Source organism: Tamandua tetradactyla, chromosome 2 (genome assembly GCF_023851605.1).
Source record: "Tamandua tetradactyla isolate mTamTet1 chromosome 2, mTamTet1.pri, whole genome shotgun sequence".
Taxonomy (NCBI): domain Eukaryota; kingdom Metazoa; phylum Chordata; class Mammalia; order Pilosa; family Myrmecophagidae; genus Tamandua; species Tamandua tetradactyla.
The window spans coordinates 12,824,521-12,896,609 of record NC_135328.1 but is presented as its reverse complement, the minus strand read 5'-3'; the positions used below and the strand labels follow the sequence as shown (position 1 = coordinate 12,896,609).

General features: G+C 35.2%; 2 protein-coding genes and 1 pseudogene across 2 annotated transcripts; 2 read left to right on the top strand and 1 right to left on the bottom strand.

The window, feature by feature from the left end:
- The first annotated feature begins 33,787 nt into the window (after window positions 1-33,787).
- LOC143659077 (olfactory receptor 10AG1-like) lies at window positions 33,788-34,753 on the top strand. The gene has a single exon (XM_077131640.1). It carries the CDS (start codon window positions 33,788-33,790, stop codon window positions 34,751-34,753), a length of 966 nt encoding a protein of 321 aa, XP_076987755.1.
- A 13,264-nt stretch (window positions 34,754-48,017) lies between these two features.
- Window positions 48,018-48,981, top strand: LOC143659071 (olfactory receptor 10AG1-like; annotated as a pseudogene).
- A 13,020-nt stretch (window positions 48,982-62,001) lies between these two features.
- On the bottom strand, window positions 62,002-62,949 carry LOC143659064 (olfactory receptor 8H1-like). Its single transcript, XM_077131615.1, has one exon. The coding sequence runs from the start codon at window positions 62,947-62,949 to the stop codon at window positions 62,002-62,004; it is 948 nt and encodes a 315-aa protein (XP_076987730.1).
- Between the last annotated feature and the right edge of the window lie 9,140 nt (window positions 62,950-72,089).

Genomic DNA, 72,089 nt, shown 5'->3' with positions numbered 1-72,089 from the left:
TAGATCAACACTCAAAAATCTGTAGTGTTTCTGTACACTAGTAGTGAACAATCTGAGGGGGAAATCAAGAAACGAATTTCATTTTGCAACTGCAGCCAAAAGAATAAAATATTTAGGAATAAATTTAACTAAAGAGATGAAAGACCTATAGAAAGAAAACTACATGAATTTGTTAAAAGAAATCACAAAAGACCTAAATTGATGTAAGGGCATATTGTGTTCATGGATTGGAAGACTGGACATAGTTAAGATATCAATTCTACCTAAATTGATTTACAGATTCAAATGCAATATCAATTAAAATCCCAACAACTTACTTTTTAGAAATAGAAAAACCAATAAACAAATTTATCTGGATAGGTAGGGTGCCCCGAATAGCCAAAAGTATCCTGAGAAAAAAAATGAAGTCGGAGGTCTCATGCTGCCTGACTTTAAGGCATATTATGAAGCTACAGTGGTCAAAACAGCATGGTACTGGCATAAAAATAGATATATTGATCAATGGAATTGAACAGAGTGTTCAGATATAGACCCTCTCATCTATGGACATTTTATCTTTGATAAGGCTGTCAAGCCAACTCACCTGGGACAGAATAGTCTCTTCAATAAATGGTGCCTAGAGAACTGGATATCCATATACAAGAGAATGAAAGAGGACCCATATTTCACACTCTATACAAAAGTTAACTCAAAATGGATCAAAGACCTAAACATTAGATCTAAGACCATAATACTGTTAGAAGAAAATGTAGGGAAATATCTTATATTCTTATACTTGGAGGTGGTTTTATAGACCTTACATGCAAAGCAAAAACATTGAAGAAAGAAATGGAAACTCCTCAAAACTAAACACTTTTGTGCATTGAAGAACTTCATCAAGAAAACAAAAGGACAGCCTACACAATGGGAGACAATATTTGGAACCGACATATCAGATAAAGGTCTAGTATCCAGAATTTATAAGGAGATTGTTCAACTCAACAACAAAAAGACAGCCAGTCCAATTACAAAATGGGAAAAAGACTTGAAAAGACACTTCTCAGAAGAAGAAATACAAATTGCCAAAAGGCACATGAAGAGATGCTCAACTTCCCTGTCCACTAGAGAAATGCAAATAAAAACCACAATGAGATAAAATCTCACACCAACCAGAATGGCCATTATCAATAAAACAGAAAGTGACAAGTGCTGGAGAGGATGTGGACTCCTAGGCATACTTATCCACTGTAGGTGGGGATGTCAAATGGGGCAACTGCTGTGGAAGGCAGTTTGGCGGTTCCTCAAAAAGCTGAATGTAGAATTGCCATATGACCTGGCAATACCATTGTCAGGTATCTACTCAAAGGACATGAGGGCAAGGACACAAGCAGACATTTGTGCATCAACATTTATGGCAGCATTATTTACAATTGCAAAGAGATGGAAACAGCCAAAATTTCCATCAACAGATGAGTGGCTAAATAAACTGTGGTATGTACATATGATGGAATATTATGCAGCTATAAGACAGAATAAAGTTATGAAGTATGTAACGACATGGATGGACCTTGAAGACATTATGCTGAGTAAGATTAGCCAAAAACAAAAGGACAAATACTGTATGGTCTCACTGATATGAACTGACATTAGTAAATAAATTTGGAATATTTCACTGGTAACAGAGATCATCAGGAGACAGAAATAGGGTAAGATATTGGGTTATTGGAGCTGAAGGGATACAGATTGTGCAACAGGACTGAATATACAAACTCGAAATGGACAGCACAATGCTAACTAACTTTAATACAATTATGTTAAAAACCTGAATGAAGCTAAATGTGAGAATGATAAAGGGAGGAGGGTTGGGGGCACAAATGAAATCAGAAAGAAAGATAGATGATAAAGATTAAGATAATATAGTCCAGGAATGCCTAGAGTGTTTAATGATAGTGACTACATGTACAAATCTTTAAAATGTTTTTGCACGAGGAAGAACAACAGAATGTCATTACTGTAGGGTGTTGAAAATAGATGGTAATCAATATTTTAAAATGCCAACTTATGTGTGAAACTAAAGCAAAAAATGTTTATTTGGCACAAAATTTATATTTTGACTAGTGCATTTCCTTATATAACTTATGTACATAGCTTGGTTGAACACCATAAGCACATGGAACCTTGGGTAGGACATGAGATTTTGTTGGTTTTTCCAGAGTGATTTGATCAGTGAGTGGAAAAGTATTTGCAAAGTCCCCTTCAAGGAAGGGTGAGACAGGGGGAAGATTCAACTTCCCCAAGTTGAATTCTTGATATTCTCACAAGCAGTGTGGGTAACCAAAGCTGTAGACTAAGCCCCCAGTCTTGGAGTTTGTTCATATGAAACTTAACCCCACAAAGAATAGGTCAAGCCTTCTTGAAATTTAGGCCTAAGAGTCACCCCTAAGAGAGCCTCTTTTGTTGCTCAGATGTGGCCTCTCTCTCCAGCCAACACAACAAGCAAGCTCACCACTCTCCCCCTCTGGGAGTTCATGAGACATGACTCCCAGGCATGTGGACCTTCCTGATAATGTGGGACAGAAATCCTAGAATGAGCTGAGACTCAGCATCAAGGGATTGAAGGGACCCCTAGAACGAGCTGACACTCAGCATCAAGGGATTGAGAAAGTCTTTGTGACCAAAAGGGGTAAAAGTGAAATGAGACAAAGTGTCAAGGCCTGAGAGATTTCAAACAGAGTCAAGAGGTTATCCTGGAGATTATTCTTAAACATTAAGTAGATATCACCTTGTTGTTCAAGATGTAATGGAGAGGCTGGAGGGAACTGCCTGAAAATGTAGAGCTGTGTTCCAGTAGCCATGTTTCTTAGTGATGATTGAATAATGATATAGCCTTCACAATGTGACTGTGGAGATTGTGAAAACCTAGTGTCTGATGCTCCTTTTATCTACCTTGTTAACAGATGAGTAGAACATATGGAATAGAAATAAATAATGGGGGAAGAAATGTTAAAATAAATTCAGTTTGAAATGCTAGTGATCAATGAAAGGGAGGAGTAAGGGGTATGGTATGTATAATCTTATTTTTCTGTTTTTGTTTTATTTCTTTCTCTGTTATCTTTTTATTTCTTTTTTTGACTTGATGCAAATGTTCTAAGAAATGATCATGATGATGAGTATGCAACTATGTGATGATATTGTGAATTACTGATTATATATGTAGAACAGAATGATCATATGTTAAGAATGTTTTCTTTTTTGTTGTTAAATTTCTTTAAAATATACAAATAAATTAAACACTTCAGACTGCATCTTAAATAAAATATGATACACACTGATATACACACAGTGAATAAGGGACAATGTAAATATTCTAGTCTTGTCATATTCCCCAAATGTTATATTACATTTATTTAACATCACAAATGAATTCTAGCATATGTTATAAGAGGACAGAGTAGTCTGAATTCAATTAAAACATAAGCAGTTCCTGAACTTATTACTGCCTGAAAAATTAGAAAGTGTGTTTGCCATTGTTTCTAATAAAACAAAGTCAACAGAATTCATAAAAAAAGAAAATGTAAAGAGCTAAAATGTAATAAAAAACAACACATATGTAAGATGGGAGATTTGTTAAAAAGATACATTACTAAAATATAATATTATCAAAGACATAACCACAAGCATACAAAACAAAAAATAATTACAATAAATACAGATTTTGGACAACATAAAGTTCAGAGCAATAAATAAATGTTTGTACAATGGTTTATATGGGGATATCATATATGATAAGTTAAATTTTGTATGAATTTCTGTATGTAGAGAATATGCCACATTTAATTATTTGAATAAATTAATAAATATTGATGAACTTGTGAGAATTCATTAAAACTTAAATCCAAAAGCAAAGGTTAAACTTTATTTTATTCTTTCAAAAAGCATTTAGAAATGTGAACAAATATAATCCTACAATGAAAACCTCAATGTATTTAAAAAAGAATAAAAATCACTTGAATTGACAAATACAATCAATAATCATTGCTTAAGTTTAAATAGAAATTCCAAAACAAGAAAGAGAAGGAAACATACTTTACTGAATACACATGGAACAGTATAGAAAAGTAAAACTGCCATTCCACAGTACATACAGTCATTTTTAAAGGAACTATTAACAACTTAGTGGCTCAAAAGTTATGGGATGTCACAAAATTTGGATTCATTACCAATTGTTGGCTTTGCAAATTTTCTGTATTAAAATTCTTCAATCAAGGATATCAAGAAATTAACTCAAAATATTATAGGTTTCTATAGAATGTATACTTCTAGAAACTACATCTATTTGCACACAAATATTGAGGTGCAACATCAATAACAGTAAAGAAATGCAAATCAAAAGTACAATGAGATATCATTTCAAGCTCACTAGATTACAGACTATGAAAAACAAAATTAAAAGTACTGGAGATGATTTGGAGCAAAGGGAACACTTTTTCAGTGGACTAGATTGTAAAATGATGCCGGTAAAGAGATTGGAGGCCTCTCTGAAGGTTTTGTGTATATTTACCACATAACCTGATAGACTCATTTCTAGGTATATACCCTAAAGAATTAAAATAAGAGTCTCAAATACATACTTGCATACCAAAGTTCATAGTGGCACTATTCATAATTGCCAAAAGAGGGAAGCAACCCAAATGTCCATCACCAGATAAATGGATAAGAAAAAGATGGTATAAACAAAAAAAGGAATATTATTCCACCATGAAAATGAATTTTCTCATACAGGTAACAACATACAAGAGATTGAAACATCATTTTGAGTGAAATAAGTAAGATCTAAAAGACAAATGTTGTGTGTTTTCTTTGATAAAAATAATTAGTATGTGCAAACTCAGAGTCAGAAACTAGAATATAGGTTATCAGGGTCAGGGTTGGGATAAGGAATGGAGAGTTAATGATTAATCACTGCAAAGTTTCTGTTTAAGGTGAAGGAAAACTGTTGCCAATGAATGGTGGTGATAATAACATAACATTATGAATATCAACATCATTGAATTCTATGTTTGTTAGTGGTTAAGTGCAAAATTAGATATTGTATAAATAAAAGTCTAAAAAACCCATAGATACTGTACAACACCATGGTGTACCCTTCTGTAATCTATAGATGACAGTTAAGAGAATTAACAGTTTATTTATATTAATATATTGTAACAAAAGCAACAAACTGATCCAAATTGTAAATAGGGAAAATTGAGATGGTGCATAGGGATGTCTGTATTTCCTGCATGATTCTTTCTGTAATGCTGCATCTTTTCTAAGAAAAACAAGCAAATATTATTATCACTCTTCATTAAAAATACAAGAACCTTAAAAATTTCTAATTTCATTTGTTCCTTGTCATTTCAGACATTGTTGCCATATATTTGACTTCCAAATGTATTAAAAATCCAGAAATAAAAATGCCAATATTTTTGGTGCACACAGTTGTCTTTTACAAAAAATTTCACATAGCTCTCATGCCTTGAACTTTTCATTTCTTTGTATAGATTCATTTTTTTTTCTCTGAAGTTCTGGAGAACTTCTATTGTTTTTTTTTTTTTTTTTGTACTACAGGAATTTTTGGCAACAATATTCTGAGCTTTTCCAAGGACAAATCTGGAGGTTGTAGGTTTCTGGAAAGTTACCCTAGTTCATGGAACCTTAGTAAAATCTTATATATTCCCCAAGGTGTTCCTTAGGATAGGCCAGAGTGGTTTTGGTTGGAGGTTGACAAGTTATGATAAGGAACAATGTTTAACCAGCTTGCATAAAAGTGACCTCCAGAGTAGCTTCTCAAATCTATTTGAACTCTCACAGGCACTAATACTTTATTAGTTACACTTCTTCTCTCCTCTTTTGGTCAGGATGGAATTGTTGGTCCCCTGGTGCCAAGGCTGGACTTCCTAGGGGTCATGCTGCCAGGGAGACTTTCACCCCTGGATGTCATGTTCTATGTACAGGGTAGGGCAATGATTTCACTTACAGAGTTGGGCTTAGAGAGAGTGAGGCTACATCTGAGCAACAAAAGAGGTCCTCCAGAAGTAACTCTTAGTCATGCCTATAGTTAGGCTAAGTTCCCCCCTGACTATAGAAACTTCACAAGAGTAAGCCTCAAGATCAAGGGCTTGGTTAATTCATTTGATTGTCCCCAACATTTGACACCATATCAGGGGCTTCCATGATGGTAAAGTTTAATACTTCATTATTTTTTCTTCCATCCCTCAAGGGACATTGCCAATACTTTTTAATTATCTGCTTATTATATTCTAGGTTATATCCAGGCATTAAGCTATCCAGGAATTAAGCTATACACAACTAAAGGCCATCATTCTTATTTTGGGATATGTGTGCTTCAATTGTTCAAATGAGCTATCTGGATAGGTTGAGGTTGGTTATGTGCTACAGAAAGTTTAGGTTCTGGACAAAATAAAACTTTCTTCCTTTGGTCTTAAAGAGTAGTTGCAGTTCTAAAATACAGACAATGTATTCCTTACCTCTGTGTTCTTAATTACTTTAATCCCCACCTGATTGGCTTCCTTCTTATTGCTAAATACCAGGTTTCAGATATATAAAACAAAATATCTCAAAATCCAGAACATAATAATTACTACTTCAGACTAAATGTGTATGCTATAAGAGCTTACCATCCAGACCATTGCTTTCTTTTTTTTTTATTAACGGAAAGAAAGAAAAAAAAAAAGAAATTAACACAACATTTAGAAATCATACCGTTCTACAATCTATGTGATGATGTTAAGAATTACTGAGTACAGACCATTGCTTTCTTATAAGCATTTTCTAAAGGAGACAAATCAATGCTTGTTCTTTCATTTCTGGCTTATTTTGCCTCACAAAATGACCCACCGGCTGATCACATCATTCCATGCCTCACGACTTTGTTTCCTTTTGTAGCAGCACAATATTCAATTATATGTATATGCTATCATTCACCAATCTACTTCTCAGTTAGTGCATCTTTTAGCCACCTGCATTCATTAAGTGTATGGGGCCCAATGAATAGGGCACAAAGTCTGCAGGTCATCAACACTCTCAGTTTTAAAGAATTTTGTTGTTCCCAAGAGAAAGAAACCAATATACATGCCCTCACCAAATATGAAATGTAAACCTCCAATTATCTCTAGTCCCTCCCTGCATCATATACCCCTGCTGTTGCTGTGATACAGCTGATGTTATCCTTTTAACATAGCTGTGTTTTCCTATACCCTGGACTTAAACACTCTGTACAGGAATCATACCTTTGAAGTAGTTCTTGCAAGAACTTATTTATATTTTTAGTGTTAATCAGAGGGAAGCCTAGTCTATACAACCCTTTTCAATCATGTTCACCTTTAATATCATAATATTACTAATAGACCCACTAGAGAACCACTTTCATTTCTTTCTCTTCACTTACAGTTGAGTTCAACTTCATTAGCTAACAATTCACCCATCTCTAGCTCTACGTATCACAAAGTCTCCTATATTCTGTATTATAAGCTTCTGATTTTATCTTTACCATGGTCATAAAAGTGGAATCATATAATATCTATCCTTGTGTGTCTGGTTTATTTCAGTCAGTATTATGTCCTCAAGGCTCATCCATCTTTTCATGTGCTGCAGAACATAATTTCCTCTTACTACTTAATATTCCATTGTATGCATATACCACATTTTGTTAATCCACTTGTCTGTTGATGAGCATTTGAATTATTTCAGTTTTTTATTGATTGTGAGTAGTATTGCCATGAACACTGGTGTGTAAATGTCTGTTCCTGTCACTGCTTTCAGCTCTTCTGGGTATATACCAAGTAGTGCTATTGCTGGGTCGTAGGACAACTCCATATTTAGTTTCCTAAGGAACTGCCAGTCTTCCATAGTGACTGCATAATTATACATTCCCACAAGCAGCACATAAGTGTTGCAATTTCTCCACATCCTCTCCAAAATTTATAGTTTCCTGTTTGTTTAATAGCAGCCATTCTTATAGGTGTGAGGGGGTATCTCGTTGTATTTTTCATCTGCATTTCCCTTATAGCTAATGAAAATGACAATCTCTTCATGTGCATTTGAGCCACATGTACTTGCCCTTCAGAAAAAATGCCTATTCATATCTTTAACCCATTTTATAATTAGGTTCTTTGTTCTTTTATTGTTGATTTGTATGATTTCTTTATGTATACAAGATACCAAAACTTTGTCCAATGTGTGATTTACAAATATTTTCTCCTAGTGAGTTGGCTATCTCTTCACCTTTTTTGACAAAACCTTTTGAGGTGCAGAAGCATTTGATTTTCAGGAGTTCCAATATATCTATTTTTTCTTTTGTTGCTTGTGCTTCAGTTGTAAAGTTTAGGAAGCTACCTCCTATTACTAGGTCTTGAAGATGTTTCCCTACATTTTCTTCTAGAAGATTTATGGTGCTAAGAGTTATATATAGATGTTATATCCATTTTGAGTGGATTTTTGTATAGGGTGTGAGGTAAGTATCCTCTTTCATTCTTTGCCTCTTGATGTCCATTTCTTTCATGCCAATTTATTGAAAAGACTATTTTCTTGCAATTTTCTATTTTCTTGGAAAATTTTACTATTTTCTTGGATTTGGGGCCTTGTCAAAAATCAGTTAACCATACATTTGGTAGTCTATTTTTTCACTTTTGATTAGATTCTTTTGATCAATATTTCTCTTTGTACCAGTGTCATGTTATTTTGACCACTGTGGCTTTTTTTATGCTGTATGATGGGGTCACATTGCTTGTTTTGGGGGAAGTGCAAAGACCAGGCATTGAACCCGGGTCTCCTACATGGCAGGCAAGAATTCTACCACTGAACTATTCTTGCACCCTGTGTTTTGACCACTTGTGGTTTTATAATAATCTTTAAAGTCAGGAAGTTTAATTCTCCTACTTTGTTCTTCTTTTTTAGGATGCTGTTGGCTATTCAGGGTCTATTTCCCTTTCAGATAAATTTGGCAACTAGCTTTACTATGTCTTAAAAGTTGTTGTATTAGTTAGGGTTCTCTAGAGAAACAGAATCAACAGGGAACACTCACAAATATAAAATTTATAAAACTATCTCAGGTGACTGCAGGAACGCAGAGTCCCAAATCTGCAGGGCAGGCTGTGAAGCTGATGATTCCAATGGAAGGTCTGGATGAACTCCACAGAAGAGGCTCACCAGCCAAAGCAGGAAGAACCTGTCTCTTCTGAATCCTCCTTAAAAGGTTTTCAGTGATTATATTGAGCATCACTCATTGCAGAAGACACTCCTCTTTGGCTGATTACAAATGGAATCAGCTGTGGATGCAGGTGACATGATCATGATTTAATTCTATAAAATATCCTCATTGCAACAGACAAGCCAGCACTTTCCCAACCACCACTTGGCCAAGTTGACACATGAACCTGACCATGACAGTCCACCCTTTGTCAACTTGGCAACTGTACATACTACCTTAAACCGTACCTAATTTCTAAATAAAAAACAATAAAATACACATTTTTTTCTTTCACCTAACAATACTCAACCGTCCTGCATATAACTGGAAACACATTAAATCTCTCCAGAATAGGGTGCAAATCCTTGGGTAATATTCATTCTTTACTTAATATCTTACAACTTCAATAGTATAACCTGAACAAAACAGCATTACATTCTTCATTTCTGTAACTGATCACATGGTCTAGGTTCATATTTATCACTACCTTCTTCCACAACCCATTCCATGTTCCCTTTACCCTCAGTAAGCATTTCATCTGGCCATGGTTCTTCGCCTGGTGGGATGACCCAAACCTTCATTCCTGAAAGTTCAGAGCCATGGTAGTCCTGCCTGGATTGCGTTGTTGCCGTTTTCCATTGATTTTAAGCACAGGGCATGGTAGTACTAAAAGACTCCCTAGGGGATCTCCTATATTCCAAGAAAACTCTTCTTTACCTCCATTATGTAGTTGCAGTCCTACTTCCTCCTTCCTCCTTCATGCAGCAGAAGGTATTGTCAGTTACTCCAGACAATAATGTAATCCCCTTCTTGGCTTGTTGATCTTGTGGTGGCAGGCTTAACTTCCAGTTCAATGGAATCATTGTTGTTTCTCCTGGAGGAAGCACTCCCCATTTTGGAACTAAAACCTGTAGACCAGCAGAGCTCAGGTTCTCAAGTACAGGAAGCAAAAATTTTCCTAATGGATCATTAGGGGTAATAGTAAATGGTACTACTTCCATTTCCACCACTTGGTTCCTGGACCCATGGATCCTGATTATGGAAGAAAAAGCCCCATATAGTGGATGCTGATTCAGAGCATATACAGCTTCCTGGAGAACATTACCACAGCCTTTCAAGGTATTGCCACCTAGTTGGCACCACAATTGAGTTTTCAAAAGGCCATTCCACCATTCTATCAATCCAGCTGCTTCTGGATAATGGGGAACATGGTAAGACCAGAGAATTCCATGAGCATGTGCCCATTCCTGAACTTCATTTTCTGTGAAGTGTGTTTCTTGATCAGAAGCAATGCTATGTGGAATACAATGACAATGGATGAGGCATTCTGTAAGCCCATGGATGGTAATTTTGGCAGAAGCATGGTGTGCAGGGAAAGCAAACCCATATCCAGAGTATGTGTCTATTCCAGTTAGAACAAATCACTGCCCCTTCCATGAAGGGAGTGGTCCAATGTAATCAACCTGCTACCATGTAGCTGGCTGGTCACCTCGGGGAATGGTGCCATATCGGGGGCTGAGTGTGGGTCTCTGCTGCTGGCAGATTGGGCACTCAGCAGTGGCTGTAGCCAGGTCAGCCTTGGTAAGTGGAAGTCCATGTTACTGAGCCCATGCAAATCCTCCATCCCTACCACCATGACCACTTTGTTCATGAGCCTATTGGTCAATGACAGGAGTTGCTGGGGAAAGAGGCTGACTGGTATCCACAGAATGAGTCAACTTATCCTCTTGATTATTAAAATCTTCCTCTGCTGAAGTCACCCTCTGGTGTGCATTCACATGGGATGCAAATATCTTCATGTTTTTTCCCACTCAGAAAGGTCTATCCACATACTTCTTTCCCAGACCTCCCCAGTCACCAAGTTTCTAATTATGTTCTTTCCAAGTCCCTGACATCCAGTCAAATCATTAGCAACAGCCCATGAGTCAGTAGACAAACACACTTCTGCCCAGTTTTCTTTCCACGCAAAAGGAACAACCAGGTGTACTGCTCGAAGTTCTGCCCACTGGGAGGATTTCCCCTCACCACTGTCCTTCAAGCCCACCTCAGAAAGGGGTTGTAATGCTGCAGCTGTCCACTTTCAGGTGGAACCCGCATATCATGCTGAACCACCTGTAAACCAGGCCCGAGTTTTCTCTTCCTCAGTCAGTTCACCTGTAAGGAACTCCCCACGGCACCATAGATCTGGTCTGGGAAAGAGAAGGTAATGTGGCAGGAATGGAAACCATGGGAATTTGGACCACTTCTTCATGTAATTTATTTGTGCCTTCAGGACCTGCTATGGCTCTATCTCATATATACCATTTCCATTTTACAATAGAGTGCTTTTGCACATGCCCAACTTTATGGCTTGGTGGGTCAGACAGCACCAAGCTCATGATAAGCAACTCAGGTCTCATGGTAACTTGGTGGCTTGTTTCTCAAAAAGAGAGTAGTTATCTGCAGCAGATGGTAAGGCTTTGCTCCAAAACCCTAAGGGTCTGTGTTGTGATTTGTAGGAGCCAAGGGTTAAAACAAGACCTGCAGAATTTGTTGGAAGCATCTGGCCTCAGGATGGTGGCAGTAAACTGTGGAGATTGTTATGTAGAGCAGTCTGAGAGGAAGAGAATGTTTACCCCAAATGGTTATGTGCCGCGGTCCAGCCGCAGCAGAGGGAACGGGCTTAAAGGTGTGGAGGGTCGTCGGCGCGAGAAGAACACCAGGAGACAGCTTAGAGAATTTTTTTCTGAGAAGAGTTGCTTAGATTTATTTTTGCTTAACTGATTTTATACCCTTATTCTTGGCAAGAAAACAGGTATCACAGGATCATAGTTGTGTCATGGCTTACATTTTAGGTAAAGTTATAGGTTCAGGGAAGCAAAGCGAAAGTACACGTTCTGATTTTTTTAGGAACATTTACACAAGATTTCAATAGCAGCAAGATATTGGCTTAAACCGCAGACATTGTGTTTGCAGTTTTCTGAGTTTAGACTTTCTTTTCCTATTATTCTACAGGTGAGGCAATATGTGAAGACCTATTTTAATCTGGTTAAGGGTTAACTTGTTTTGATTAAAAGGTTACATTGTTTACTTAGATTTTTTATTGTTTCATAGCAATGGACCGGCGCCGTGGTGGGGGAGTAAATTTCCAGGATGGCTCAATGCAGGGTTTTTTAATTGTAAGTGTTTACTCTCTATGGGGTACTTTTCTGTGACTTGTTCTAAAAGCACTTCTGCCTGCTGCATCTGCAGCATGACTTGCTTAATGGGGGTGTTTTGATATAATGCTTGGAGCACAACCAGCAACAAGGAACACACAATTAGTGTCGTTAATCCCAGTATTTTTCTATTACACCATTTTATGCCTCGTCCTCTTTTGGGGCGTTGAAGGCCTTGCCACCACCCTTCCTTCCAGGGAACCTTGTCAAACCGGGGAGGAAAAAGAGGATGCAGGAGTTATGTTAAGTATGAAGGAAGAGAGCACTGAAAGATAAGCTCTCTGTTCCCTCAAGAAATGAATGCATACCTTTTGTCACCCTGCAATATATAAGCAGAATCTGGATAAGAATAAAGTTGTCTGTTGTCTGTTGTTTGTTAAAGTTAAGCTTTAGACCCCTTGAACTCGTCTGCATCTTTCTTTCTTTCTTTCCTTCTTTCTTTCTTTCTTTCTTTCTTTCTTTCTTTCTTTCTTTCTTTCTTTCTTTCTTTCTTTCTTTCTTTCTTTCTTTCTTTCTTTCTTTCTTTCTTTCTTTCTTTCTTTCTTTCTTTCTTCCTTTCTTTCTTTCTTTCTCATCATTCTTTAATATCCTTTGAGCTCCATTTTATAGGAAGCAAGATATGGTGCCCAACATGTGGCTCAAAGAAGAAGACTCCAAGACAATATTAAGGAACCAAGGAAAAGTCTCATTAGAGGCACGTGTGTCCAGCCAACAGAAGAGGACTCAAGTCATATTGGTAAAGTAAACATTTTCCTTGGAGCATCAGGGTAATGGGTAATCACAATAGGCAGCTAGAGGAGTATCTGTATGTGTGTGTTGAAAACATTGTTAGAAGCTACTGGGGTGCCTGTTAAAACATTTGAATTATTAAGCTTATTTAATCTCATTCAAAAACATTGTTATTGGTTTCAGCCTTAAGGCCACAATGTTTTAAATCTTAAGTAATGGAAATTGGTCATGAAGACTTTGGAGTGAGTGTAACAAAACAGGGGAAAAATTCCTGTTTCTATTTGGTTATTGTGTTCAGTCAGGCAATGAACTACCTGGTTCATGCTTTCTCTTAAACTCTAAGTTGTGTTTCTTCTCAATCTCCCACTACCCCTTCTTACCCTGTTTTGGACAGTTGCTTGAGCTGGACTCAGCAATTGGTGCCCAGACAGGGATCTAATAATGGAACTCTTAAAGCATAAAGTGAGGAGATGCTCCAGGGACATCCACTACAGATGCTACAAATGAGCCTTTGTGGGTTGAGCAGTGGCCCTTATCCATAGAAAAGTTAGACGTTCTAACTCATTTAGTTTAAGAACAGTTTAAAGCAGGACATTTAGTAGACTCTCATAGTCCTTGGAATTCTCCAATATTTATTATTAAAAAAATCAGGAAAATGGAGAATGTTAACTGATTTGATAAAAGTTAATACTGTAATTCAACCTATGGAGTCATTACAACCTGGCTTGCCCACACCAGTTATAATTTCTAAAAACTGCTTTATTATTATAATAGATTTTAGAAATTGCTTCTTTACCATACTTTTAGCAGAGCAAGATAAAGAAAAAGTAATTTCTGAGCTTGTTCTTAATGAGCTGCCTTTCTATAAAAATTCATATACACCTGAGTCAGAAAATATTCAATAAGAACAATGCCATGCCAAAAAAATGTCAGTACTCATTAATGGTTCCTATAGAATTGTAGCAGATTGGTCCACTAAGGGGTATGCAATTCAGGATTGTAGTTAGTTCTGACTCAAAGTGTTCTGTTAAGTTACCTTGGTTTAATCTAAATAATTACTCTACTGAAATTTATACCAATGCTACAAATAAAATCTTGTGACACAGAATGGAATGGCAGCCCCATCTCCTTTTGTTAAATTAAATCCTCAGAAGACAGCAATTTGGAAACTGGCCATGAGTTTAGCTCCTTTTCATATTTAAAATATATATATATATTTTATATTTTCAGAAAAGTATATATATATATATTTTCAGAACCTTAAAACTGAAAATTCTTGTTAAAAATTATATATTGATGTTTCAAATATGCATTAACTAAAGTATTCCAAGTATTTAACATTATTCTAACAAATTTAATTTCGATGGTAATTATATGTTGTAAAATATTTGTCTAAAATAATGATTTAAGTATGAAAAATGTATTTTTATTAGTAGGAAAACAAAATAGTTTTATCCTAAAATGAATAACTGTTACAAAATGAGTAAAATATAAGACAAAGCCTAAAGTAATATAATAATTGTTAAGAGTTTGTAAAAATGGAAATTATGGCCAAAATCAAAAAAGATTTAATGAGTCTAAAATGACAAGGTTTTCTTGGACTCTCAGCCTGTTCTAATGAAGATGTAAAAAAAATTTTTTTTCTAAATAATCAGTGTAAAAAGCAAACAGTCTGTGTTTTATCAAGGTAGCTCATGTTAACTTTTATCATGTCATTATCTGTATAAAGAAATACTGATTTTCTCCTGAGTGTCATTACAGTGGCAAAAAACTGTTTCTTTTCTTGCCCCAAACCAGGTGGCTTAGTCTATTAATCTAAATAATATTGCTGTAAATGAATCTATTACTGGCCAACAAAACAAAAAGGGGTAAATGTAGGAGCCAAGGGTTAAAACAAGACCTACAGAATTTGTTGGAAGCAGCTGGCCTCAGGATGGTGGCAGTAAACTGTGGAGATTGTTATGTAGAGCAGTCTGGGAGGAAGAGAATGTTTACCCCAAATGGTTATGTTAAGTATGAAGGAAGAGAGCACTGAAAGATAAGCTGTCTGTTCCCTCAAGAAATGCATGCATGCCTTTTGTCACCCTGCAGTATATAAGCAGGATCTGGATAAGAATAAAGTTGTCTGTTGTCTGTTGTTTGTTAAAGTTAAGCTTCAGACCCCCTGAACTCATTTGTGTCTTTCTTTCTCATCGTTCCTTAATATCTTTTGAGCTCCATTTCATAGGAAGCAACAGTGATTCTCCTATAGGGACCTGCCAAAGGCTCCAGACAGCATCTCTATTTGCCACTGACAGTTCCAGCACCATTGGATCTGCTGGATCATATGGCCCAAGGGGGCAGAGCTGCTTGTACAGCAGCCTGGACCTGTTCCAGAGCCTCCTCTTGTTCAGGTCCCCACTCAAAATTAGCAGCTTTTCTGGTCACAGGATAAATGGGCTGGAGTAGCACACCCAAATGAGGAATATGTTGTTGCCAAAATCCAAAAAGACCAACTAGTCATTGTGCCTCTTTTTTGGTCATAGGAGGGGCCAGATGCAGTAACTTATCCTTCACCTTAGAAGGGATATCTTGACATGTCCCACACCACTGGACACCTAGAAATTTCACTGAGGTAGAAGACCCCTGTATTTTTGTTGGATTTATCTCCCATCCTCTGACACACAAATGTCTTACCAGGAAATCTAGAGTAGTTGCTACTTCTTTCTCACTTGGTCCAGTCAACATGATATCATCAATATAATGTACCAGTGTGATGTCTGTGGGAGGGAAAAACAATCAAGGTCCCTGAGGACAAGATTATGACATAGGACCAGAGAGTTGAAGGAGGACAGTGGAAGTATATTGCTGACATTGCCAGCTGAAAGCAAACTGTTTCTGGCAGTCCTTACTAATACTTATTCAGAAAAAAGTGTTTGTCAGATCAGTAGCTGCATAGCAGGTACCAGAGGATGTACTGATTTGCTCAAGCAATGATACCACATCTGGAACAGCAGCTGCAATTGGAGTTACCACCTGATTGAGCTTATGACAATCCACTGTCATCCTCCAAGAACCATCTGTTTTCTGCACATGCCAAATAGGAAAGTTGAATGGGGATGTGGTGGGAATCACCACCCCTGCATCCTTCAAGTCCTTAAGAGTGGCAGTAATCTCTGCAATCCCTCCAGGAATCTGGTATTGCTTCTGATTTACTATTTTCTTGGTATGGGCAGTTCTAGTGGCTTCCACTTGGCTTTTCCTACCACAAAAGCCTTCAGTGTTAGAGAACCAATGTGGGGATTCTGCCCATTGCTCAGTATGTCTATACCAATTATACATTCTGGAACTTGAGAAATAACTACAGAATGGGTCTGGGGGCCCACTGGACCCACTGTGAGATGGACCTGAGCTAAAACTCCATTGATCATCTGGCCTCCATAAGCCCCCACGCTGACTGGTGGTCCAGAGTGATGTTTTGGGTACCCTGGAATTAATGTCACTTCCTAACCAGTTTCTAATAATCCCAAAAATATCTGATCATTTCCTTTTCCCTAATGCACAGTTACCCTGGTAAAAGGCCATTGGTCTCCTTGGGGAAGGCTTGGAGGAAGATTAACAGTATAAATTTGTGGCAGTGTAACAGGGTTCTCCCCCCAAAGGGACCTGGCCTCCCCTTCATTCGTGGGGCTCTGGGTCTGTAAACTGTTTCAAGTCTGGAAATTGATTAAGGGGCCGTGACTCTGTGTTTTTGTAATTCAGGTTAGACTTCTGTTCACTTGACCTAGAATTCTTTTGTTTATAAAGCTCAAACAAGAATTTAGTAGACTGCCCATGTGCTTCTGGGTACCCCATGATTTACTAGCCAATACCACATATCTCTGCATGTCATATAATTTTGACACCTGCTTTGAGTTTACTGTCTATTATAATGGTTACGTCTACCTTGTTTTTGGCGATTAAGTGCTGCCACTTGGCTTCTGCCAACTCGGGATCCCATCATCCCCATTGTGTTTAAGGATTCCAGCTCAGTGACAGCAGTTCCTACAGTAATATCTGACCTACAGAGAAGTGCAACCACAGAGATCTTCGGGAATGATGGTGCTAGTCTCACAAGTTTATTTCTCACTGTTGTGGTAAAAGGTGCATCCTACAGACATTCCTGGAGTGTAAGAGCAGGCTTTGCATGATAAATCCACTCTAACATTCCAATCTCTTAAGACTCTGGATCCCCCATCTACATTATACCAGGGCAGTTCTGGCATTTCAACCTCAGGTAATGTTGGCCAACTTTTGATCCATGTTTCAACCAACCATCCAAACAAACATTTAATACCTTTTCTAACCACTCTTGCTATAACATTGAGTGCAGAATCTTTGCTTAGTGGGCCCATATCAATAAATTCAGCCTGATCCAACCTTACATTCTACACACCATTATCCCACACCCTTAAAATCCATTGCCACACATATTCCCCTGATTTCTGTCTATATAAATTGAAAAACTCACACAGTTCTTTTGGACTATAATGTACCTCCTCATGTGTGATAGTTTGTACCTCACATTTAGGGGCCTGTTGGGACTTTAGTCTAGTTATAGGTCCAGAGGAAATGAAGGGTAGTGGGGGTGGTTCAGGAAAAGAATTAGAAATATCTTCCAAGTTATTTGCTTCAGGGACTTCATTTGAAGTTTCATCTGTTAAAATAAGATTAATCACTCTAGGGCTAATCCCTTCAGGAGGAGGTTGGCTGGAGGTGGGGTGGTTATACCCTAAGGGCAAACTATTACAGTGTTATCTAGAGAAGACTCAGCATGAATTAGGTTTTCAACCTCACCCCCGACATCATTATCAATCCATACATCACCATCCCATTTTTAGAGTCCCATTCCTTTCCAATCAATGCCCTCACTTTAATGGCAGACACCATGCATGATTAAGATTTCAGTTTATGTTGTAAAGTTGCTACTGTAACAATTAGATTCAGAGTCTGATTTTCAGATATCTCAAGTCTATGGCTACAGGAAATAAGATTTTCCTTCAGGATACTCATAGAAAGGTCTACATCTTTCATACTGTGCTTAAGCTTCTCGCTTGAAGTCTTAAGCCCATCTCTTTCACCCCTTAATGTAGACAGCATATCTAACAACAACCAACCAACATTTCTATACCTCTTATTTCTACAAAACTCTGTAAAGGTGTCATAAACATTACCCCCAGAACCTGGTTTCATACAAACAAAGCATTAGGAGAATAGAATGATGATATTTTGATTATCTCTTTTGCCAAATCACTCTATGAATTGGGAGTGTCACTCTGATTACAGGGATCAAAGTCCTTAGTGTCTTTTAGTCCAGTCAGAGTAGAAAACCATTCATAAACAGCCATATATAAGATCTGTTTCTTAAGAACCATTCCTGGTATGAAGATATATTAGTTAGAGTTCTCTAGAGGAACAGAATCAACAGGGAACACTCGCAAATATAAAATTTATAAAAGTATCTCACGTGACCGTGGGAATGCATAGTCCAAAACCCAGAGTAGGCTGTGAAGTTGAGGATTCCGATGGAAGGTCTGGATGAACTCCACAGGAGACACTCACCAGTTGAAACATGAAGAGCCTGTCCCTTCTGAATCCTCCTTATAAGGCTTTCAGTGATTAGATTAAGCATCACTCATTGCAGAAGACATGCCCCTTTGGCTGATTACAAATGGAATCAGCTGTGGATGCAGCCGACCTGATCATGATTTAATTTTATGAAATATCCTCAACACAACAGACAAGCCAGCACTTCCCTAACCACCACTTGGCCAAGTTGACAAATGAAGTTGACCATGACAGTTGTTTATTGGTATTTTGGTTGGTACTGCATTGAATCTGTAGATCAATTTGGGTACAATTGACATCTTAACTATATTTAACCTTCTTATACATGAACAAGGAATGTTTTTTCACCTATTTAGATTTTCTGTGATTTCTTTTAGCAATGTTATGTAGTTTTCTGTGTAAAAGTCCTTTACGTCCCTAATTAGGTTCATTCCTAAGTACTTGATTCTTTTGGTTGCTATTTTAAATGGAAATTTTTCCTTCACTGAACTCCTCAGTTAGATCACTGCTTGTGTATAAAGCATCACTAATTTTTGCAAATAATTTTGTGTATCACCAACTTGCTGAATTTGTGCATTAGCTCAAGGAACTTTGCTATAGATTTCTCAGGGTTTTCCAAATATAGTATTATGTCTTCTGCAAATAATGAAAGTTTTGCTTTTTCCTTTCCATTTTTGATGCCTTTTATTTCTTTGTCCTGCCTGATTGCCATGGCTAGAACTTCTTGTACAATGTTGAATAATAGTGTTGACAGAGTATGTCCTTGTCTCGTTCTTGATCTTAGAGGGAAAGCTTTCAGTCTCTATCCATTGAGTTTGATGCTGGCTATCAGGTTTTCACATATGCACTTTATCATATTGAGGGAGTTACCTTAGACTCCTATCTTTTGAAGTATTTTTATCAGAAAAGGATATTTAACTTTTTTCAAATGCTTTTTCGGAATCAGTGAAGAGGATCATGTGATTCTTCCTTTTCAGTGTAATGTGTTGTATTAAATTAACTGATTTTATGGTGTTAAACCATCCTTGCCTTCCTGGTATAAACTCGACTTGGTCATGGTGTATAATTCTTTTAATGTGTTGTTGAATTCAATTTGCTAGTATTCTGTTGAGAATTTTCACATCTATGCTCATTAGTGAAATTGGCCTGTAGTTTTCCTTTCTTCTGGCATCTTTACCCAGTTTTGATATTAAAATTATTTTTGCTTCATAAACAGAATTAGCTAGTGTTCCTTTTTCCTCAATTTTTTCAAAAAGTTTGAGCAGGCTCAGTAATAGTTCTTTTGGGAATGTTTGATAAAACTCCCCTGTGAAGCCATATGGCCCTGGGTTTTTCTTTGTAGGAAGCTATTGATGACTAATTGAATCTCTTTGCCTGAGATTCATTTGTTGAGATCTAATTCTTCCTGGGTCAGTGTAGCTTGTTTATGTGATTCCAGAAATTTGTCCATTTCATCTAAGTTGTCTAGTTTGTTGGTGTATAGTTGCTCATAGTGTCCTCTTACGCTTCCTTTAATTTCTTTAGGATCTTTGGGTGTGGTAATGCACACCTTCTCATTTCTTATATTTTTATTTGCATCCTCTCTCTTTTTCCCTTTGTCAGTCTTGCTAGTGGCCCATCAATTTTATTGACAAAGAACCAACTTTCGGTTTTATTGATTCTCTCTATTGATTATATTCTTTCTATTGATTCAATTACATGCCAGCAGCTAGGAGACATCCTGAAAGAGAGCACTTTACTCTCCTTCCATTGACCACATAAGCTATATGACAAGATGGGTCACATGAGCTGACCACAAATTCTGGTGACCCAGAGGTAAATGGATTAAATTGGTCCCCTTCCTCTTTTGGGGGGGCAAGATATATTTTTATGGCCATGGACATGGTTACAGGACTTTAGTTAACTTTCCCCATGGGAGAGGTTAGGCAGTTGTCCAACATCTGATGTTTTGAGAGAGTAACCCTCTCTATATGGAGGGTTACAAAAGTAGCAAGTGGTTGAGGGAGCCTTTTCGTTGGGTAGATAACCTAGTAATGGGACATGGATCAGGACTTCCTGTGGATGTTTTATCTACCATATAACTCCAAGGGTGCAGGTGTTATTGAAAGAATGAATAGTCCTTTAATGGAATAGTTGGAAAATTATAAAAAGTCCTTGCAGTAGTAAACTAAGAGACGCTATCAGGTCTTAGTCATTTGAATGTGACACTGTGGGCTGCTGCACCTGTCTCCATTGAAATGCAGACAGTTGTACCAATGTACGCTCTGAGAATACAATTCAAAGGGCCCAGTGCTTTGCATCCAAAAAGGGGAAAAGATAAAAATTCGCTGTTGTCTTACCTCAGACCATACAAAACAGGGAAAACGAGGTCAATTGACCTTGGTGCTGACCTATGAAACAGAATTAGTTAACAAAGTTAAGTTCTTCAACCATGTTATTAGACAAAGATTTGAAAGAACTGAAAGCAGAGATATCAATAGGCATTTCCAAACTGGTGTATATGGTTGAATTATTCATGATTTGCAATAGATGTAGGTGTCCTAAGGGTACATTTACTGATGAACAGAAAGGCAAATTGTGGTGTATACATACAATGGAATAATAAGTGTCTCAAAAAGGAATAAACTTGTATAGCTTGCAACTAGAAGAATGAACCTTGAGTACATTATATTGAGTGAAATAAGTCAGAAAAATTGGACAAATAATGTATAGTGTCATTAATACAAATTAAGTATAATGAGCAAACACTGAGTATTGTATTTAAGTGCATATATTATTAGAGGGTGGAAAGTGGGTAGAGAATAGGCAATTGACAAGGAGTATAGAATATTCAAATAAGTCTCAATATAAAGATCCATAGATTATAAACTCTTACAGCAGTTACATCTATTCCAGAATTTTAAGTGTTATTTCTAAATTATGAGATAATGTGCTCTTTGAGTAGAACCTGATAGTTCTCTGGAACATATGGGACACTTGAGACTCAGAATTAGTTCTGCAACTCTAAAAGTTAGCATAACTCCATACAGCAACTGTTAAAGAAGCTGGAAAAAAGAGATCAGACTCCACTTAGAGATATATATGAAAAAGACTTGGTCAGGACTAAGGTAAATCAGAATACACAGTAAAGGAATATATCGTTTGTCTTCAACTTCTGTGAGAAACCAAAAGAGCACATGCTTATTTGGTCCAACGTTCAAAATTTCTGTAGTGCACTATCTAATTTAATGTCTGGTCAGTTTATTTAAACAAACTAATAGCATTTAACCTTGAATAATGAAGATCTTATTATTCCATCCACATTATTACATTACCCAGATACATTCCAGAGTATTTTGCACAGAATATTAAAAATGCATTTACAAAGTCACCTTGAGGAACTGAGGAAAAGTTGAAATGTTTAAATTTCCCCACCTGGGAAATTTCAGATATTCTCTCAGGTACTAGACCCTGCCAATTAGTAAGTCCAGCCCTCAATCTTCAGTCTTGCCCTTATGAAATGTATTTCTGCAATGTCAAAGATTATCATGCATTAATTATCCCTGGAAGTCACCTCAGAGAGCCTCTTTTCTTGCTGAGATGTGGCTTCTCTCTTTAACCTAACTCTGCAAATAAACTCACTACCCTCCTCTCGAGGTGGGACTTACATTCACAAGGGTGTAAGTCTCCCTGGTACCATGGACATGCTCTCCAAGGATAAATGTCACTTGACATTGTGGAATTGAGAATAATGTAAAGGGGAAAAGAAATGGAACAAAACAAGGTTTCAGTGATGAAGAGATTTCAAATATAGTTGAGGGGCTTTTTTGAAGTAAATTCTTATGCAAGTTTTAGCCAGATATTTCACACTATCACAGTATGCCATGCCTCAACCAACGGTATTCTGAAAACCTTGGGGAGTGCTTCAAATTCTAACTAAGTCTCTATAAAAATTTTTCTTAGTAAGTTCATTTTCTCAGAAATCTAAGGCCTCTAGGTTATGTCCTGAAATGTCCTAGGTCAGATATGTCCTGAGACCCAGATCTATCAGTCTCTCCTAGAACAATGAACAGAATCTTTCCTCTATCCCACAAGGTCAACATTCTTTCCAGTATGAAGAAGTTAAGTTTTCCTAGAGGCCTATAATAAGCTGAAATGAATGTTAAAGAATAAATAACAACAAAGTCACTCAGAAAGAAAATCCTAGGTAAAGGAGTGAAAACAGTCTCCGGAATAAACTAAGGAAATTTTATGTCTAGATGCTAGCAAAAAATAATGAATCATACTAGGAAAACTGAAGATTTGGCCCAATAAAAGGAACAAACAAACAATTCAACTAAGATACAGTAGTTGAAACAATTAATTCAGGATGTTCGAACAGACGTGGAAAATCTCACAAAAACTCAAACCAGTGAATTGAGGGAGGATGTAAAGAAGGCAAAGGATGAACAAAAAGAAGAAATTGTGTCTGAAAAATCAAATCACAGAACTTATGTGAATGAAGGCACAGTAGAAGAGATGAAAAAAAGCAATAGAAACTTACAATGTTAGATTCCAAGAGGCAGAAGATAGAATTAGTGAACAGGAGGATGAAACAACTGAAGTCCAACAAGCAAAGGAAAATATAGGGAAAAGAATGGAAAAATATGAGCAGGGACTCAGGGAATGACAATATGAAACACATGAATATACATGTTGTGGGTGTCCCAGAAGGAAAAAAGAAAGGGAAAAGTAGGAGAAAAACTAATGGAGGAAATTATCAGAGAAAATTTCCCAACTCTTATGTAAGACTTCAAATTACAGAACCAAGAAATGCAGCATACCCCAAACAGAACAGATCCAAATACATGTACTCTAAGACAGTTACTAATCAGAATTTCAGATTTCAAACAGAGATAATTTTGAAAGCAGCAAGAGAAAAGCAATCCATCACATACAAGGAAAGGCCAATAAGACTATGTGTAGATTTCTCAGCAGAAACCATGAAGGCAAGAAGACAGTGGTATGATATATTTAAGATACTAAAAAAGAAAAACTGCCAACCAAGAATTCTACAGCCAGCAAAATTGTCCTTCAAAAATGAGGAGGATATTAAAACATTTTCCCTTAAAAAATCATTAAGAGAATTTGTGACCCAGAGACTGGCTCTGCAAGAAATACTAAAAGGAACACTAGAGACAGATAGGGAAAAGACAGGAAAGAGAGGTGCAGAGAAGAGTGTATAAATGAAGGCAGTCAGTAAAGGTAAAAAGAAGGAAAATTAGCTATGACATATAGAGTAAAAGAGGCAAAATGATAGAAGAAAGAACTGCCCTTATAGTAATAACACTAATTGTTAATGGATTATGCATATGAATATACCCCTTAGCAAGGCTGACAAAAAGAAGAGAGAAGATGCAAATAAATAAAATCAAAAATGGAAGAGAAGACATAACTACTGACCCTGCAGAAATAAAGGAGGTAATGAGATGATATTATGAACAAATTTATACTAATAAAGCTAGATAATGTAGATGAAATTGACAACTTCCCAGAAAGTTATGAACAACCAACATTGACTTGAGAAGGAATAAACAACCTTAACAAGTCAATCACAAGTAAAGAAATTGAATTAGTCATTAAGAAGCTCACAAAAAAGAAAACTCCGGGACCAGATGGCTTCACATGTGAATTCTATCAAACATTCCAGAATGAATTAGTACCAATCCTGCTCAAACTCTTCAAAAAAATTGAAAAGGAGGGAAGGCTTCCTAACACACTCTATGAAGCCAAAATCACCCTAATACCAAAGCCAGACAAAGACAGTACAAGAAAAGAAAATTACAGGCCAATCTCTCCAATGAATATAGATGCAAAAATCCTCAACATAACTCTTGCAAATCAAATCTAGCAGCATATTAAAAGAATTATACACCATGACCAAATAGGTTTCATCCCAAATATGCAAGGATGGTTCAACATTAGAAAATCAATTAATGTAATACACCATATCAACAAATCAAAGAAGAAAAAGCACATGGTCATCTCCCTTGATGCAGAAAAGGCATTTGACAAAATTCAACATCCTTTCTTGTTAAAAACACTTTAAAGGATAAGAATATAAGGGAACTTCATCAACATGATAAAGGGAATGTTTGAAAAACCCACAGCTAACCCATCATCCTCAATGGGGAAAAACTGAAAACAGTCATCTTAAGATCAGTATCAAGACAAGGATGTCCACTGTCATCACTGTTATTTACATTGTGTTGGAAGTTCTTGCCATAGCAATTAGACAAGAAAAAGAAATACAAGGCATCAAAATTGTAAAGGAAGAAGGAAAACTCTCATTGTTTGCAGATGATATGGTATGGTATGTCAAAAACTCCAAAAAATCCACAGAAAACTGTTATAGCTAATACATGAGTACAGCAAAGTGCCAGGTTACAAGGTCAACACTCAAAAATCTGTACTGTTTCTATAACCTAGTAATGAGCAATCTGAGGGGCAAATCAAGAAATAAAATCCATTTACAATTGCAACCAAAAGAATAAAATATTTAGGAATAAATTTAACTAAGGATACAAAAGACCTATAAAAAGAAAACTACAAGAATTTGCTAACAGAAATCAGAGAAGACCTAAATAAATGGAAGAGCATACCATGTTCATGGATTGGAAAACTAAATATAGTTAAAATGTGAATTCTATCTAAATTGATTTATAGATTCTATGCAATACCAATTAAAATCCCAATAACTTACTTTTCAGAAACAAAAAAGTCAGTAGCCAAATTTATCTGGAAGGGCAGGGTGCTCAAATAGCTAAAAATATCTTGAGAACAAAAAATGAAGTCAGAGCTCATAAAATCTGACTTTAAGTCATATTATGAAGCTACATTGATCAAAACAGCATGGTACTTACATAAAGATAGATATACTGAGCAATGGCATTGAATAGAGTGTTCAGATAGAGACCTTCTCATCTATGGACAATTGATCTTTGATAAGACAAAGATCTCTTACAGTCTCTTCAATATATAATGCTTAGAGAATTGGCTAGCTACATGCAAAAGAATGAAAGAGGATCCATATTTAACACTCTACACAAAAATTAACTTAAGACGGATCAAAGACTTAAACATTAGATCTAAGGCCAAAAAAGTGTAGAGGAAAATGTTGGGAAGTATCTTATAAAACTTATAGTAGCAGGTGGTTTCCTAGTTCTTACACCCACAGCACTAGCATTGAAGAAAGAAATAGATAAATGGGAACTCCTCAAAATTAACCACTTTTGTGCATCAAAGAACTTTGTCAAGAAAGTGAAAAGACAGCCTACACATATTTGGGACTGCTATATCAGATAAAGGTCCAGTATCCAGAATATTTAAAGAGATTGTTCAATTCAGCAACAAAATGACAAACAACCCAACTACCAAATGGGCAAAAGACATGAACAGACACTTCTCAGAAGAGGAAATGCAAATGACCAAAAGGCAGCAAATCAAAAACACGAGATATCATCTCACATCCACCAGAATGGCATTATCAATAAAACAGAACATGACAAGCACTTGAGTGGACATGGAGAAAGAGGCACACTTATTCAGTGCTGGTGGGAATGTAAAATGGTACAACTGCTGTGGAAGGCAGTTTGACAGTTCCTCAGAAAGGTAAGTATAGAATTGCCATGTGATCTGGCAATACCATTGTTAGGTATCTTTTCAAAGGACATGAGGGAAAGTATAGAAATGGACATTTGCACACCAGGGTTTAAAGCAGCATTATTTACAATTGCCAAGAAATGGAAACAGCCCAAATGCCCATCAACAGATGAGTGGCTAAAAAGCTGTGGTATATACATATGATGGAATATTACACAGCTGCAAGGCAGAATAAAGTCATGAAGCATGTAACCCCATGGATGGACCTTGAGGACATTATGCTGAGTGAGATTATCTAGAAACAAAGGATAAATACTGCATGGTTTCACTGATATTAATTAACATTAAGGAATGAACTTGGAGAATTTCAGTTAAGAACAGAGGCCATCAGGAGATAGAAATAGGATAGATATTGGGTAATCGGAATAGATATTGAAGGGATACAAATTGTATAACAGGACTGATTGTAAAAATTCAGAAATGGATAGCACAATACTACCTAATTGTAGCACAATAATGTTAGTACACTGAATGAAGCTGAATGTGAGAAAAATAAAGGGAGGAGGGCTGGAGGCACAAATGAAACCAGAAGGAAAGATAGATGATAAAGATTGAGATGATATAATCTAGGAATGCATGGAGTGTGCAATGAAAGGGAGTAAATGTATTCATTTAAAAAGGCCTTCGCATGAGGAAGAACAAAAGAATGTCAATATTGCAGGGTTTTGAAAATAGATGGTAATTCATATTTTAAAACATAAACTTATGTGTGAGACTAAAGCAACAAAAATGTTTACTTGGTACAAAATTTATATTTTGATCTGCTCATTTCCAAATACAACTTATATGGATACTTTAATTGAACATAAGTACATGGAATCTTGAATAGGGCATAAGATTTTGTAGGTTTATCCAGAGTGATTCCCTGCTAAATCCCAGACTGATTTGAACAGTGAATATAAAAGTATTTGCAAGGTGCCCTTGGGGGCATGGGGAGAAGGGGGAAAATTCAAATTCTCCATTTGGAGAATTCCTGATATTCTCACAAGCAGTGGAGATAACCAAATTAGTAGTTCAGGCCCTCAATCTTGGGGTTTGTTCATATGAAATTTATCCCTGCAAAAGATAGACTAAGCAGACTTAAAATTAGGTCTAAGAATCACTCACAGAGAACTCTTTTGTTGCTCATATTTGGCCTATCTCCCTCTCAGTCAACATGGCCAGCAAATTCACTGCCCTTCCTCTCTTTATGTGGGACATGACTCCCTCCTTGCCAATGTGGGACAGACATCCTAGAATGAGCTTGGACTTAACATCAAGGGATTGAGAATACCTTCTTGACTGAAAGAGGGAAGAGAGAAATGAGACAAAATAAAATGTCAGTTGCGGAGATATTTCAAACAGTGCCAAGAGGTTATCCTGGACATTATTTTTACATGTTTTATAGATATTCCTTTTTTATTTTAAGGTGTAATAGAGAGGGGCAAGAGGGAAGTACCTGAAACTGTAGAGCTGTGTCCCAGTGGCCATATTTTTTGAAAATGATTGTATGATGATACAGTTTTCGGAATGCAACTGTGTGATTGTGAAAACCTTGTGTCTGATGCTCCTGTTATCTACAGAATGGACAGATGATATGTGGATAAAATATATGGATAAAAATAAATAAATAATAGGGAAAAAAATGTTAAAATTGAGTATATATATATATATATATATATATATATATATATATATATATATTGGGTAGATGGAAATCTTCGTGGTAAATGAGAGGGGTAGGGGTATAGTATGTATGAGTTTTTTCTTTTTTCTTTTTTCTTTTTCTGGGGTGATGCAAATGTTCTGAAAAATGATCATGATGATGAATATATAACTATGTGATCATATTGTTAGCCATTGATTGTACGCCATGTATGGAATGTTTGTATGTTAGGAATGTTTGTGCTTATACATTATTTTTTCAATAATTTTTTTTTAAAGTTAACATTACAACAACCATTACTTCAACCCATAAAATAAACAAAAGGAAGTAAGAAAATTAATATTTTGCTTCAATGCCTCAAATGTCACAGTATATCACATTTTAAATTAGAAAGTAATCTTATTTTCTCCTTAAGCAGTTGTCATGGCATACAGATGTTTAAAATGCTACCAAAAAATAAAGGAAAAAATTGAAAACAATTTATCAGTAAGAATTAAGAGAAAATATTGAACATGTGAACTAGTATCCTTCTAGTTCAAAAAAAATTATTGAAAAAATAATGTATAAGCACAAACATTCCTAACATACAAACATTCCATACATGGCGTACAATCAATGGCTAACAATATGATCACATAGTTATATATTCATCATACTCCCTTCTTCAATGTATAATTTGTTGTTATTTCTTACAAGGTGTGGTGTTTCTTCAGTTACAATAGCTTTGGTATTGTCAGTGGTAGGATCTTCTTCATCATTAACCAGAATGAATATGATCATTCTGCAGATGATGTGGATCCTGTTAGTAGACTAAAGTGGAAGAGCAGAGTGTGGTTTCTAGGGTAAGATGATCAGATTCTTCACAGACCTATCACTTCTGTCACCTTCTGCCTACTACCATAGCCACTTTAACCTACTGTAGGAACTGTCCCCAACCATGGCAGTGTTATGTTTTCTAAAAAGATTGCATAAGAAATATACAGTTTTAAAATTCGATTCCTTTTTTAACCAATGAAGCTGAGTATTTTCCATATATTTCAGGTGTGATTTCATTCCCTTTTCTGTGAATTGTTAATTCATGTGCTTGGTGTCCTTTTTTACTTGGATTTTGCACTTTACTTGTGATTATAGTTTTATTATACTAAGAAGGAGCAAAAAGGGAAGACATGTAGGATGAGTTGTGACAGAGTCTCAAACATGTGATGTCAGGACTCATCGCACTCCTTGGACACAGTATGAGACATATATAATGAAAGCTCCCTCATTCACATATAAGTCTATTTAATTTATAAAGATAATTAGCTGTTAATTTTAAATATGATTTATATTTACTTTTTCCACTTTATTTGCTCTCTTTTTGCTTCAATTTTGAGGTGTCTCTGTTTTTACCATGTAGGATTTTTTATTTTTACATAACATTTTCCTCTATTATTTTTGTCCTATATTTAAAATTTTAAGTAATAGGTAGAAAGTTTCTTTATGCAAAATTATTTCAAAAAGCATGTTTCTTAGAAAACCCTTTCCAACTGTCCAAACTTGTGCACCATTTGGAGTGAGTGTTTCCTTCTGTACAATGAAGAACTAATTATAAAACATCATTTTTCCTCAAGTCTACCTCATTGTTCTAATGGTATTTACTGTGAAGACCATATTTCTCTGTTTTATTTGCTATCTTTATTATATTACTAATTATCTTTTGAATTGTCTTCATATAAACTTTGTTTTCTCTGGCATCAGCAAATCTCTGTATTCATGCATAATACTCCACTCAACTAATAGTTATGAGCTGGTGGAACTCCTTTACAGTTTAGCTAATTCTTGGATATGCACCTACAATAGCCCAGGTCTTCAGCCTTCTCACTCCCTTGCTGTCCTTTGACACATCTGGTTCCCACAGAATGCCCCTCTTACCAACTGCTGCCCACTCACCTTCTATGCTAACAGCATCATGGCTCCTGATGCTTTGCAATTAACTTTCCTAATAGTTCTCTTTATCAGAGTTCTATAGAGTTCCCTCTCCAGGCAATATTTTCTATTCGTAATTATAAACTTTTAGAAATCACTATGTACTAAATAATAGGAAGTACCATCCTAATTTTGATACCTGTTTTTTGGCTTCAAGCCAGTATTCTTTAATACTCTCAGCTTATGAAGGAATAGCCTTTCCTACACTAGAAACCCAGAAGAGACAGACAATTTTCTGGCAAGTTTCCCATTATCTTCATTGGACTTATTCCAACATCTCTATGTTTAGCTGATAGTACTCAACCTTAAAGATGAGTTTCAAGAGTGATGAAATCAGGGAAGAATGACAAAATGCTGCAAAAAAGAAGAATTTTCTACCTATGCATAATAATATTTGATAAAAAATCAATTTTAAGCAATATTTAATACAGCCAATGGCTAAGTTGTAGGCTTCCCAGACTGCCATATATAATTGACCATATTTTTACAGGTAACATATTCTTTACTATCAGGATATTCATTAGAACAATTACAAATTGTACCTCCTGACCATGGATAGACAACTAAAGGAAGGAATAAACAAAACCTGTTTAGTACAATGGGATAGGAACTTAGATCTAATAGGAATAGAGAATTTGCAAAAGATAATGTAAGAATTAGATTTGTGTCAGTTTTGGACGGTCTCAAATGATATTGCTCAGCACCATATTCATGTGTAAAAATAAAATGGACTGAACACTCTACTCCATGAAGAGGCTGAAAAGAAAGTATATTCTGGGTACAGTGGGTGCTACCTGGGAAAAATTCATAGGGTGCCAAAAATGGTTTTAATTGGGGATTAAAATGTGTCAGGTGGAAGAAATCTCACAGGGTAAAGATGACTACTTTTTATTTAAAGAACACTTCATGTTCAGAGAGAACAGAAGATTTTAAAGGTAGGTTAAGTTTATGTGATGAGACAATTGATTTCAACTAAAACAGTTTAAGTGTTTAAGACCTTTTCACTGAGAGAGAATCAACATCATTCTAAAGAAGAAAGGTAAATAGGAACTATTTTATATTGATATCCAAATTATCATAATATTCTAAAATTTAATATTAGTATTTCACATGAAGTCACAAAATGTGTTCTTCATTGAAACAGGATCTATATTTTTTCTGAATCTAGTAAATATAATTGAAAATTAAATTATGATATTACATAAATTATCTCAATTTGAAAAACTGAAACTGTGAATAAGATTGCAATTTTTATAAATGCAGTAAATAATATTATAATAAAACTGCTTTATAAACCAAGATTTTTAAACACATATATATAGAATTTGTGTATTTTGCCTTGACATTATAATAGGAATTTTAAAATAAAATAATCCATGACATAAATTGACAATATTTGGGGATCGGAAAGAACATTTATTTTACCAAAACAAGTATATAAAGTTAAAGACTTATAAAATAATTTATAAGTTCACTATTGTTTTTTGAATTAACTTTAGGTTTTAAATTGCTACTTTATTTCAAATATTCCACATAGCTGAAGCTTAGGTAGAATAGAAGCATTGATAGTGACTGATATTTAACGGATTTAGAATATTATAATTCCCTTAATCATTTTTACTTTTCCAGTGAAGATACAGATGATTATATATGAAATAAAAATGAGAACATCATGTTTTATTAGCATTGATTAAAAAGACTCTAAACATTATAAGAAAGAAGAGTAATAGAGATGGTTTTATTCCTTCTAGTCTGCCCCTATACTGATAAAAATATACAGAGTCTTACATATTCCATGTAATACATTTATATTTTCTCATGCTCAAATCTGAGTTTCTATGATTAGAATTATACTTTGCACTGAAAGCTACTTTATTCAATGAAAATGAAATTATTTGGATTAAATGCTCCCACTCAGAAAACGGATAACATAAAATGTTGGCTGTTTTGTGTGTGTGTGTGTGTGTGTGTGTGTGTGTCTTAATTCTCTCTCATTTAAGAGTGATGAGTTCATCTTAATAGTGTTGATTTAGTTATATCAGTGTGGAACCAAATATTGAGTGATATATTTGGTTCACAACCATTTTCTACGATCCACATTGATTCCAAGTAAGAAATTAGTCATAGCCCTTGCCTCTCAGGTCATTTTGTGCTAAAAGTTGGGGCATGGAGACAACAGAGAAGCATGGGAAAGGAATTTTTAATGCTGTTTTGAACTTGCAGCATAAAAGAAGCGTTGAATTCTCAGAGTACAGAAAATAATATAAACAAAGTATAAGCAGATAATTCACAGAAAACGTGCAACTCAGAGTAGAATAGTTTGAGATAGTTGAATAATTTTGACCATTGCTTTAAGATCTCACTTTTTCCCCATAATAATTTTCCAGTATGCAAGAAAGTAAGCCAGAGAAGGATTGTTTCATGCTGTGTAGAAGACTGAATAAAATTCAGAAGAATAATACACTTTAGCTTTTAGTAGTGATAACTAGTACATATATACCCTTTTAAAATGTTTTTGTTGTGAAATATGACATGGAAGGCAGTGATAAATTTCAAAGTACAGTTTATCATGTAGTTATGTGCCTTCTGCCACAATTTATGCCACTTTAATTATATTAAGTGAATAAATCACATAACAACTGTAAGTGTTGACAATTCCTGGCCCTTTACATAGCTAATCAAGCTGTGGCACAGAGAGAGTAATTACATGTAGAAGCATAATTAATAAATTATCGATTTAAATTGTAGGTGATAATATTAATATTTTTTCAATTAATTCTCACAAGCAAGGAAGCAAGCTTTAGAAAGTTCAAATAATACCTTAGTATAATCTAGATAATTAATCATAGAAAATTCAAGTGCATTAAAGATATACGCACTGACTTGCCATCACAAAATCTATGTGAAAATGGTCAACCTACCACCTCAGTGAGTCACAATATCCTTATCTCTACAGAGAAGTTAGTTTAGAAATTGTCGTCTGAAGTTTTGTGGATTTTTTGAGAAGCAACAAAGAATTGTGGTGGGTGCACAAAGCACCCTGGTTATAATACAGCAGCCAATGTCTTTATTTCTCCTGCCCACTCACATTCAGACAGGTAACGGACATCTCCATGTTTTCCTGGGGTTACCCTGTGTATTGTTTCTTCCTAGGTCAATCTTCCTATGCTATTTTTTTCTGAGTAAAGCTTTCTTATATCTTATGAAAAGATATTTTCTTATACCCAATAAACTACTCTTAATTTTTGGCATATAGACTGCAATATCAGCTGTTTAATGAGGTCTCTATGCTCTAGTTCTTCAAGAGAGGGGAGGAAAGCAATGGTTGAAATATGTAGTTGAAAAAAGAATGTGAGGCATCTATGATATACTGCTACTGCTGCATGATTGTGAAAATACACTGAGAAGTACAAGATTATCCAGACAAGTAATTCATTAAAAGTGAGAACAAATGGCAAAGTATGGGTCTATCTACAAAAGTTTCAAATGGCCTCAGTGTCGGTGGTGAGAAAGGTATTGTTCGGTTTATATTGCTCATTATTCATTACAGATGTATAATGTGATGTTATTAAATGAAATTTCACAAACTGTTTACAGTGATGACCCATACAATTTAAATAGGGGGGAAAGTGGAAATTATCAAATAGTAATATTCTTAATTTGAAAGAAATACAGAGAACATGGAAACCAATCTGAACACCCAGATACAATTTAGAGGGCAGATAATGAGATCCAGGAAGGTAAAGTGAAATGCTCATGCTAAATTTATCCTTTCTACAGATGAAACAGCAAGAAGAACCATCAGAAGGAAATCTAACTGAATTGAGGGAGTTTGTTCTTTTGGGTTTTGCTGATATTCCCCATCTCCAGTGGTTTCTATTTGGATTATTCTTGGTCATCTATATCATTATACTGATGGGCAATGGCACCATATTTCTGATAACAAAACTGGATGCTACTCTCCAAACACCCATGTATTATTTTCTTGCAAATTTTTCCTTCTTGGAAATCTGCTACGTATCAGTGACTATCCCCAGAATGCTCGTTAATCTTGGGACACAGAGAAGAAGAATTTCTTTAGTTGCCTGTGCTACACAAATGTACTTTGTCCTTATGTTGGGAGGCACAGAGTGCTTCCTCCTGGCTGTGATGGCTTATGACCGCTATGTGGCCATTTGTGACCCACTACACTATTCCCTAGTCATGAACCAGAAGATGTGTATGAAACTGGTGGCTGGCTCCTGGATCAGTGGAATTCCTGTCCAAATAGGGCAGACATTCCAGATTTTCTCTCTATCCTTTTGTAGATCTAACCATATAAACCACTTCTTCTGTGACATCCCCCCAATACTCAAGCTAGCCTGTGGAGACACCTTTGTGAATGAAATGTTGGTCTATATAGTTGCCATGTTGTTTGTCATGGGTCCATTTCTGTTAATACTTTGTTCCTACACCAAAATCATGTGCACGATTTTTAAATTACCATCAACCACAAATCGGGCCAAAGCTTTCTCCACCTGCTCATCTCATCTTATGGTTGTGGTGTTATTCTATGGATCAGGAATGATCACATATTTAACACCCAAGACCAGTCACTCATCGGGAAATGGCAAAATGCTCTCTCTTTTCTATACTATTGTAACTCCAATGTTTAATCCCATGATCTACAGCCTAAGGAACAAGGATGTCATAATGGCGCTGAGAAAATTTCTAGGTAAATAATTTAGTTCATTAAAGAAGAAGTTATATTTAAAAGAGATGTTTTGTCATATATTTGTATGAATTTTTAGCAGATGTTTGCATTTAGCTATACATGTAAACTTACAATTCATGGCAGTTATTTCCAGTGTATGGAATTTAATATTGAGAGATTTTTCTATATTGTTTTCCAGATTGTATATTTGTCAGCAATAATTTGGTTGTGCAACATCCCCTCTCAAGAAAAACTTTTGATATTGGCTGATGTAATAGTCATTTGTAATGTAGACTCTACTCTAGCACTTATTGCAAATGATTTTCACACAGTGTAACATATGATTTAGCTATTTTTTTTTTTGTAACAGAAACAGGCAGTGGGAATTGAATCCAAGTCTCTGGCATAGCAGGAGAGAACTCTGCCACTGAGTCACCATTGCCCGCCCTTTAGATGTTATTTTAAAAACCAAGTAGGATATGTGCATTACATAAATCATGTATGCAGCTTTGCCAAGCAGTGTTTCTTGAGAGAAACCATTCCCTGGAAAAAGAAAAGGACTTTCAATGCGGATGCAGTTTTATAAACATGATAACACATCAACACAAGTGAATATTAACTATGTTTGATATGCATATTGGAGCATAGATTTCAACAGAATACAATACAATGATTGGATCAAATAGACATCATTTAAAATATATACACATACTGAGAAGAGACATGATAATGTTTACATATTTTTAATATATATATTATTTGAGATAAAATATAGATAGGAAAATTAGGAAGAAAATAGAAATTTAAACTTAAGAAATAATAGTTAAGATATCTGCTATAAAAATATTGTATGCATGTCATATACATGGTTATGCATATATACATATTGGAAATGAAAATGTAAATATTATAATCAAATTTTAATTGTAGATATTTAAGCATTTATTTTTCAATGGTTTTTATTTTGCCCTTCTGAATTTTTGATGTTTACTACAACGAACCTGTGATATCCATATAATCAAAAATGTAATAAATTTGTATTTATTATAAATAAGGGAAAAGGTAGTACCTATTTGCATGTATTATTTTGTAATTTAAAGTGATATCTTTAATGTCATCTGTTTGCAATATTACATGCTCACTAATGAACTCTTAGTGTATGAAATCAACAGATCTGTAAGGGGCCATGATCTGCTATAAGGAAATGCAAATTGTAAATAATATGGTGAAGCATGTACTTGTTTTTAAGTCTCTTCCCTGGAAATGAAACCAGTCAGAGTTGTTCAAGTTTACATGGGCATAGCTAACTTCAAGTGCATAGAGAATTGCATTACTGCTTTTTTATTTAGGACAGTACAGCTGAAATAGACATTGGCTATACTAATGGCAAACTCAAGAAGAAATTATCTACCCTGTACAAGGGCAAAACAAACCAATAATAAATCATTAAGAATCTCAGACAATACAACCATACACATCTAAAAAAGCAGATAATGGAAATGATTAAAAATAAGAAATTGTTTTTAATTGCAAGCACAATAAAAAAAAATTCCAGAAAAATTTTCAGGCAGAAATTGTGTCACTCTGGAAGCTATTAATTGTTGAATGGTGTGAGAGAGAAGCTGATAAGCTTCATATCTCAATGTCCCACCTGTCTCATATGGAAAACAGTTGATTGTTAGAAAAGAGATAAGAAGGGGCAAAATAACATCTTAATAACACTAATCACTCTAACTAATGTGAATTAGTTTATCTTGTTTTACAAAGAAAGGAAAATGAGAGCTGTGCTCTTGAAGCATATAATTATTTTAATAGATAATAAGGTACCCCAAACTTCAAAAAGTATTGAACAGATATTAGAAAGCTATTTTATCACCAAATAAGGTGCCATAAGCAAAAAATCTAAGGCAATATTCACTTTCAGTGATAAACATTGGACAAAAACTTCATCTGCACCACGACATAATCATCTTTTGTTGCTAATTATTTTGAATTGAAATATTCTCAGACCAACTCACTTGCAGTGCTAAAAAAACTGTCTTTAGAAACACAAAAGAAACTTTTATGTGTTTTACTGAACTGAAGTCAATTGAATAGGAGGATGGGGAGAGTTCGACAGTCTGTGTGTATTCTTTGCAAGATTACAGATTTGATTTGGGGAAATTACTGAATGTCTCTTCGGTTTGCATCTTGATTTGTACCTATGGATTCTTATTTGAAAAGAATATATAGTGTACAATAATAGACAACCATTTTTTTCATTCCTTTAATGTAAGTATGTATATCTAACTATTTCATCTATGTCTACTATATACATATATATTTCTAATTGATTTCATTTAACTTATTATATTTATGTTTTATGCTGATGAATTTTCTTTTCTTTTAATAGTGAAAGGTCTAATTACATATATGAAATTTGTGTGCCTTTCTTTTCCTTTATCTTTTTTCCCTATTGCATGGGCTAGGATTTCCATTTTATGTTGAATAGGAATGAAGAGAGCAGGTGTTCTTGCTTTGTTCCATTTTATAGGGAAACTACCCACTCTTTCATCATTAATTATAATGATAACAATAGATATCTTATAGATGCTACTTATCAGGTTGAGAAAGATAACTTCTATAGTGGGTAGAATAATGTACCCTCAAAGATGTCTTAGTTTGCCTTTCTGCTATGATAAATATCATACAATGAGTTGGCATAACAACAGGAATTTATAGACTCACTTTGGAAGGCTAGAAATTCAAAGTCAGGGAGACATCAAAGTCATGCTTTGTCCCTAATGTCTGTCATGTTCTGGTGCTGGTTTCACACAGTCTTTGGGTTTTCTTAGCTTGCATCTCTGTCTTCTATCACATGGAGCTCTCTGTTTGTGACTGCTCTTTTCATTTTCACTAACTTTGCTTCTCCCTATGGTCTTCTCTGATGTTCAGTTTCTGGTGTCTTCTTTTGTAAGGCCTCTATTAATATCAGCTAGGACCCACTGTGATTCATTTGACCACACCCAAGCTAAAACAGCATCTTCAAATGGCTTTATTTACAAATGCTTTCACACCCACTGGAAGGAAAAGATTGAGAACAAGAACATGTATTTTGGGGTGCGTGGGTAGGTCAACGGTAGAATGCTCACCTTCCATGAGGAAAACCCAGGTTTGATTCCTGGACAATGCACCCACCCCACCCCCCAAAATAAAAAAAGAACATGTATTTTGTCAGACTGCATAACTCAGTTCACCACAGATGTTCAAGTCTTAATTCCCAGAACTTGTGAATACATTACCTTATTTGGCAAAATCTGTTTTGCAGATTTGATTAAATTTAGTATCTTCAAATGGAAAGTTATTCTGCATCATTCAGGTGGGCTCCAGGTCTTTATAAGAGGGAGGAATTATTGTCACAGAGAAGTGATGGAAGAAGCAGAGGTGGGTGTGTGCATGTGTGGGAGGCGGAGAGAAAGAAGGGAGGATGGGGAGACAAAGAAACACTTAATGAGGTTTGTCTTGAAGATGGAGGACGGGCCCTAAGCTAGGGTATGCATACAGCCTCTAGGAGTTGGTACAGACAAGGAAATGTAGTGTTCCAGAAGGAATGCAACACTACCAACACCTTAATTTTAGAAATCCTGATCTACAGATAATAAGTACATTTAGACATAATTTTTAAAATTCATTTATTAATTAAAAAATTAAGAAACAAAATAAAACATCAACATGCATAATCAGTAATTCACAATATCATCACTTAGTTGCATATTCATCATTTCTTAGAACATTTGCATTAATTCAGAAAAAGAAATAAAAAGACAGTAGAAAAAGAAATAAAATGAACACAGGAAAGAAAAAAAATTATTATACATATCATACCCTATACCCCTCATTTTCATTGATCACTAGCATTTCAAATTAAATTTATTTTAGCATTTGTTCCCCCATTATTTATTTATTTATTTATTATATTTTTATTAATTAAAGGAAAAAAGAAAAAAAGAAATTAACCCAACATTCAGAAATCATACCATTCTACATATGCAATCAGTAATTCTTAACATCATCACATAGATGCATGATCATCGTTTCTTAGTACATTTGCATCAGCTTAGAAGAACTAGCAACACAACAGAAAAAGATATAGAATGTTAATATAGAGAAAAAAAAATAAAAGTAATAATAATAGTAAAACAAAACAAAACAAAACAAACCAGACACACAAAAACAAACAAAAAACAAAACAACAACAACAACAACAAAAAAAACCCATAGCTCAGATGCAGCTTCATTCAGTGTTTTAACATGATTACTTTACAATTAGGTATTATTGTGTTGTCCATTTTAGAGTTTTTGTATCTAGTCCTGCTGCACAGTCTGTATCCCTTCAGCTCCAATTGTCCATTATCTTACTCTGTTTCTAACTCCTGCTGGACTCTGTTACCAATGACATATTCCAAGTTTATTCTCGAATGTCGGTTCACATCAGTGGGAGCATACAGTATTTGTCTTTTAATTTTTGGCTAGACTCACTCAGCATAATGTTCTCTAGGTCCATCCATGTTATTACATGCTTCATAAGTTTATCCTGTCTTAAAGCTGCATAATATTCCATCGTATGTATATCCCATAGCTTGTTTAGCCACTCGTCTGGTGATGGACATTTTGGCTGTTTCCATTTCTTTGCAATTGTAAATAATGCTGCTGTAAACATTGGTGTGCAAATGTCCATTTGTGTCTTTGCCCTTAAGTCCTTTGAGTAGATTCCCAGCAATGGTATTGCTGGGTCGCATGGCAATTCTATATTCAGCTTTTTGAGGAACCGCCAAACTGCCTTCCACAGTGGTTGCGCCATTCGACATTCCCACCAACAGTGGATAAATGTGCCTCTTTCTCCACATCCTCTCCAGCACTTGTCATTTTCTGTTTTGTTGATATGGCCATTCTGGTGGGTGTGAGATGATATCTCATTGTGGTTTTGATTTGCATTTCTCTAATGGCCAGGGACATTGAGCATCTCTTCATGTGCCTTTTGGCCATTTGTATTTCCTCTTCTGAGAGGTGTCTGTTCAAGTCTTTTTCCCATTTTGTAATTGGGTTGGCTGTCATTTTGTTGTTAAGTTGAACAATCTCTTTATAAATTCTGGATACTAGACCTTTATCTGATATGTCATTTCCAAATATTGTCTCCCATTGTGTAGGTTGTCTTTCTACTTTCTTGAGGAAGTTCTTTGATGCACAAAAGTGTTTAATTTTGAGGAGCTCCCATTTATTTATTTCCTTCTTCAGTGCTCTTACTTTAGGTTTAAGGTCCATAAAACCACCTCCAATTGTAAATTTCATAAGATATCTCCCAACATTTTTCTCTAACTGTTTTATGGTCCTAGACCTAATGTTTAGATCTTTAATCCATTTTGAGTTAACTTTTGTATAGGGTGTGAGATATGGGTCTTCTTTCATTCTTTTGCATATGGATATCCAGTTCTCTAGGCACCATTTATTGAAGAGACTGTTCTGTCCCAGGTGAGTTGGCTTGACTGTCTTATCAAAGATCAAATGTCCATAGATGAGAAGGTCTATATCTGAGCACTCTATTCAATTCCATTGGTCGATATATCTATCTTTACGCCAGTACCATGCTGCGTTGACCACTGTGGCTTCATAATATGCCTTAAAGTCAGGCAGTGCGAGACCTCCAGCTTCGTTTTTTTTCCTCAAGAGGTTTTTAGCATTTCGGGGCACCCTGTCCTTCCAGATAAATTTGCTTATTGGTTTTTCTATTTCTGAAAAATAAGTTGTTGGGATTTTGATTGGTATTGCATTGAATCTATAAATCATTTTAGGTAGGATTGACATCTTAACTATATTTAATCTTCCAATCCATGAACACGGTATGCCCTTCCATCTATTTAGGTCTTCTGTGATTTCTTTTAACAGTTTTTTGTAGTTTTCCTTATACAGGTTTTTTGTCTCTTTAGTTAAATTTATTCCTAGGTATTTTATTCTTTCAGTTGCAATTGTAAATGGAATTCGTTTCTTGATTTCCCCCTCAGCTTATTTATTACTAGTGTATAGAAACGCTACAGATTTTTGAATTTTGATCTTGTAACCTGCTACTTTGCTGTACTCATTTATTAGCTCTAGTAATTTTGTTGTGGATTTTTCCGGGTTTTCAACGTATAGTATCATATCGTCTGCAAACAGTGATAGTTTTACTTCTTCCTTTCCAGTCTTGATGCCTTGTATTTCTTTTTCTTGTTAATTGCTCTGGCTAGAACCTCCAACACAATGTTGAATAATAGTGGTGATAGTGGACATCCTTGTCTTGTTCCTGATCTTAGGGGGAAAGTTTTCAATTTTTCCCCATTGAGGATGACATATAGCTGTGGGTTTTTCATATATTCCCTCTATCATTTTAAGGAAGTTCCCTTGTATTCCTATCTTTTGAAGTGTTTTCAACAGGAAACGATGCTGAATCTTGTCAAATGCCTTCTCTGCATCAATTGAGATGATCATGTGATTTTTCTGCTTTGATTTGTTGATATGGTGTATTGCATTAATTGATTTTCTTATGTTGAACCATTCTTGCATACCTGGGATGAATCCTACTTGGTCATGATGTATAATTCTTTTAATGTGCTGATGGATACGATTTGCCAGAATTTTATTGGGGATTTTTGTATCTATATTCATTAGAGAGATTGGTCTGTAGTTTTCTTTTTTTGTAATATCTTTGCCTGGTTTGGTATGAGGGTGATTGATGTTGGCTTCATATAATGAATTATGTAGTTTTCCCTCCACTTCGATTTTTTTGAAGAGTTTGAGGAGAGTTGGTACTAATTCTTTCTGTAATGTTTGATAGAATTCACATGTGAAGCCATCTGGTCCTGGACTTTTCTTTTTAGGAAGCTTTTGAATGACTAATTCAATTTCTTTACTTGTGATTGGTTTGTTGAGGTCATCTATTTCTTCTTGAGTCAAAGTTGGTTATTCATGTCTTTCCAGGAACCAGTCCATTTCATCTAAATTGTTGTATTTATTAGCGTAAAGTTGTTCATAGTATCCTGTTATTACCTCCTTTATTTCTGTGAGGTCAGTAGTTATGTCTCCTCTTCCATTTCTGATCTTACTTATTTGCATCCTCTCTCTTCTTCTTTTTGTCAATCTTGCTAAGGGCCCATCAATCTTACTGATTTTCTCATAGAACCAACTTCTGATCTTATTGATTTTCTCTATTGTTTTCATGTTTTCAATTTCATTTATTTCTGCTCTAATCTTTGTTATTTCTTTCCTTTTGCTTGCTTTGGGGTTAGTTTGCTGTTCTGTCTCCAGTTCTTCCAAGTGAACAGTTAATTCCTGCATTTTTGCCTTTTCTTCTTTTCTGATATAGGCATTTAGGGCAATAAATTTCCCTCTTAGCACTGCCTTTGCTGCGTCCCATAAGTTTTGATATGTTGTGTTTTCATTTTCATTCGCCTCGAGGTATTTACTAATTTCTCTTGCAATTTCTTCTTTGACCCCCTCGTTGTTTAAGAGTGTGTTGTTGAGCCTCCACCTATTTGTGAATTTTCTGGCACTCTGCCTGTTATTGATTTCCAACTTCATTCCTTTATGATCCGAGAAAGTATTGTGTATGATTTCAATCTTTTTAAATTTGTTAAGACTTGCTTTGTGACCCAGCATATGGTCTATCTTTGAGAATGATCCATGAGCACTTGAGAAAAAGGTGTATCCTGCTGTTGTGGGATGTAATGTCCTATAAATGTCTGTTAAGTCTAGCTCATTTATAGTAATATTCAGATTCTCTATTTCTTTATTGATCCTCTGTCTAGATGTTCTGTCCATTGATAAGAGTGGGGAATTGAAGTCTCCAACTATTATGGTATATGTGTCTATTTCCCTTTTCAGTGTTTGCAGTGTATTCCTCACATATTTTGGGGCATTCTGGTTCGGTGCGTAAATATTTATGATTGTTATGTCTTCTTGTTGAATTGTTCCTTTTATTAGTAGATAGTGTCCTTCTTTGTCTCTTTTAACTGTTTTACATTTGAAGTCTAATTTGCTGGATATTAGTATAGCCACTCCTGCTCTTTTCTGGTTGTTATTTGCATGAAATATCTTTTCCCAACCTTTCACTTTCAACCTATGTTTATCTTTGGGTCTAAGATGTGTTTCTTGTAGACAGCATATAGAAGGATCCTGTTTTTTAATCCAGTTGCCAATCTATGTCTTTTGATTGGGGAATTCAGTCCATTAACATTTAGTGTTATTACTGTTTGGATAATATTTTCCTCTACCGTTTTCCGTTTTGTATTATATATATCATATCTGACTTTCCTTCTTTCCACACTCTTCTCCATACCTCTCTCTTCTGTCTTTTTGTATCTGACTCTAGTGCTCCCTTTAGTATTTCTTGCAGAGCTGGTCTCTTGGTCACAAATTCTCTCAGTGACTTTTTGTCTGAGAATGTTTTAATTTCTCCCTCATTTTTTAAGGACAATTTTGCTGGATATAGGTGTCTTGGTTGGCAGTTTTTCTCTTTTATTAAATTAAATATATCATCCCACTGTCTTCTAGCCTCCATGGTTTCTGCTGAGAAATCTACACATGGTCTAATTGGGTTTCCCTTGTATGTGATGGATTGTTTTTCTCTTGCTGCTTTCAAGATTCTTTCTTTCTCTTTGACCTCTGAAATTCTAACTAGTAAGTGTCTTGGAGAACGCCTATTTGGGTCTATTCTCTTTGGGGTGTGCTGCACTTCTTGGATCTGTAATTTTAGGTCTTTCATAAGAGTTGGGAAGTTTTCAGTGATAATTTCTTCCATTAGTTTTTCTCCTGCTTTTCCCTTCTCTTCTCCTTCTGGGACACCCACAACACCTATATTTGTGTGGTTCATATTGTCCTTGAGTTCCCTGATACCCTGTTCAAATTTCTCCATTCTTTTCCCTATAGTTTCTGTTTCTTTTTGTAATTCAGATGTTCCATCCTCCAACTCACTAATTCTATCTTCTGTCTCTTTAAATCTATCATTGTAAGTATCCATTGTTTTTTCCATCTTTTCTACTTTATCCTTCACTTCCATAAGTTTTGTGATTTGTGTTTTCAGATTTTCTATTTCTTCTTTTTGTTCAGCCCATGTCTTCTTCATGTCCTCCCTCAATTTATCGATTTCCTTTTTGAAGAGGTTTTCCATTTCTGTTCGTATATTCAGCATTAGTTGTCTCAGCTCTTGTATCTCATTTGAACTATTGGTTTGTTCCTTTGACTGGGCCATATTTTCAATTTTTTGAGCATGACCTGTTATGTTCTGCTGGCATCTTGGCATTTAGTCAGATTTCCCTGGGTGCTGGACCCAACAATTTGGAAGATTTTTCTGTGAAATATCTGGAATCTGTTTTTCTTATCCTGCCCAGTAAGTGGCGCTCGTGGCACACGTTTCTCTGCAGGTCCCACCAGTAAAAGGTGCTGTGGGTCCTTTAACTTTGGAAAACTCTTGCTGTCGGGGAGGTTCACCAGCCGAAGCGACTTGGAAGAGTGCCAGCCGGCCCAGGGTCCAAAAACGGGAATAGTCGCCGGCCGCCACAGCCCGGAAGAGCACCCTGCCGAATTTCCTAGTCGGCCCGGGGCACCAAGTGTGACCGGAGGGCGCCAGCTGCTGCGGCCCGGGAGAGTGCACCGTTCCAAGCCAGACTGGGGAGTCACGTGTTTGGATGGGACCCCCCCCCGGTCACCGTTCTCCACGGCCTGGGGATCTCCGATCCAATTCTGTCAGTTGGTCCGGGGGGCCGTGCGTGGGGGGTGTGCCAGCTGCCGCAGCTTGAGGGGACCACCTGCCCAATTCTGCCAGCTGGCCCAGGAAGGACGAAGGGAGGGACTCCAGCCACTTGCCGCCCCACCCGGGGAAGTTCGCACCCCTCGGCGATCTCATCGGAGCGGGTTCTCTCAGCCAGTCAGCCATTCCAGGATGGGGTATGCTGTCTTTTTTATCTCTGTCATGGATCCGGGAGCTGTTCTGTATCGTTTCTACTCCCCTAGTAGCTGTTCTGGAGGAGGAACTAAGATCCACGCCTCTTACTAAGCCGCCATCTTTTCCGGAAGTCCAAGTAACATATTTTTTATTATCAGGATATTCATTAGAACAATTACAAATTCTACCTCCTGACCCTGGATAGACAACTAAAGGAAAGAACAAACAAAACATGTTTAGTAAAATGGGATAGGAAATTAGTTCTAATAGGAATAGAGTATTTGAAATAGATAATGTAAGAATTGGATTTGTGTCAGTTTTGGAGGGTCTCAAATGATATTGCTTAGCACCATATTCATGTGTAAAAAAACAAAATGGTCTGAGCACTCTACTCCATGAAGAGGCGGAAAAGAAAGTATATTCTGAGTAGAGTGGGTGCTATCTGGAAAAAAAAATCATAGGGTGCCAAAAAGATGGTTTTAATTGGGAATTAAAATGTGTCAGATGGAAGAAATCCCACAGGGTAAAGATGACTACTTTTTATTTAAAGAACATTTCATGTTCAGACAGAACAGAAGATTTTAAAGGTAGGTTGAGTTTATGTGATGAGATGAGTGATTTCAACTAAAGCAGTTTAAGTGTTTTCACTGAGAGAATCAATGTCATTCTAAAGAAGAAAGGTAAATAGGAAGCATTTTATATTGATATCCATATTATCATAATATTCTAAAATTTAATTTTAGTATTTCACATGAAGTCACAAAATGTGTTCCTCATTGAAACAGGATCTATATTTTTCTGAATCTAGTAAATTTAATTCAAAATTAAATTATGATATTAAATATATTATCTCAATTTGAAAAACTAAAACTGTGAATAAGATTGCAATTTTTGCAAATATAGTAAATAATGTTAAAAGAAAACTGCATTGTAAACCAAGATTTTTTAAACACACATATTTAGAATTTTTGTATTTTGTCTTGACATTATAATAGGGCTTTTAAAATGAAATAATTCATGACATAAATTTACACTACTTGGGGATTGGAAGAAACATTTATTTTACCAAAACAAATATGTAAAGTTAAAGATTTACAAAATAATTTACAAGTTCACTACTGTTTTTTGAATTAACTTTAGGGTTCAAATTGCTAATTTATGTTAAATATTCCACATACCTGAAGCTTAGGTAGAGTAGAAGCATTGACAGTGAGTAATATTTAAAGGAATTAGAATATTGTTATAATACCTTAATCATTTTTACTTTCCAGTGAAGATACAGATGATTATATATGAAATAAAAATGAGAACATCATGTTTCATTAACACTGATTTAAAATATTCTAGTTTTTATAAGAAAGAAGAGTAATATAGATGGTTTTATTCCTTCTACTCTGTCCCTCTGCTGATAAAAATATAGGGTCTTACATATTCCATGTAATACACTCATATTTTCTCATGCTCAAATCTGAGTTTCTATAATTAGAATTATACCTTTGCACTGGAAGTCATTTTATTCAATGAAAATGAATTGTTGGCTCTTCTGTGTGTGTGTGTGTGTCTTAATTCTCTCTCATTTAAGAGTGATGATTTCCTCTTAATAGTGTTGACTTAAATATTTCAGTGCAGAACCAAATATTTAGTGATATATTTGGCTCACAACCATTTTCTAGGATCCATATTGATTCCAAGTAAGAAATTAGTCATAGCCCTTGCCTCTCAGGTCATTTTGTGCCAAAAGTTGGGGCATGGAGACAGAAGAGAGCACGGGAAAGGAATTTGTAATACTAAGTTTTGAACTTGAGGCATAAAAGAGGTGTTGAATTCTCAGAGTACAAAAAATAATATAAAGAAAGTATAACCAGACAATTTACAGAAAATGTACAACTCAGAGTAGAATAGGTTGAGATAGTTGGATAATTTTGATGATTGCTTTAAGGTCTCACTTTTTTCCCATAATAATTTTCCAGCATGCAAGAAAGCAACCCAGAGAAGAATTATGTTTCATGCTGTGTAGAAGCCTGAATAAAATTCAGAAGAATAGTACACTTTAGCTTTTAGTAGTGATAACTATTACGTATATAGCCTTTTAAAACATTTTTGTTGTGAAATATGACATGGAGAAAAGTGATAAATTTCAAAGTACAGTTTTTCAATTATTTATGTGCCTTCTGCCACAATTTACACCACTTTAATTATAATAAATGGATAAATCATGTAACAACTGTAAGTGCTGACAGTTCCTGGCCCTTTACATAGCTAATCAAGCTGTGGCACAGGGAGAGTAATTACATGTAGAGGTATAATTAATAAATGATTGGTTTAAATTGTAGGTGATAATATTAATATTTTTTCAATTAATGCTCACAAACAAGGAAGCAAGCTTTAGGAAGTTCAAATAATTCCTTAGTATAATCTAGATAAGCAATCATGGAAGATTCAAGTGCATTAAAGATATACGCACTGACTTACCATCACAAAACCTATGTGAAATTGGTCGAACTGTCCACCTCAGTGAGTCACAATATCCTTACCTCTAAAGAGAAGTTAGTTTAGAAATTGTCATCTACAGTTTCTGGATTTTTTGAGAAGCAACAGAGAATTGTGGTGGGTGCACACAGCACCCTGGGGATAATACAGCAGCCAATGTCTTTACTTCTCCTGCCCACTCACATTCGGACAGGTAACGGACACCGCCATGTTTTCCTGGGGTTACCCTGTGTATTGTTTCTTCTTGGATTAATCTTCCGAGGCTAATTTTTCTGAGTAAAGCTTTCTTATATCTTATGAAAAGATATTTTCTTATACCCAACAAACAACTCTTAATTTTTGACATACAGACTGTAATACCAACAGTTTAATGCGGTCTCTAAGCTCTAGTTCATCAAGAAAGTGGAGGAAATTGATGGTGGAAATATGTAATTGAAAAAAGTATGTGAGGAGTCTGTGATATACAGCTACTGCTGCGTGATTGTGAAAATGCACTGAGAAGTACCAGATTGTTCAGATGTGTAATTCATTAAAAGTGAGATCAAATAGCAAAATTATGGGTCTATCTACAGAAGTTTCAAGTGGCCTCAGTGTCTGTGGTGAGAAAGGTATAGCTCGGTTTATATTGTGCATTATACATTACCGATGTGTAATGCAAAGTTATTAAAGAAAATTTCATGAACTATTTACAGTGATGACCCATACAATTTAAATAGGGGGGAAAGTGGAAATTATCAAATAGTAATATCCTTAATTGGAAAGAAATACAGGGAACATGGAAACCAATCTGAACACCCAGATACAATTTAGAGGGCAGATAATGAGATCCAGGAAGGTAAAGTGAAATGCTCATGCTAAATTTATCCTTTCTACAGATGAAACAGCAAGAAGAATCAAGAGAAAGAAATCTAACTGATTTCAGGGAGTTTGTTCTTTTGGGTTTTGCTGATATTCCCCATCTCCAGTAGTTTCTATTTGGATTATTCTTGGTCATCTATATCATTATACTGTTGGGCAATGGCACCATATTTCTGATAACAAAACTGGATGCTACTCTCCAAACACCCATGTATTATTTTCTTGCAAATTTTTCCTTCTTGGAAATCTGCTATGTATCAGTGACTATCCCCAGAATGCTCATGAATCTTGGGACACAGAGAAGAAGAATTTCTTTAGTTGCCTGTGCTAACAAATGTACTTTGTCCTCATGTTGGGAGGCACAGAGTGCTTCCTCCTGGCTGTGATGGCTTATGACCACTACGTGGCCATTTGTAACCTACTACACTATTCCCTAGTCATGAGCCAGAAGATGTGTATGCAACTGGTGGCTGGTTCCTGGATCAGTGGAATTCCAGTTGAAAGAGGGCAGACATTCCAGATTTTCTCTCTATCCTTTTGTAGGTCTAACCATATCAACCACTTCTTCTGTGACATCCCGCCAATACTCAAGCTGGCCTGTGGAGACACCTTTGTGAATGAAATGTTGGTCTATGTAGTTGCCATGTTGTTTGTCATGGGTCCATTTCTGTTAATACTTTGTACCTACACCAAAATCATATGCACAATTTTTAAATTACCATCAACCACAAATCGAGCCAAAGCTTTCTCCAGCTGCTCATCTCAATTATGGTTGTGATGTTATTCTATGGATCAGCAATGATCACATATTTAACACCCAAGACCAGCCACTCATCAGGAACTAACAAAATGCTTTCTCTTTTCTATACCATTGTGACTCCCATGTTTAATCCCATGATATACAGCCTAAGGAACAAGGATGTCATAATGGCACTGAGAAAATTTTTAGATAAATAATTTAGTTCATTAAAGAAAGAGTTATATTTAAAAGAAATGTTTTGTCATATATTTGTATGAATTTTCTGCAGATATTTACATTTAGCTTAACATGCAGCCTTACAATTCATGGCAGTTATTTCCAGTGTATGGAATTTAATATTGAGAGATTTTTTGATATTGTTTTCCAGACTGTATATTTATCAGCAATAATTTTATTTTGCAACATCCCCCCTCAATAAAAACTTTTGATATTAGCTGATGTAATAGTAATTTATAATGTAGACTCTACTATAGCACTTATTACAAATGATTTTCACGAAGTGTAATATATGGTATTTTTAAAAGCAGGTTGGAAAATGTGCATTAAATAAAATATGTATGAAGTTTTGCCCAGCAAACTTCTTGAGAGAAACCATTCCTGAAGAACAAAAGGATTTTGAGCAGGGATTCAGTTTTATAAACATGCATCAATACAAGTGAAAATTAGGTATGGTTTATATGTATATCAGATTGAAGACATCAACAGAATGCAATACTGTGGTTGGATCAAATGATATTATCATTTAAAATACATTCACAGTACTGAGAAGAGACATGAATATGCACATGTTTTTAATATATATGTTCCTTGAGATGAAATATGGATAGGCAAATTTGGAGAGAAGAAAGAAATTTAAAGTTAAGATGTAATAGTTGAGATATCTACTATAAAAAGATGGTTTTATTTTGCTTTTCTGAATTTTTGATGTTTACTATAATAAACCTGTGATATCAATATAATAAAAAAGATAATAAATCTGTTTGCAGTATGGATAAGGAAAAGGGTAGTACTCAGTTGCATGTATTATTTCACAATTTAAAGTGATATCTTTAATCTTATCAGTTTGCAATATTCCATGATCACTAACGAATTCTTCATGCATGAAGTCAACAGATCTCTAAGAGGACATGATCTGCTATGAGGAAAAGCAAATAGAAAATAATGTGGTAAAGGATGCACTTGCTTTTAAATCTTTCTCCCAGAAATGAAGCAAGACAGAGTTATTCACATTTGCATGGACATGGCTAACTCCAAGTGCATAGAGAATTGTGTTACTACTTTCTATTCAGAACAATACAGCCAGAATAGGCATTGACCACCCTAATGGCAAACTCAAGAAGAAATTATCTAAGATGCCCATGTGCAAAGCAAACCAGCAATAAATCATTAACAATTTCATATAATACATCAGTATAAATCTTTTGAAAAAGATAATGGGAATGATTTGAGATAAGAAAATGCCGCGTCCTCTTTTTCCTCCCCGGTTTGACACGGTTCCCTGGAAGGAAGGGCGGTGGCAAGGCCTTCAACGCCCCAAAAGAGGACGAGGCATAAAATGGTGTAATAGGAAAATACTGGGATTAACGACACTAATTGTGTGTTTCTTGTTGCTGGTTGTGCTCCAAGCATTATATCAAAACGAATCAGAAAGCAAAAGAATTGGAAAAAATGATACAAATTGTACAAATTGCAAAACCTTGTTAATGACTGTTTGGAAAAAATTAGGTTGGGACGCCGCCATTAAGCAAGTCATGCTGCAGATACAGCAGGCAGAAGTGCTTTTAGAACAAGTCACAGAAAAGTACCCCATAGAAAGTAAACACTTACAATTAAAAAACCCTGCATTGAGCCATCCTAGAAATTTACTCCCCACCACCGCACCGGTCCATTGCTATAAAACAATAAAAAATCTAAGTAAACAATGTAACCTTTTAATCAAAACAAGCTAACCTTTAACCAGATTAAAATAGGTCTTGATATATTGCCTCACCTATAGAATAATAGGAAAAGAAAGTCTAAACTCAGAAAACTACAAACACAATGTCTGCGGTTTAAGCCAATATCTTGCTGCTATTAAAATCTTGCATAAGTGTTCCTAAGAAAATCAGAACGTGTACTTTCGCTTTGCTTCCCTGAACCTGTAACTTTACCTAAAACGTAAGCCATGACACAACCATGATTCTGTGCTACCTGTTTCCTTGCCAAGAATAAGGGTATAAAATCAGTTAAGCAAAAATAAATCTAAGCAACTCTTCTCAGAGGAAACTTCTCTAAGCTGTCTCTTGGTGTTCTTCTCGCACCGACAACCCTCCACACCTTCAAGCCCGTTCCCCCTGCTGCGGCTGGACCGCGGCAAGTGGTGCCCGAACAGGGACTTGAAGGTAAGCTTTCTCTTTTATGGGAGGGTATAAGGCTCTCGCTATAAGGCACTGCAGGCCTCTGGATATGGTCAGGTTCTTGGGAAGTACAGATAGAGCGAGTAATCATGGGACATACGGAGTCTAAGGAATGCTCCTTGTTTGTAGATATAACAAAGCATATGTTGAAAAAGAGAGGTATAAATGTTACCAGCAGACAGCTTAGAGAATTTTTTTCTTTTGTGCAAAATGTTTCTCCCTGGTTCCCAGAAGAAGGGACTGTTAACTTAGATACTTGGCAAAAAGTAGGAAAACAAATGAAAGAATATTATACTAAAAATGGGCCAGATGGAGTCCCTATTGATGCTTTTGCCCTATGGAATGTCCTTAAAGATAGTTTTGACCCCACACATGAGGCTATTTGCATGGCCAGAGAATTGGCAACTGAAGAAAAGCAACCATTAGTTATAGCTATAGCTAAAACAGGCAGTTATACCAGTATAGAGAGGCCTCCTGCTTATAATATACAGAAAAACCATTCTAGCTCCTCAGAAAGTGAAAGTGAAGCAGAGTCAGAAAGAGAGGATAAACTTAATCCTTTTGAAGTAGATGAATTGGAAAGAGTAGTGGCTCAATATGAACATAACAATGTCAATTCCTTCTTCAGTGCTTTGGCACCTGAAATAAAAAAGAAAAAGAAACCTAGGCCACGTTTAAAGCCGCAAGCTTGTGGATGATAAATTTAACTGCATTTACAGGGGAAATTAAACATCATTTTCCCTCGGATCCTATACTTTTATACTACAATTTATACAAAAACACCCTGTTATATTTCCACAAAGGTGTTGTGTTCAACCCCTACCCCCCCCAGCAGAATTAATTTTCACTGACGGGTCTGCTAAAGGAACGGCTGCTATATATTCCAAAAAACTTCAAAAACAAATACAGACAAAAGAAAAATCAGCTCAGAAAGTTGAATTATTGGCAGTGATAGAAGTCTTTAATTTGTTCCCTCAGTCCTTTAATTTATACACAAACTCTCTTTATGTGGCAAATTTATTTCCTGTTATTAAGACAGCTTATATTTCTGAAAATTCTACTATTAGTCACTATCTTTTAACATTACAGCAACTCATCCACCAGAGACTGTTTCCCTTTTTTGTAGCACATATCAGAAGTCATAGTAATTTGCCAGGACCATTAGCAGAAGGTAATGCTAAAGCTGACCAACTTACTATGTTGCCTTTCCAGTACAAACTCCTGTTAGTCAAGCTCAAGATGCACATAAACTGCATCATCAAAATGCTACAGCATTAAGGTTACAATTTAAAATCACTCAGGAATAGGCTAGACAAATCATTAAACAATGTCCTATTTGTCTAACTCACCTGCCACAGTTGCATACTGGAATAAACCCTAAGGGTTTAAAACCCAATGCTTTATGGCAAATGGATGTAACTCATATTAAAGAATTTGGAAAGTTAGCTTTTGTACATGTTACTATTGATACTTACTCACATGTTCTGTTTGCCTCCGCACGAACAGGAGAGGCTTTAAAAGATGTAAAACAACATGTTATACAATCTATGGCTTATATGGGAAAACCTCAACATATAAAAACAGACAATGCCCCTGCATATGTCTCAAAAGGCTTTGAACAATTTTGTCATCAGTTTCATATCAAACATACTACTGGAATACCCTATAATCCCCAAGGTCAAGCGGTGGTGGAAAGAGCCCACCAAACATTAAAGCACCAAATTACTAAACTGCAAGATAGTGAAAGTACTTATCACCTCATCACATCATTAATCACAGTCTTTTTGTCATTAATCACTTAAATGCAAATGAAAAAGGTGAGACTCCAATGAGTAGACATTGGAATAAAGTTATACAGCCTCAAATTTTAGTAAAATGGAAGGATGTGCTAACTGGACAATGGAAAGGCCCTGATGTGTTACTAACCTCCGGACGAAGATATGCTTGTATTTTCCCACAGGATGCAGAAACCCCAATCTGGATTCCCGATAATCTCATTCGGCCCATATCGGCGCCCATCCCGGAGAGGGAACAAGAGGAGAGCCCCTCTTCCTCCGCAGTGGAAGAACCCGTCATCTTACCCCCAGGAGAATATGGATGAAGATCTTGTGCCTGGAATGGAAGATTTATCTCTCTTCTACCCCGCAGGCTCAATCTACCAGACAAGCTAGTCTGCCCACTTGGGGGCAGATAGAAAAGCTTACTGCTGACACAGAAAGGGTAGTCCTAATAACCGGAAAAACTCCTACTCCTATTCACCTGTTTCTGGCTATGATTGCACTTCTTTCCTGTCAGGTATCTGGTTCTTCTGTAAATAAATCATATTGGGCTTATATACCTAACCCACCACTTTTCCACCCCACTGCGTGGGGGGATAAAAACTTAAAGGTCTTTACTAATAATACCAATCTTATGGGAGGACTCCCTAGTTCACTTATTCCTTTTAAAAGTACTGATAATGTTAATTTTACCGGATATGCTGATGAAGCCCCTCTATGCTTTGTAATAACCGGGACTCCTCCTCCTGGCTGTTTGCCTATCAATTGTCGGTCATATTAAACTGATTCCCCAAGTCATAAAGGAACTAAAAGAAGCATCTGGGGGCTCAACATGATTTCTCTTGGGTACCATACCTACAATGAAAGTTATGTAAACCTTTCCTCAAATTTTAACTCTTTGATTGAGCCTTGTACAGAAAAATATCCTAAAAAGGACATCTATTGGAAAAATATTCACTCTACAGGCTATCCCCGATGGCTTGAGTGTGGCTTTTTGCATAAAGCAAACATATATCACCCTGTAAAAAGTAACCTTACTATTTATGATTTTTCAGTCCCCTCACCTAATTATAATTATACTGCACATATTATAAATAATACAGACAAATATACTTATAACAAGAGTCTACCTACAGATGGGGAACCCCTTACACGGTGGTTCACCCCAGGATTAGTGACCCCCATTTATCAAAGTAGTGCTTCATCCCATAATCGAACTGGTTTATATAATAACTTATTTTGTCTGCTTGCTGCTACTAATATGGTGTTGTTATATCACCCATCTAGTTCAACCCCTGTTCCTTACAGCATTCGTGCATGTGTAAATGCACCTCATGCTATTCTAGTAGGAAAGACTCACATGTTTAATATCACACAAATGAATAATGCCTATCATATCATGTGCACTAACTGTCTCCTTACTAATTGTATTAATTCTGGCTTGCCAAAAAATTATACTACTTTTCTTATTGTGCATCAAACTTCTTATGTCTTATTACCTGTTAAGTTAAATGAACCATGGTTTGATGATGTTGGCTATCAAGTTATGGAAAGGCTGAACAACTTAATGAGACCTAAGCGTTTTGTAGCTACGTTAATTTTAGGAATTACCGCTCTAATTAGCATTATTGCTTCTTTAGCTATATCAACTACAGCCCTCATTCAAAATCAACAAACCACTCATCATGTAAATACTCTAACTCATAATATTTCTTTAGCTTTAACCCTACAAGAAAAATTAGATAGAAACTTAGAGACTAGAGTAGATGCCTTAGAAGATACAGTTATTTATTTAGGAAACTAGATTCAAAATCTAAAAACCCAACTTACCACCCGGTGTCATGTTAATTATAAACGGATATGTATTACCCCAGCGCCCTATAATGAAACAAAGCAGTCATGGGAAAAAGTAAAAACCCATTTACAAGGAATATGGCATAACACTCAACTAGCACCAAATATTCTAGCTTTACAACAACAAATAACTGACATAAGTAAGGCACATATAACAGAACATGAAACCCTAGCAAATAGTCTTTGGTCCTCCTTACAAAATCTTAACCCAATTATTGGATGGCCCAATGTAGTAAACTTCGGCCTTACTGTGACTATAATATTAATTATTATTTTTTGCTTTCCCACAGCAATCAAAACCATAAAGGCATCTATCAAGCAAATCGAGAGAGTCCAGCAAAAAGAAATTTTAAAAAATAAAGGGGGAAAGGCCGCGTCCTCTTTTTCCTCCCTGGTTTGACACAGTTCCCTGGAAGGAAGGGCGGTGGCAAGGCCTTCAATGCCCCAAAAGAGGACGAGGCATAAAATGGTGTAATAGAAAAATACTGGGATTAACGACACTAATTGTGTGTTTCTTGTTGCTGGTTGTGCTCCAAGCATTATATCAAAACGAATCAGAAAGCAAAAGAATTGGAAAAAATGATACAAATTGTACAAATTGCAAAACCTTGTTAATGACTGTTTGGAAAAAATTAGGTTGGGACGCCGCCATTAAGCAAGTCATGCTGCAGATACAGCAGGCAGAAGTGCTTTTAGAACAAGTCACAGAAAAGTACCCCATAGAAAGTAAACACTTACAATTAAAAAACCCTGCATTGAGCCATCCTAGAAATTTACTCCCCACCACCGCACCAGTCCATTGCTACAAAACAATAAAAAATCTAAGTAAACAATGTAACCTTTTAATCAAAACAAGCTAACTTTTAACCAGATTAAAATAGGTCTTGATATATTGCCTCACCTGTAGAATAATAGGAAAAGAAAGTCTAAACTCAGAAAACTACAAACACAATGTCTGCGGTTTAAGCCAATATCTTGCTGCTATTAAAATCTTGCGTAAGTGTTCCTAAGAAAATCAGAACGTGTACTTTCGCTTTGTTTCCCTGAACCTGTAACTTTACCTAAAACGTAAGCCATGACACAACCATGATTCTGTGCTACCTGTTTCCTTGCCAAGAATAAGGGTATAAAATCAGTTAAGCAAAAATAAATCTAAGCAACTCTTCTCAGAGGAAAATTCTCTAAGCTGTCTCTTGGTGTTCTTCTCGCGCTGACGACCCTCCACACCTTCAAGCCCGTTCCCTCTGCTGCGGCTGGACCGCGGCAAGAAAATGTTTTTAATTACAAGCACAAAAATAAAAAATAATTTCAGGAAAATTTTCAGGCAGAAATTGTGTCACTCTGGAAGTTATTAAATGTTGAATGGCATGCGAGAAAAACTGAGAAGTTTCATTCTCCATGTCCCAGTGTCTCATATGGAAAAAAGCTGGTTGTTAGAAAAGAGATAACAAGAAGGGGCAAAATACCTTTTTAATAATACTAATCACTCTAACTGATGTGGACTAGTTTAGCTTTTTTGCAGAAAAGGGCAAATGAGAGTTGTGTTCTTGAAGTATATGAATATTTTAATAGATAATAAGGTACCCCAACCTTCAAAAATTATTATACAGATATTAAAAAGCTATTTTATCACTAAATTAAGTATCATAAGCAAAAAATCTCAGGCAATATTCACTTTCAGTGATAAACACGGAACAAAAACTTCATTTGTGTCACGACATGATCATCTTTTGTTCCTAATGATTTTGAATTGAAATATTCTCAGACCAACTCACTTGCAGTGCTAAAAAATATCCCAATTAAGGCCTCATCAAGGCAATGCTTTTGCACCAAGACTGTGGTGCTCAGGCTGGCAACAGCCCGGGTCCTTAGCTGGATACATGATATGGAATGTGGTGGTGTCTCTTTGTGTCTCTTTTCTCCTCCAGGTTCCATTGATTTCAGTATCACAGACTGATGCTTTGTCTGTGGCTTTCACTCTCTGTGTCTAAATTTCATTCCACTTATAATGACTCTAGGAATAGGATTATGATCCATCCTGACTGAGGAGTCTCACATCTTAACTGAAGTAGCTTTATCAAGAGCTTCTACTTACAGTGGGTCACACCCAAAGGAGTGGATTAACTTTAAGAACATGTTTTTCTGCAGTATATATAGCTTCAAACCATCACACTCTAACCTCTTTAGTAGTCAGTGTTCTCTAGGGAAATAGACTTAATAGATCTTTGTAAACACTTTCAGATTTTTATAAGAATTTTCTCACATGACTGTTGGGATGGCCAAGTCCAAATTCCATAGACAGGAAAAGGGTAATAGTGGAACACTAAATATGGACAAAAATGACACTGGAAATGTAAAAATGAAGGTAAATACATCAAATATTTGTAAAACTTTATGTCCTCAATAATCACTTAACAAATTTAGGTTCATGAATTGTTGGGTTTAACTATATATAAAAGTACAATTTATGAGAAAAGTAGCAAAATTCAAAAGAAGAATCGAATCACTCCTATTTTACTTTTCTAATGTTATGTCATGTGGTATATTATTTTATGTAGACTATGACAAATTAAACATGTATATGATAATCCTAAGGGAAACCACTAAAAAAAGAAAGAAAACAAAAATTACAACGTGTGGGTTAATGGTATGGGTAACACTATATTCACCCAAAATATTAAAAAGATAGTCAGAAAATGTTATAAACAGCTTTTAGTTGTTAACTTTGGTAATTTGAAGGAGGTGCATGAAATGCTTACATCAGAAGAAAAAGGTAATCTCTTTAATCTGATGTCCCTTAGAGAACTTGATTTTTCCTTAATAACCTTCCAAATGACAAAAAAATTTGAAATTGTTTTACACATATAAAAATCTGACCGTTCCCTCAGACTGGAATTTGGGTAGAGTGCTGTGGATCCTATTCAACTCGGTACAAGCGGACATCATGGGAGATAACAGAGTAATGACATACAAGAAACCTGGATGCCAGAATGACCCCAAGTAAAAGAGTCACCCACAGAACTATAGCTTAGTCAGCTAAAGTCAGCAGAGTTTCATCCAAGAACAGTAATTTTCATTTAATTGACCACTCTGTTTCTGAAGCCCTTTCTTATACCAACCAGCCTGTTCCTGACTAATACACTTTCTCACCCCAACTCTATCACCCAATTACAGCAACTGATAAATCACTCTTTCCATTGTACAGTTATTTATTTCTGAATATAGGACTCTACATGTATGTTGAGGACATTTAGCAGCTATCTCAAAAATTGCACTGGCTTCTATTAGCAGCTCTAGTGAAGGTTGAAGCTATATACCCCCCTCATCCCTGTATTTGTCAAAACTTTATAATATACAAAAATAATTTATTGTATGTTTTAAACTCTAATAAGAGTACTATAATTTTGTGGGAAAATGGCATTTGATAAAGTTCTGATTAATATTGTGAATCAGTCTGTCTGGGTTCTAATTTAGACTTGTTCTTTAGCCTGATGAGTGACCCTGAACAAGCTATGAAATCTCCTTGTGCTTTCAGTTTCAACATCTGCAAAATTTAGCCATTCAAATGTATTTACTGAGGCACCCAGTGTGTGCTGGGCATGCAGCATTGGTAACAATTGGCATAAATCTTGTGCTTATTAAGATTTCAATGTGGAGAAAATACAGCATAAACAAATGACATAATAAAAATATATAGAACATTAGATGAGTATAAGTGCTCTGAAAACAAATGCAACATTGATGGGGAATGGAGCACATGTGAGGTTAAATCAGTTTTAAGGGATGATCTGATAAGGTTAAGAAAGGATGTATACATTTACCTAAAGAATGGGAATTTCAGGAAGGAAAACAATGGAAATATTCCAGGCATCATCAGAACAAATGCATATAAGGAAGTGGTGAGGAGGTCAGTGTGGCTGCTCCACCAAGAGTGTAATAGGCACAGTGATAGGATGAACCCATAGAAATAAGGAGTTGGGGAAAATCATGTTGGACTGTAGGTCCATGTAAAAATGTTGATGTTTACTCTTAACGTAATGGGAAGGATAGTAGGTTTTGTGAAGAAAAGTGACATGGTACAGCAAACATGTTAATAGCATCACTGACCCCTGCCTTAAGATTAAACTCAAGATGGATAAGACAGAGCAAATGGAAATAATCTAAAAAGGTTTGACAATAATTGAAAGGCTAAGGTGATTTTTTTCCCAGCTGGATGGTAGCAGAGAAGGTATTGAGAAATAGTCACAGTCCAAACCTAGACTGCATTGGAGAATCATTAAGACATGCTGATGAATAAGATGTGACATGGAGAAAATTTCAGAATGACTCTTATGTGTCTGCCTGAACAAGTAGGAGGATAGCTTTTCATAACCTGAGATTAAGTTTTAGATGTTGCAAGAATAAACCTGACAGTTATCTTGAAAACATAAACCATGTTAATTATATAGCAAAAGCCCTTTGAATATTGTCTGGCACTCAATATGTGCTCAGTAAATATAATTTATTTTCCCATTATTATACAATATCAATAATTAGAAAAAACTCCTATTATTCATATTTTGTCATACTCTATCCCAGTCTTATTTCCTTTATCATTTTAATAGGTTCAAATTTTACAATACATGGAATTTTTGCCATATCAACATGAACAAAAGAATTTTGTCTTAAAAATACTTCAGACCACATATTAAATAAAATATGATACATACTAATATACAGAGGGAAAATAGAGGGACAGTGCAAATAGCCTAGTTGTTTTCATATTTCCCAAAAGCTATGTATTAATAACATTATATATGTATTCTAGAATATAATATGGGAGGACAGTGTAATCTGAATTTATTTCAAACAGAATCAATTACAGAACGTATTATTTTCTGAAAATTAGAAAACTTGATGAATAACTCATTGCCAGAAAAAACCAACAGGTTACCACATCTAAAGTATAAAAATGTATGTAAATGAAAGCAAGGCCAGTAGGGTTCATTAAAAAACACCCCAGAATGTATAAGATATAAATGTAAAAAAAGACAATACTTGCACAAGAAGAGAAAGTAGTTAAAAATGTATATTATTAAAAAACAAATGGTTTTCAAAGGCATAACTTTGAGCCAACAAAACATGGAAAAATTGCTATAAATATGATTCTAGACACAATAGAGTTTAGAAAAAACTAATATTAATACAGTAATTTACTTGCATATGTATAAGTAAAAATAATTCCATGAATTGATAATGTAGAGGAAAATAATGCACATTTTAATTATTTGAATAAATTAATTGAGTGATGAACTTGTGAGAATTCATTAAAATTTTAATCCTAAAACAGAGGTAGAACTTTATTTTCATCTTTCAAAAATCATTTAAAAAGTTAAGAAATATAATTCTACAAATAAACCCTTAATATATATGAAAAGACTACAAATCACTTAAGGGAAAAACAGATCTAATAATCATTGCTTAAGTTTAAATACAAATGAATCAAATATGGGAAAATGAATAAAATATACTTTCTTCAATATATATTCAACAGTATAGACAATCAAAACTATAATTTCAGATTGCATAGAGACATTTTTGAAAAGAAACATCAGCAGCCAAACAAAAAAAACACATATATGGGATTTAATAAAACTTGAATTCATTATCAATGCTTGTTTTTGCAACTTTTCTGTATTAAAATTATGAAAAGAATTAAACAAGAATTGAATTTAAAATGTCATGTTTTTAAAGAACAAATATTTATGGAATCCAGGAAAACAGAATTGAATTATTTTAATCATACCAGAATTACACAGAGAAATAATAATTACTGATTTGTTGTTACATTACAGAATAGTAGAATTTTCAAATGGTTTGCAGGTAGACACAAAAGACAGATAACCTCATGCAGATATTTAACCTGATGAATTTTAAAAACTTCAGTGCTTAAAGCATTGCAAGTTGGGATATGTGTTCTAACACATATACCAAGAAAACATTCCTCTTCCAAGTTTAAATGTTAAAGGAATACCCAAAGATTATAATGAAGAGTGGAAAACAAAAGCTGCAAAGCAGAAATAGAAAATGACAAATATAATCTATTCATAAAATTAGTCTAAAAACCATGAACAAAAATCTCAAAACTTGCTAAGTTATTCTTATTTTTTAATAATTTAAAATATTTTTCAAATTTTCTCTAATGTTCACTATACTTTTTTTTAGAACTTAATTCTATCTCAATATTTTACTTTGGGCTAGAAATAAGAATTGAAGTGCTCTTTTTCCTTTTTAGATCTTTTTTAATATATAAGATTAACTAAAAATATTTATAAAATACAGCTAGAAGGGGGTGCAAGGGTAGTTTAGTGGTAGAATTCTCACCTGCAATGCGAAAGACCTGAGTGTGATTCCCTGTCCATGCACTTCCCCCAAAAAACAAACAAAGCAAACACAACACACAACACAAGCAAAGCAAGCAAACAAACAAAAATTCAGCAAATGGTGCTGCAATAGCCAGTTACTCACATGGAAAAAGTAATGAAATGTGACCCTGCCATATAGTATACAAAAACAATTCAAGTAGGCATTTCCATAACAAAAGCTGTTGTGTAGTTAAAATTCTGTATGACCATAAACATTCCAATGATCATCATCAATATTTATTTGTACTGCATTAAATTCTTTCTATTCATCATCTGATATAATCTGTAAAATTACTCTATGGGTTTAGAATTATTTGTCTTGTACAGTTGATGAAATTATATTTAAAATTTCAGTGGCTTAATAGGGATATATAATTAAAAACTGGCATTTGTGTTATCTAAATCTTAGATTTCTTAGTCCAAAGAGCTCTTTTAAGCCTGTGCTATAAATCTTCTCTACAGGAAATAGAGTGACTTCTGACAGAGAACTCCATGATAAAATTTGCTTCAATTGGAATATGGATGGGGATATATATGATACAATTTCAAGGACAATATGTTTTAAATTTTTTTGCTCACAAGTTGCCCTTAAAAACACATACATTTAAACCACAAGATTAGCACATTTCATGGTTTCTATATACTATGTAGATTTTTTAAAATATAATCTTGGAAAGGCTCGAGATTACATGTGGTCAAATAAATGGTGGCTCAACAGAAATTCAAACTAATTTAGAGAAATAAATACCCAAATAGGAAAGAAGGAAAAATGCTCAGGGTCACTATCACTTTGATTGCATGGAGGTTTCTCTCTTCTGCATGACTCTAAGGAAAGCATTTTTCACTTCTTTATTCCTAAGACTATAAATGAATGGATTCAGCATAGGAACAACCATAGTATAAAACACAGAGGCGACTTGATCCTTCCCCAGGGAGTAGGATTTCTTTGGTCTTAAATAAGTAAAAATTGTAGTGACATAAAATATGGTGACCCCCAGGAGGTGGGAGGCACAAGTAGAGAAGGCTTTGCGCTTTCCTGAGGTAGAATTAATTTTCAGGATAGTAGACAGAATGCATCCATAAGATATGGACATTGTGATAAGAGATACAATTACATTTAAACTAGCAATAATGAATATCATTATTTCAGTGTCATGGGTGTCAGTGCAGGACAGAGCTAAAATTGGGGTTAAATCACAGAAAAAGTGATAGATTATATTGGATTTGCAGAAATGCAAACTGTTCATGTAAAGAACAATGACTAATGATTCAGTAAAACTCATCACATAGGACCCAGTGATCAGGGCACAGCAGAGCCTTGTGGACATAACAACCTGGTAGTTCAGAGGGTTGCAGATAGCTACATAGCGGTCATAGGCCATAGAAGAGAGAAGGAAAAATTCAGTGGCAGCCAAGAAGAAAAAAAAATACATCTGGGTGAAGCACTCCATGAATGAAATATGCTTGTTGGAATTTAGTAAGTTCTCTAAGGTTTTAGGGGTGATGACAGTTGAGTAACCAAGGTCAAGAAATGACAGGTGACTGAGGAAAAAATACATGGGTGTGTGAAGCTGGAGATCCAAGTGAATTATCAGTATCATTCCTGCATTCCCAATCAGGTTAATCAGGTATATCATGAGAAATAACATAAAGAGGACTCGCTGGATCTCTTCAGATTCTGTCAATCCCATAAGGATGAAGTCAGGCAAATGCGTGCTATTCTTGCTCCTCATAACACCATTTAACTGTTGTTAACTGTTGAAAAATCAAAGATGTTTCTCAACCTGAATGATCTCAGAATCATTTTTGTTTATAGGAATGATTTGGCATTTTTAAAAATATGAGTTCAGTTATCCTAGAAATTAGTACTAAAGAGTATGCAAAATGCAATGTAAAAAAACTTAATTGCCTGCCAAATATAATTTAGGTATAAATCAGCATTTGAATGTTATATAATAGAAACCATGTATATATAAATATATACATACATATATCTTAAATAGAATGAATATTACACTGTTACAAATATTTCCCTTCATTAAACCATTTAGCTAGATGAAACATTACACCAGAACTATTGCTGTTGTGCACATTCACTAGATATTTAAAAGGACACATAAGGTTAATTAACTTACCCAGAGACCCAGCAAGTAAGTATTGTTGCCTCTGTGATTCTAACAGGAATGGTTGAATTAAATACATTTAATTTCAGAAAAATAAAAATGCTAGATATGCAATAAATAATGACAGAGAGTTTTAATGCATCATTCACTGCGCTTTTCTATCGAGTATTATTTACTACAAATGACAGATATTATGTGTATTAATATTATAGACAACACATTACTATTACATTTTGGAAGATATGTTCTTAGCAAATAATTTTAAAAATCTATTCCAGATTATATTTTCAAACTATGTACATTGCTTGATGATTCTGATTTTATCAATTATATATTGCTATTTCTGCAAATTCTAGCATTACTTGGGTAGGGCATACATGACATATATATGCTTATGCATATCCTTCTAATGACATTCCTATTATTTTAGATAAACTAAAACACTCTGCCATTGAGATTAATGCTTACCAGAAGTGAAAATGGTTGAAAACTTCTTCCAACATTATCTGTGTAGAAATTTTTCAACCTCAGGTTTTTCTCACAATATATGTAAACCATATAGGAAGCCTGAAATTTCTGTGATATAATATTTGCTTCCTTTGAGATAAGTTCTATTTTAAATTTTTGTATGCATGTATTTTTATATTTAAGCTAAATAAATCAGCTCAAATTTTTTTTCATCTTCTGTTCAAATAGAAATTTCACCTGGAAATTGTGTCTCAGAAGTGTACCAGGAACCTACTGTGAACACAAGCAGAGGAGAGAATCCCTTGCCTTTCACACTGGTAATGCTGTGGCACCTCATATATGGAGGATTGCTAATAATGCAGCATTTGGTCATCTCTGGGACCAATTTCCAAGGAAGACTGCTTGGCATGAGGCCAAGGATAAAAATACAAGCACTAATGCACCCATGTTAGGTTTCAAATACAGAGTTGTCTTTGCCTGAGAAGCCGCATAATGCTGAGCAAAATTTCTTTGGTTTTCTTTTGTGGTGCTCTAATCTATGACTGTTTAAAAGTGAAAGTATGTCTAGAGAAATGGTTAAACTTGTGGTGGAAAGTCCAGAACAATAACCACTTTGGATGGAATAGCACATTTTTTATAATGAAAATATATTCTACTTAAACGTGTGAAAATATCATGAGAGTAAACATTATTCATTGCAAAAAAACTATAATTCAACAAGACTCAGAGGAAAATGAAATTCATTCATGACTTTAACCTTTAAATGTAGTTTCTTCCAACTATTGCCATTGGCATAAAATATTTACTTATAGGTATAGTTATGTGAACATGTAATTTTATCGCACTGTATTTTCAATAACATCCTGATTTTATTACTAAATATTTATAATACACATTACTTTTGGTTGTATTAGACTTTTTTAAAGCACACAATTTCATGAATTTTACTTTGACTACTGCAGCATAAAACTTTCTAGGCATGTGTACCTGCTGGTGACAAGTGCTTTTGAGGCTTGATAAAGAAAACAAGGTTGAATTTTTCCAGTGAGGTCAAGAGTGTCAAGTAGTTCATCAAAACAACAGATATACTGTTGTATTCAGTCACAATGTTTGTGAAGCTATTTTTTCTATTTCATCTACTGGCTTTTAGTATATTAAAAGAAACATGAGAGAAGGAATTGAAATCAATGCTGAGATAAGAATAGGTTTTTTATATATGTGAATGACAAAAAGCTTACTCCCTCTATAGAAACAGGTGAAATGCATTCCTTTGAATCGTTCATTAATTAACAATTACTAAATCAATTTTCATGTACAATTAGAAGCAAGTCCTACAAAGGAAAATTACTTATACTGCAGAATCTCAGGAGAGGTTTTAATGCATGAAGCAAGGAATTATAAAGTATTACATTATATATTTGACAAAAACTGCATGTACAATTCTTCAATTCATCAGAACTCAGTGATAATGAGAAAAGCTTACTTAGAAATTAAAAGACCAGTATGAATATATTCCACAACAGATAACCTTGGGGATTAAGATTTCCTATGTCAGTGCAACCTCAATAGTCTGTTTACTCCTTGTAAAATCATCAGGAGGGAGTTTTTCTTCACCGCATTGAAATCAATTGTTAATAGTCATTAAGTGAATTTTCAAATTATATATCGTCAGAGAAAGAATAATTCACAAACTCTTCATGACTAATATTTTTGGAGAATCTTTATTACTGGGACTCTAACTTATCATCTCTAATAGTAAAAAGAATTGTCAGAAGGTCAGGAATAAGAAACAGAAATGAAAAATGATTTGTCTTACATTTCAACAAAATTAGAATTGTACTTATGATATTAATTCAATGTCATTATTTTCTTTAAAATTCTATCCCTGCACTTCTTTTAATTTTTACATGTTTTGAAATTCTGTAAAGGAATTTTATAATTTTCTGAAAAATTGGCTCTGTTTTTATTTTATATTCTCTTTCACATCTCTTGAATAGACAGATCTACCTTTTGTAATAGTTCTACTTTACATGATTTCATTTGTGTGTTTGTTTTTATAGTTATACATTTTATATCATTTTATTGTTTATCAATTTCTTATATAGGGGAATCTACTCTTTAATATAGTCAATTACTGTAGATAGAACAACCAAACAGAAGATCAATGAAGAAATAGATAAGTTAAATTACTTGATAAATGACTCAGATGTAACAGACATATACAGGACATTGCACCTCAAAGCAAAAGGAAGTACATTCTTTTCTAGTGCCCATGGAATATTCTCTGGGATAGATCATAAGCTGGAACCCAAAACAGGTCTTTATTAAATTTAAAAACATTGAAATTATTCAAAGCACTTTCTCTGTTCACAGTGGGATGAAGCTGGATCTCAATAACCACCAAAAGATGAGCAATTCATAAATGTATGCAGATTAAGTGACACACTCTTAAACAACAAGTGGATCAAAGAAAAATTTCCAGAGAAATCAATAGCTATCTGAAGATGAGTGAAAATGAGAATTCAACATATCAGAACTTAGGGTATGTGTCAAAGGCTGTGCTGAGAAGGAAATTTATCACCCTAAACACATATGTTAAAGAACAAGAAAGAGCAGAAATCAAGGGCTGAACAGCACACATTGAGGAACTTGAGGAAGAACAACAATCTAACCCCAAAGCAAATAGAAAAAGAGGAATAACAAAGATTAAAGTACAGATAAATGGATGAAAGAAGAAAATAACAATAAAAACAAACAATAAAACCGAAAGTTGGTTCTTTGAGAACATCAATAAAATTGATGGGCCACTGATAAGACTGACAAAACAAATGAGAGAGGATGCAAATAAACAAAATCATAAATGAGAGGGAGAGTATTATTACTGACCCTGGAGAAATAAATCATAAGAGGATTCTATAAAAAACTATATGTCAACAAATTGCACAATGTAGATAAAATGGACAAATTCCTGGAACACAAGCAAGCTACAGTAACCTAGGAAGAAACAGAAGATCTCAACAAACTAATAACAACTAAAGAGATTCAATCGGACATCAAAAATCTCCTACAAAGAAAAGCCCAGGGCCAGGTGGCTTCACTGGGGAATTTTATTAAACATTCCAAAAAGAACTACAACAACCCTGTTCAAACTTTTCCAAAAAATTGATGAAAAAGGAACTTCACCTAATTCATTTTATCATGCTAATATCATTTAAATATCAAAAAGAGGAAAGATACTACAAGAAAGCAAAGCTACAGGCCAATCTCCCTAATGAACATAGATGCAAAAAATCTCAACAGAATATTAGCAAATCAAGTCCAACAACACATTAAAAGAATTATAGACCATGGCCAAATGGGGTTTATACCAGGAATGCAAGGAAGGTTCAACACAAGAAAATCAATTGTTGTAATACAGCATATTAAAAAATGAGAAGGGAAAAGTCACATGATCATTTCGATTGATGCTGAAAAAACATTCAACAAAATTCAGCATCTTTTTCTCTTAAAACACTCCAAAAGATAAGAATCAAAAGTAAGTACCTCAGTATGATGAAAGGAATATATGAAAACCTGGTAGCTAGCATCACACTCAATGGAGAGAGACTGAATGATTCCCCCCTAAGATCAGGAACAAGGCAAGGATGCCCACTATCACCACTATAATTCAACATTGTGCTAGAAGTCACAGCTAGAGTAATCAGGCAAGGCAAAGAGATAAAAGGCACTGAAACTGGAAAGGAAAAAGTAATACTCTCATTATATGCAGATGATATAGTACTTTACTTGGAAAATCCTGAGACATCTACAACAAAATTACTTCAGTTAATAAGCAAATTCAGCAAGGTGTGGGATTTAAAATTAATATGCAGAAATCAGTAACATTTCTATAAACAAGCAATGACCAAGCTAGGTAGTTAGTAAAGGGAAAAATTCCATTCAAAATAGCCACTAAAAGAATCAAGTAGTTAGAAATGAACTTAACTAGAGATGTAAAGGGCTTATACACAGAAAACTACATAATATTGCTAAAAAAGAAATCAATGGAGATCTAAATAAGTGGAAAGGCATTTCCTGTTCATGGATAGGAAGGCTAAGTATAGTTAAAGATCAATTCTCCCCAAATTGATCTACAGATTCAACACAGTACCAATCAAAATTCCAAAAATCTAGCTTGAAAACTTGGAAAATCTACTTATCAAATTCATCTGGACCAGAGCAATCAGACAAGAAAAAGAAACACAAGGCATCAAAATTGGAAAGGAAGAAGTAAAACTATCACTGTTTGCAGACGATATGATACTATATGTTGAAAACCCGGAAAAATCCACAACAAAATTGCTAGAGCTAATAAATGAGTACAGCAAAGTAGCAGGTTACAAGATCAATATTCAAAAATCTGTAGTGTTTCTATACACTAGCAATGAACAAACTGAGGGGGAAATCAAGAAACGAATTCCATTTACAATTGCAACTAAAAGAATAAAATACTTAGGAATAAATTTAACTAAAGAGACAAAAGACCTATACAAATAAAACTACAAAAAACTGTTAAAATAAATCACAGAAGACCTAAATAGATGGAAGGGCATACCGTGTTCATGGATTGGAAGACTAAATATAGTTAAGATGTCAATTCTACCTAAATTGATTTACAGATTCAATGCAATACCAATCAAAATCCCAACAACTTATTTTTCAGAAATAGAAAAACCAATAAGCAAATTTATCTGGAAGGGCAGGGTGCCCCAAATTGCTAAAAGTATCTTGAGGGGAAAAAATGAAGCTGGAGGTCTCACGCTGCTGGACTTTAAGGCATATTATGAAGCCACAGTGGTCAAAACAGCATGGTATTGGCATAAAGATAGATATATTGACCAATGGAATCAAATAGAGTGCTCAGATATAGACCCTCTCATCTATGGACATTTGATCTTTGATAAGGCAGTCAAGCCAACTCACCTGGGACAGAACAGTCTCTTCAATAAATGGTGCCTAGAGAACTGGATATCCATATGCAAAAGAATGAAAGAAGACCCGTATCTCACACCCTATACAAAAGTTAACTCAAAATGGATCAAAGATCTAAACATTAGGTCTAAGACCATAAAACAGTTAGAGGAAAATGTTGGGAAATATCTTATGAATCTTACAATTGGAGGCAGTTTAATGGACCTTAAACCTAAAGCAAGAGCACTGAAGAAAGAAATAAGTAAATGGGAGCTCCTCAAAATTAAACACTTTTGTGCATTAAAGAACTTCATCAAGAAAGTAGAAAGACAGCCTACACAATGGGAGACAATATTTGGAAACGACATATCAGATAAAGGTCTAGTATCCAGAATTTATAAAGAGATTGTTCAACTCAACAACAAAATGACAGCCAACCCAATTACAAAATGGGAAAAAGACTTGAACAGACACCTCTCAGAAGAGGAAATACAAATGGCCAAAAGACACATGAAGAGATGCTCAATGTCCCTGGCCATTAGAGAAATGCAAATCAAAACCACAATGAGATATCATCTCACACCCACCAGAATGGCCATTATCAACAAAACAGAAAATGACAAGTGCTGGAGAGGATGTGGAGAAAGAGGCACACTTATCCACTGTTGGTGGGAATGTCAAATGGTGCAACCACTGTGGAAGGCAGTTTGGCAGTTCCTCAAAAAGTTGAATACAGAATTGCCATATGACCCAGCAATGCCATTGTTAGGTATCTACTCAAAGGACTTAAGGGCAAAGACACAAACGGACATTTGCCCACCAATGTTTATAGCAGCGTTATTTACAATTGCAAAGAGATGGAAACAGCCAAAATGTCCATCAACAGATGAGTGGCTAAACAAACTGTGGTATATACATACGATGGAATATTATGCAGCTTTAAGACAGAATAAACTTATGAAGCATGTAATAACATGGATGGACCTAGAGAACATTATGCTGAGTGAGTCTAGCCAAAAACTAAAGGACAAATACTGTATGGTCCCACTGATGTGAACCGACATTAGAGAATAAACTTGGAATAGTCATTGGTAACAGAGACCATCAGGAGTTAGAAATAGGGTAAGATAATGGGTAATTGGAGTTGAAGGGATACAGACTGTGCAACAGGACTGGATACAAGAACTCAAAAATGGACAGCACAATACTACCGAATTGTAATGTAATTATGTTAAAACACTGAATGAAGCTGCATCTGAGCTATAGTTGTTTTTTTAATATGTTTTTTTGTATTTTTTATTTTTATTTTTTTCTCTATATTATCATTTTATTTCTTTTTCTGTTGTCTTGCTATTTCTTTTTCTAAATCGATGAAAATGTACTAAGAAATGATGATCATAAAAAAAAATTCATCTGGAAAGGAAAGAAACCCCAAATAGCTGAAAACATCATAAAAAAAGAAGAATGAAGTGGGAGGATTTACACTCGCTGATTTGAAAGCCTATTATAAAGCCTATGAATCGCCAGAAGAGCGAAAGTGGACCCCTATCTTACACCCTACACAAAATTAATTTAATATGGATCAAACACCTAAATATCATAACCAGTACCATAATACTTCTAGAAGAAAATATAGGGGAATATCTTCAAGACCTACTAATAGGAGATAGCTTCCCAAAATTTCACCCAAAGCACAAACAAGCAAAGAAAAAAATTGATAAATGAGAATTTCACAAAATCAAATGCTTCTTCACCTCAAAAGATTTTATCAAAAAGGTGAAGAGACAGCCAACACAATGGGAGAAAATATTTGGAAATCACATATTGGACAAAGATTTGGTTTCCTATATATACAAAGAAATCATACAACTCAACAACAAAAGAACCAATAACCCTATAATAAAATGTGCTACAAATATGACTAGGAATGTTTCTGAGAAGCAAATAGAGATGGCTCAAAACCACATGAAGTGATATTCATTTTCATTGGCAGTAAGGGAAATGCAAGTCAAGACTACAACAGGATACCACCTCACACATATAAAAGTGGCTGCTATTAAACAAACAGTAAACTATAAATGTTGGAAACGTTGTTGAGAAATTGGGACACTTACACAGTGCTGGTGGGAATGTATAATGGTGCAGGCACTATGGAAGACTGTTTGGTGGTTCCCTAGGAAACTAAATATCAGGGTGCTCTATGACATAGCAATTGCACTACTTGGTATGTACCCAGAAGAGCTGAAAGAAATGACACAAACAGACATTTGCACACTGATGTTCATAGCAACATTATACACAATCATGAAAAAATGGAAACAAATAAAATGACCATCAATAAATGAGTGTTTCAGCAAAATATGGTATATACATCAGATGACATATGTCATGGTCAAGTTAATGTGTCAACTTGGCCAAGTGGTGATACCTGTTTGTCTGGTTGGGCAAGTGCCGACCTGTTTGTTGTGATGAGGACATTTCATAGAATTAAATCATTATCATGTCAATGGAATGATTACAAATCATTCCATTTGTAATCAGCCAAAGGGGAGTGTCTTCTGCAATGAGTAAGGCTTAATCTGATCACTGGAAGCCTATTGAGGAGGATTCAGAAGAGAGAGGCTCTTCCTGCTTCAGTTGACGAGACTTTCCTGTGGAGTTCATCCAGACCCTCCATCAGAATCATCGGCTTCACACCCTGCCCTACGGATTTTGGACTCTTCATTCCCATGGTCATGTGAAACACTTTGATAAATTTTATATTTGCGAGTGTTCCCTGTTGATTCTGTTTCTCTAGAGAACCCCAATAAATACATATTGGTACCAGGAGAGGGGTCTTAAGAAACAGAATCTTAAAAAATGGGTTTTTATGATTGGTTTCCTACTCTGACTGGACCCAAAGTCAATAAGGACTCTAATTCCCATAATCAAAATGACACTCCCAATCCATGGAGTGAACTGAATTGGCCAAAGATATAGTAAAAATATAACTGTTTGATTCTCCTAATGCTTCACTTGTATGAAGCCATGATCTGGGGGATAATGTTTTTGACACCTTTACACAGTTTTGTGGAAATAAGAGGTATAGAGATCTTGGCTGGTTGTTGTTAGATGCACTGGCTACATTAAGGAGTGAAAAGGATGGGCTTAAGGCTTCAAACGAAAAGCTTAAGTTATGTCTTTCAGATGTAGACATTTTTATAAACATCCTGAAGAAAAATCTTATTTTCTGTAGATGTAGACTTGAGATCTCTGACAATTAGACTCAGTATCTTATTGTTAGAGTAGCAACTCTACAACATAAACTGAAATCATAATGTTACATGGTGTCT

Bases quoted from the DNA above. Each gene is read 5' to 3' on its own strand.
- LOC143659077 (XM_077131640.1), top strand. From the start codon at position 33,788: ATGCTAAATTTATCCTTTCTACAGATGAAACAGCAAGAAGAACCATCA.
- LOC143659064 (XM_077131615.1), bottom strand. From the start codon at position 62,949: ATGAGGAGCAAGAATAGCACGCATTTGCCTGACTTCATCCTTATGGGA.